We start from the raw sequence: 72089 nt of genomic DNA on the forward strand, positions 1-72089 counted from the left end.
TTTGTTATATGTTGGCTAATATATAATTAGGTTATTTAGATATATCACATATAGGAATGCCTACCCATAAGGTTTCTATTAATGGTGCCACATAAACATTCATGTTTTTCACTTTGTACTTTTTTCCAAGTACTAGTAAACCAAGTAAGAGATGTCCCTTCTTGTTAATGGTCAACCATGGTGGGATGTTGTAGTTTGCCAATACCACTGGCCATATACTCCACGTTGTGGAACACAAACCAAATAGATTAACAACATCCATTTCGAGACCAAGATGTATGTGTGAGGCTCCTCCTTAAATTTTGGCCACGTCTCCTCTATGCGTCTCTATGCAACGTAATTAGCATCATGAATTCTCAAGATGCCATTTGTTGAGCGATTTTTGGCATGTATTTCTATCAGCATGAGCAACTCTTGCTGGTAGTAAATGGGCTGAGGTGTCATAGTTTCTCGGCGAGACCAGGTTCATGCTAATCAAAAGAAGGCGGTCCTCGCACAAGTTCTTGTTCAAGGAGGGGAAAGAGCTTGACTACAACTTTGCATACATTAACGGACCCACACCTCTCACCACCATGGAGATGCGGATCGAAATGAATAATTTGAATAACCTCTACTACACCAAGGCCTCCCGGCCCCTGCTATAGTGGCCACATACTTGTTCTTCTAACTCATCAACATCATCCTTTTGGAGGAGGTGATGACCAAGAACCATGGACATGCAAAGAGTGTCTGGTCTTCAACCTCAATGAAGGCCCCAACTTCTACCAACAAATAGATCTTCAGAGCATGGTTAATACTTCCACAACCAAGATACCGAGTTTTGGAAACCCTTTGATATCATGTGGCAGGTCATTGCCTTTCATCATGTCCTTCTATAAGACCAATGGTATCTTCGAAACCAATGCGGGGGTTGGTAAGTCTCACCCCCGTGCAAAGCCTCGTCTAATACTTTCCAAATTGTTTATGAGCCCAAAGTCGATTAAAAAAACCCTCATGTAGGGGTAAGATGCACAATAAGTAGAAATCTAAGAGTCAAAGAAAGTAGTGTTAGAAATACACCAAAATACCATGTGACATTGGGGATACGGGCATGTGACATTGGGGATACGGGCATCTGGTCATTAGATTGCGGATACGGGCATGTGACATTGGGGATATGGGCATTTGGTCATTAGATTTATAGCCAACTTGGTGTGAACAACCTCTTAGTTAGAGTCAAAAGATAGGGTTTGATGCCTATAAAAGTGTATTGTACTTGGTGGTTCATTCATCTCTCATATCATTCATAATATAATCGCCTTGTGTTGTGCCCAACTTGCTCTCTCATGTGCTCAAGCTTTCTCTTCTCGCTCTTCTTCTCACTCCACAACTTGCTCTCTCATGTGCTCAAGCTTTCTCTTCTCTCTCTTATTCTCACTCCACAACCATGGAGAGATTTCATCCTCCATAGCTCCATGGTTGATCCTATGATTGCCAACAAGTAGTGTTTTAGAGTTTTCACTAGGGTAAAAAAATAAGACACCATAGATATTTTTATATATAAACCTAACACTTTAGAAACTTGGGCAAATATTTGAAATTGTATACCTTATATGGTAGTATGTAGTGTGCTTTTGGCGAATTTTCTCCAGAACCCACAAAAAACTATAAAATTTTGGGTGATTTCCCCTAAAAATGTTTCTGGTGAAATAGCCTGACAATATCAAAAACCCCTCTAAAATAGTCCTTGGGCTAAAAATAGCTCCTAATTTATTCCTTGGTTTTCACTTACATGACAGCTACATTATATACATAGCTCTACATTTAGTAGGCTAGGAATAGGTATCACTATCTTAAGCACCTGCACTAAGCCCCATTGTTGATAGTAGCCATACAAGTAAATTTCTAGATGGGGGGGACCATGGACCAAGTGCAAGCGTGGCCCATGGTATGACCCATTACCTAGACCAAATCCATATAGGAACCTCTCATGGCCTCTTCTTTGATCACACCAATCATTATTCTAAATAGCCTATATTCCTAATGCTCAATAACCCTAAATCACCTCCAGCTCCAATGTAGCTTTGGGTAAAGTCCACTATGACACATCAATGTCTCATGATCTTGACTCCCCAAGAAAAGGGATATGAGTAAATGTTGAGAAAAAGTAATAAAAAGAGTCGAAGAAATCATTGAGTTAAATCTTTAAGATTATAGGAGCATACACACATGGGACACACCTTCCATCCATTGCTCATGCATATGTCACCTGCATATTTTTCACTAAGGACATCACAAATTTTTCGCATCTTGCACCTCATGACATGCATAAACACATGCACATGCAACTAACCTCATCAAACGACTACCCTCTAGGTGTATCTCTAGATGGGAGGACTATGGTGGGTGTAGGCCTAGCCCATGGTATCCCTATCACTTGGATAACCATCGACCTTGCAGGTACCTCAAAAGAGCTTTAAGGTCTACAACCTCTACTTTGACTCTAGTTCAACACAACCACACCTCACTCTAGCTGATCACCACTAAGAAGCCCAATATCTAAGCATCAAGGTGTGGGATATGGGAACAATATCATGTCACGCCATGAGGGTTCGGACCATTCTCTACCAATGCAAATTATTCATCGATGATCCTAGCACTCATTCCACCAATTAAAAGGTGTGGGCCATGCTTCAACCACTTGAATTTGATGAAGGCCTAAGCTACTTAAAAATAGAAGGAGGCATCACATATGGATAACTTCTACATCAAACATACCTTTCATGCTACCTCATAAGCTACATCCCACTAAGGCTACCCAAAGCTTATCACCAATATACCCTATATTTGGCTATGGGTTGGTCCCAAATCTACCACTTAACTTTGTATGCCAACTTCATGGTGTATCCTAGACCATCCACACATCTCCAACCTAACAATAGCTTCACCACCAACCTAGGTGACACGAGGATGTGGTCTTGCCATTAGGAAGGGGGGTATATTAACCACTTTGTAGGTTAACATGCTTTCACCCGCTCAACCTATGGTAAGGCATTTTGTTACCTTACTCACTCAAACATACACCTATCTTTTGTAAGACGGCACTATAATATATAAAGTGTCCTTTTTCTTACCATGATCTTGATGTCAAATAGGGGAAGTAAGAACTTCGTGTGCATATTTGCTTAATACTAGTAATTCTTGATGTCAAATAGGGGAAGTAAAAACTTCATGTGCATATTTGCTTAAGACTAGTAATAGTGACCAGACCATTTTTTAGTTTTATAAGCCTTGTGTAAACACTTATCACTTATAAATAAGTCAAATTTGATAATAAGCAATACACATCGATTTCCTTGTAAGATCTTCTCTCCCCTCTACTCTTGCTTGCTTGTAAAGCTATTGAATCTTGCTTGCTTGATGGATGCATGCTAGATAGGCTTGATTTTGTAGGTTTCCCTCTTCCATTAGCTTCCTCTCCCTATCCCCCTTTTGTGTTATAAAACCACCGTAAAGGCTATTTCCTTCTTGCGTCCATCGAGGCAAAGGAAGATCTAACTTCACCTCCTTAGCAAAGGAGCATTTTAGTGTGACAATAAAGGGAGGATGAAAAATACAAGCTAGCAGCACCTACATGGGGAGTTGCATTACAACTCAAAGGCAAGACCCAATGACACATCAAGGAGTTACATTACAGTTCAAAGGCAACACCCAATGACACATCAAGGAGTTACATTACAGTTCAAAGGCAACACCCAATGACACGTGATTTCACAAGGATAATGTAAGCACTTAACTTGAACATATAGTAGTGAAGCTCCTACAAACATTGCCAAGATTGATGAGTTAGCATAGCCTCCATACACTCTTCGAGAAAGAAATAGAAAGGGAAAGAAACAAGATGATAAATCCACCAAATTCTATAATCGAAAAGGAATGGAAAAGTGGAAGAAAGAAGATAGATCCACTAAATACAAAACATGAGAAATTATGAAGTGGCTTTTAGAGTTAGATATATTTAGACTTATAGTAGCTTTTACACTACAATCTCTACGTAATATGTTTATGTATTTTTGTTCCATTGTAATTTCAATGAGAATGAGAATAACTTTTTAATGAAAATTTTATTTGGCCAATGACACTTTTGAGAAGCTTTTATTTCTCTAAATTCTATTTATAGCTTGCTATAGCTAGGTTGAATGTGATGTGCCTCATTTTGAGTTTTGTGAGATTAAAAACGTATCTTGTGAAATGTGGAAAAAGCCATTGTTTTTAAAGACTGAATCATGACAAACTTCTACTACATTAATTAATGACGAATTCTGAGTTTTGTCTTCAAATAGGGGGATGAAGTCATCTCCATAATTGTGCGCGAGGAATGCCATCCTCACTAATCTACTCGTCATCTATGATGATGTAGTTATCTTTATTCTTTGAAGTGCTGGCATCAAAATTAATCTTTTCCTTTCCTTTTCTAAAACCATTTGCATTTTTTTAGTTTTTTATTGAAAGTTGAATCAAAAGAGTTTTTGGAAATAAATTTTAACAAACTTACTTTGAGACTTCATCGATTTGATTTGAATCCTTCCAATGAGTGAACTAATCCACTCTTGGTTGTGAGTCTCCTACACCCTCAATCCCCTTAATATCATGGTAAGTGGTATGTGTAGGAAAGATCATGCACTTCCATAATGCATTAATTTTGTTTATTGCCATCCCTCTACCTTGGTAAGTAGTTATCCAAGAAGAAGAAGGGTAGTATTTTCCAGTTTTAATCATTTTATGCAATGTTCCTAGGAAGTCATTACTAAGAGGATGTCTCAAGCGGAACTTCCAAAACATGAGGGCTCTGTTAAAAATGTTAGAATGGGTTAGACAAACCCTATTCTTGAGTTCATCTGCTCCAAATTGACTGTAAATTTCAAAACCCCTTAAAATATCTTTTGCATCTATGTTGTGTGAAATATTTTGATAATGTGGCTTGTCCATGTCTTTCATGACATAACCAATCATACCATGAAAGGTCTGCATGCCCTTTTGCCTTAGGGATCTACACATTACAACTCCTCATATTGGGCCATTTACATCCTACCATAGGTAATTCTTTATTTTTCTATTCACCGCAATAATAGATGGTGCTAGGATTCTAATCACCATCTGAAAGTGAAGATGAAAGACTGTTCCTCCTCTCTCTAGAGAGCATTTACCTACAATTGTCTCTTTCTCTATAAAATCTTTTAAATTTACCAATGGCTTATCATCCACATCACATCAAGATGAAAGACTGTTCCTCCTCTCTCTAGAGAGCATTTACCTACAATTGTCTCTTTCTCTATAAAATCTTTTAAATTTACCAATGGCTTATCATCCAACAGATATAGTTACACTCAACTCAAATTGCTTACAGTTTTTATCCTCCTTAGTTTTTTCATTCACTGGAAGCTTCTTCTTAGGGCGACCTCTTGCTTTTACTTCATGATCATTTTTCAAGGAATCATTAGAATGTTTAATTGTGTTTGATTGAGTGGGAATGAATATACCAAATTCTCATGCCCTTTTTTTTCAAATTCGTCATTTGAACAAGAAAATAGAATTTAAAAAAACAATAAGTTTCGATTAATATCAGAAAGATAGACGAAAAATGTAAGTAGAGAGAAAGAGAGAGATAGCGAAAGGTGTGCATGAAATAGAGCGTGCCTGGTAGTTAGGAAAATAACATTAATTTAAAAAAACCATTAATATCGCAAGATAGACGAAAACTGTTATTTCTCGGGCCAACGATAGCAGGAAAATGTAAGTAGAGAGAAAGAGAGAGATGGCGAAATGTGTGCGTGAAAGAGAGCACACATTTCGCTTAGAGTAGAAAAAACATGTTTTGATTAGAGTAGCCTGATTAACTTAAATAAACTACTTCAATTAATATCGCAAACAGGGATGCAACCTGAGTAGATTGCGACAACGCATTAAAGAAAGACAATGTATGCTAGGTAGAGACAACGCGTGATAGGTAGTTTTGGTGTCGCTTGGAAGTTTAAAGAAAATTATTATAAAATATTTAACCGGCGAAACTTGTTTTGGGTTACAAAACCTTAGTGATTTGTTTCGAAATAGCTACGTTCTCATCGTCTAATTAATTGCTTTTTCATTTTTCCAATCGTCGTGGGCCCCTATTGGTTCCTTTGGCCACGAGCCACAAACTAGTCATAATTAGCTTGATCCTAGGTAATTTTTTAAAAACTCAAAATAGCAACGTGTCAAATTCAATGGAAATATGCTGGTTGTAATCACATTATCCATCCCTTTTAACTAAGCTTGTCAATACCAAATCCAAGAGCTACTCACCCTTAATCATTCATGATTCAAATGTTTTGTATGCCCACTTAGCAAAAAAGCACATGCATAACAGAGTGTCTATTTGTGACACATGTCAAGTTCATGCATCATAGCCATGGTGGTAGTCTAAACTTCGCAATCTCTATCTCTACATAATTCTCTTTTTGGATGCGGGCCATATTTAAACTTGCAACCTAGTTTAATATAATAACAATTATGATTATTATGATATTATTCCATGAAACAAATACAATGAATATTGAGAATGGGAAAAAATTTAACTAATACATGCCAATAATATCTGAAAGAAGGAGAGTAGAAGGTTCCTTGGTCATATCGCTTCTAATATGTTGATGAAGCTAATGTAGTGGAGTGTCTACCCATACACATCACCACCTTGCATGTAAGACATGGAAGAGTCTCTACATATTTAAAAAAGGTGCATGGAAGAGACGTAGATCATTAGTTTGGAAAGTCACTCCAATAGGTCGCTAACCTTCTATTGTGGAGGGTTCTACATTGCAAGATCCCTACTAGGAAATGGACAATGATCAACCTTTAGTGTCCATTCTATAGAGTTTCTCCTCCTAAAGGTGTTTTATCTCTTTTAGGCCAATTGATGAATTAATTATCATGACTCTAATTAATTGGTGGATTGATGACTCTAATTAATTGGTGGACTAATTGTCATGACCCTAATTAATTAGTGGTTAATCTGACAAGGGCGAGAGAATCAAGGCAAATTTTAGGCTAATTAGTGGATTAATTATCATGCTCCTAATTAAGTGGTGGACTAATTGTCATGATCCTAATTAATTGGTGGGCTAATTGGCATGAACCTAATTGATTGGTGGTTAATTTGGTAAGGGTGAGAGAATCAAGACCAAGAAATGAAGAAAAGAACTTGCGGATAAGCTATTCAAACGAAAGCCAAGAAATGAACCAAAGGTCTCAAGGATAAGTTATTCAAAGTCATGGGACCTAACCTGCCACCTTGAAATCTTCAAACCTTTGTGAGCATAGCAAGCTAAAATCACCTAAACCTAGCAAGTCAAACTCATGTAGTAGTAAACCAAACTCGCTTGAGGTAATCAAACCAAACTCACATGAGCCAAGCAAATAAAACCCGTGTGATCATAGTTGCTCTAAAACCCGTGTGATCATAGTTGCTCTAAAACCACATGAGCCTAGTAAGTCAAACTCACATGAGCCTAGAAAGACAAACATGTGTGAGCCTAGCAAGTTAAACTTACATGATTGTAGCAAAACAAACCTACGTAAGCCTAACAAGTTAAACCTACCTGAGCCTAGTTGCTCCAAAATTGTGTGAGCTAAACTCACATGAGCCCACATGTGAGCCTAGTAAATTAAGCCCACATGAGCCTAGTCACTTCAAAAACATGTGAGCTTAGCAAAAAAAATCTACATGAGTCTGTGAGACTTGCTTTATTCGACTTTATTTGAAATCATGTGAGCTTATTTAAGAAAAGTAAAATAAAATTTTACATGCATTTTGAAAACTTGTGTAGTAACCCATTGCTCACCCAGTTCAAACCTGCATGAGTGGCCCGATCTTTAAATTGTACTGATTTTATAATGTGATTCCATAATGTGTTTTTTCCAATAACATCGTTATTATCAACCCTTTTGACTCCTCAACCAAATTGAACCTTTTACTACTCACTTAATGAGCACCAAAATCTATTCACTTGAGCAAAACCCCTAACGATCTAAGAGAATTGTTGGAAACAATAATCCAATATATTCAGGTGCATCGAACCATACATCATGAAACCCACCCAGCCTTCGGCCCCATGAATTGATGTTGGCACTCAATAGAGTGCTTCCAGATAATAAGGCAAGCTTCCCATTAAACAAGAAGTCTTAGGAAGAAATAAGCCAAATGAGTGTAGACTTTGGTTGAAGAAATGAGCCAAATGAGTGCACGCTTGGGTGGAGGATCCAAGGAGAACCTAGAAATGGGTGGAATTGTTCAGAAATCTCCAAATTCAATAATAGTCTTTGTGAATAGCACGGTTAATTTCATGAAAAGGCTACTCAACCATCTTATCTTTGGGCAAATTTCTAGTGTTGGAGCCCAATTGAAACTAATGTTAGACACCACACTATTTCAAAATTTTGGCATTGATCTCCTTGAGTTAGGAGTGCCCCCATTACCCACATTATAGTAAGGGTTAGGCCAAGTAACCCCTACTAAAACCACATGAGCCTAGTAAGGGCATGAAAACCCGTAGCTCCTAATCTAAAGGGAAACCTAGAATCCAATCCACAAGCATGCAGAGTGGAAGTAAAAGTACTGTCTCTCAAATCATTTTGGACATTTCTTCACCGTAGAATCAAGTTCTAGTTTCTATCCATTATTCGGACAAGGAACAAGGAGTGAAGGAAAAGGCAAAGAACTTATTTCTTTCAATCTAGGTGTTTCACCAAGGCCAACCACCTAATGTGTCCTTAAGCACCACATGCATAACCACAGAGCCAGCGCAATAGGTAGGTGCAAGACTAGTGCCATTAGAAACCATACAACCCAACTCCATTGGGTTTGAAACTCCAAATACAAGGTCATGCATATCCATTTCTTACATTCCAATGCCACACACAAATATGCTCAAAATATTTGGTCTTGGACTAGATATTACTAGGGTTAATACTCCTCTTCCTCATTCTGTACCCCTTCTTGGGTTAGGCACATATTAAGTTATAGGCCCTAAATTGGGCCTCATAGAAGTGGAATTTGGATGTTTTCTGATTGGAGCTCTCTCATGATTTTGTGATAGCATTGTTTGCATGTGTTTGAAGAAATCAAGATCACATAATAGATTGTTAATGTCTTCTTTTGTCTATAATTTAGGTCCTTTTCCCTAACAAGATTAGCCTCTACAACATCCAGTTGAGTAGCCTGTCTCCAACCCTCTTTTGAGCCTTTTAAAATTGGATCTAAAAGATATCGTCATTAAGGGCTTAAGTGGGAGCTTAGGCTTGTGTACCCTCATCAAAGGTGATTCTAGAGCTCACAATCTCTCATTATTTCTAGAATGCAATATAGCAAAGAGATTAGCTTCATGGTTAGATAGTATGGATCATATTGTATGCATCCTTGAGATCAAAGCTATGTGGACATTCATAGTTTTCCTAGTCAGTCATTAAATAGGTTTATGTATCATGTGTCATCCACTAAGAATAATGTATTGGTTTTTCTTAATTGTTCAATTTTATCTTTTCAAATGGTGGGCAAGTGTCTTTAAAAACAATGGCTTTTTCCACATTTCACAAGATACTTTTGTAAAACCAGTAGATTTTTCTTTGTCAGAAATAAAAAATATATGTGGTTCTTGTTTACTCAAATTTTTTTTCTCCTAGAAGTTAGATTTTTTTAAAGTTTTAGGAACCATAAGTGTGTTTAAAAGTCTACGAGCTAGACATGATAGAGAGAATGTTGTCTCTCATGCACTATCCAAGAGTGTATCAAACGAGCTTCACTACTATAAAAAGTCAAGCATTGCAATGGACACTTGGAATGGATACCTCAAACTCGGTGAATGGATGAGTATGGCTAGGCTATGTGTTAGTGCTAGCATGGTTTCTCTATTGATTAAAAGGCAAGGACACAACTTCTATTACTTCTTCTTGAAAGCATTTAGAGACGCTCATCTAGGTTTCATGTAGTTGATGGTAGCATTGGAGACTGTGCAGGAAGTGAAAAGGTTTGAGAGCTTAGAGGCTTAACACTAATCTTCTTTAGAAGGGGTCAAAAGTAAAAGTAGGTACTCAAGAAGCTAGCTCATCAATTGCGGACAAGTCCTTATGTGAGACATGAGGAAACTTAAAAAAGTAAGTACTCATGAAGGGGTTTGAGGGCTCAGCACTAATCCTTTCTAAAAGGGGATCAAAAGTTGGCTTTAAAAAGTAGGTACTCAAGAAGTTGGCAAAATTGGAAACAAGTCCTTTTGTGAGACACGAGGAAGAAACCTAATCTCGCTCTAGTCAAAGGTTTGTAGTTAATTAGGTCTATAAACATCTCATCCTATTTTCATGGCTCATTGTCCTTCTCTAGCCTTAAAAATGGCCTTGACCCCACCTAGGCCTTCCCATCTTTCCTTCATACTATTGAACCTTGCCCATACTCCATTCTTATGATAGTACTAATTGTGCAAGAATGCTATTTTCAATGTATTTAAAGCCTTAATGAAAATGTAAATGGTGTTGTTAGACTCACCTCTTTGCTTTCATCCCCTTAATAAGTGAAATAGAATGAAACCTTTATATAATTCACTTAAGCATGTTAGAATAGGCCCGATAACCATGTTTATCATATTTGCTTGACATCTAGAAAGATCCTTACTACGGTGTTCTTTTTGCTTTTTTAGTGATAGTGGGTAACTTACAAGTCTTACATGTAAACCATGAAACTTAGGCTAAGTCAAGACATTTACGAGAGGATAGAATGAATGAAAAATCTTTCTTTCTGAGTCTTCATCCACATTTGAGATATGCAATGCTACAAGACTTTCCGTAAAAAATAGACCAACTTGGGTATGGCCATGTCACGAGCATAGAGCATTCTTCTTGTACAAAAGGCCCCTCTTGAAAAACCATAATCCCTCTTCTCCTTCAAGTGTAGTATTAATAATTATTTTATACCCTTAGTTCATAGCCAATCCATGTAGTTTTCTCTTTTAATGTGGACTACTTGAATGATCAACTTTTGGCTATCACCCTTCTAATGTGGACTACTTGATCAACTTTTGGCTATCACCCTTCTCCTCAAGTTAAATAATAGCCATATTCCAAACAAAATCAATGGTGTAGGAGGACAACGTCAAGTAGCTGTGAAGTATACATGAATAAAGATGAACATGAATGCACTTGACCATGTAGAGATAAGCACAACTAACCTACGTGTTTTAGTGAGGGCATAGTTGGAGAAAGACCTAAGAGCATGAGGATGGTGTGATTAGCAATAGAACTGTCACGTTGCAATGGATGGATGTGTAAGAACTCAAGACATGGGAGTGTTATAGTCAATGGTTTAGTGAAGTGCTCTGAAATAGGCTCAACTTGATTTTGTGTAAACAACTTAGGGTGCTACAGTCAATGGTTTAGTGAGTGCTCTGCAATAGGCTCACCTTGACTTTCCTAAACAATAGGAGGGCCTTAGGGTGGTCATATAGTACGAAGGTGTGGCAATAGGTGTGAAGCCATGCAAAAGCTGTAGTGTGAAGACTCGTTTGGGCACCTAGTTTTGTCATGGGCGGCCTTATGCAAACCGAACAAGTATGTGCTTAATCATTTACATCACACAACCATGAACATTTAGAGAGAGAGAGAGAGAGACAGAGAGAGCGTCGTTGTGATGGGGATTCAGTACGAGGAGCCTAAGTACCCTGTGATCGACAAAGACCCTGCGGTCTCCACCATCTACTCCAACTTTAACCTCACCGACTACATGCGAATCACGACCTTCACTTCCGCATCTCTGGTGTACGGCTACCTCGCAGGTAAAGCGCTTGCTTTCTCTAAAAGAGGAAATGATGTAATTTATCATGAAAATTAGGGTTTCTTAGGCTTCTCTCAGTTTAGTTATAATGGCAAAAAATCCTAGGGTCACGCACTTTGTGTAGGGTTTTCATGATCAATACTGCACTAGAGATTGAATGATTGTGACAGTAAACCATTTAATGTGGATTGCATTTAGATTACTAGGATAAGCAAGAGTGGGTCACATGGACTCACCTGTACTCTTGATGCATATCTCCTCATATAGCATGGCGTAAAAGTCACGCTCTTTGAGGAATCTCTGCGACCTCATTGACTTTCTCACTGTCGATTTTGTCAACATTGACTTGTCCAGGCCCAATCGGATTGCGTGATTGTGGAGGTTGCAATGGCAAAAGACCAACCACTCTAATTGAGTAGTTGACAACCGGTTCCTCTTCTTTGTGTGAAAGAGGGCATAGGTGCTTTAGTTCCTCTCGCAAGGACTCGTGTTGCAATTCTGTGAGAGAACTTGAATGGCGAGTCATTTTTGTCATAATTCATGAAGAAGACAAAAAACTTGGTTAGTTCAGGTAATAGGACTAATTAACTGAGTGTTACTTACATAGTACTAGCTTCTATCCCTCACTAAGTGAGGGGTGTGAGCTCGTATTTCTCCCAAAACGAGATAGGCTGAAGTTGTCTCTCGCTTTTTTGCCGTTGCTTTCCCAAAACCAAAATTGTTGTTCCTGTAAGCAAGCAACTCATCTTCTAGCTACCTAAAGTGGGACGGTCTCCTATTGTCAATCTCTGTATGTATTCTTGCCATCCGTCCTCAAGCTTTTCTCTTGATATCCTCGTTCCACCTGGCTCAAATGTCTAGGACCTTAAAAAACAGTCATGATAGATTATACATAAGACTCAAGAATCTATCTCAAGAGTCAAGAATCAAGATTAAGAAGAGTGAAGTAAACTTAGTTACGAGAGTACCTTTTGATACCTTGAATGGTTTTTTTAATCAGCCCTCCACAAGTTTTGCCCCTTGACATTCATGACTCCTTGCATGTTGGAATGGATTCTTGCCCTCTTGCTCCTCACCCTGCCATGTGGCAGTGTAATATCCCACATAGTGGGTTGGGGTCTAATTGACTCCTCTATATAGGGCTAAATAGTCCTTCTCCTCCCGTCATCCCCCACCTTTATTCATGGTCTCATGGGATGTTTGGGTGGGGGGGGACTCGGCCGGTAGATGGCCGTCCTCCTTGTGCTGCGCCTCTATTTCGCTTGGTGCTCCGCGCTTCGCGTTCTTTCATGGTATGAGAGTATCGTCGGCTCTTGCTCGACATCGAGCTTCGCATCCAAGGGGGTTGTTGGAATGGATTCTTGCCCTCCTATTCTCACGCTACCATGTGGCAGTGTAATATCTCACATAGTGGGTTGGGGTCTAATTGACTCCTCTATATAGGGCTAAATAGCCCTTGGTCTCCCCTCATCCCCCACTTTTATTTGTGGTCTCATGGGATGTTTGGGTGGGGGAGGACCCGGCTAGTAGATGGCCGTCTTCCGCGTGCTGTGTTTGTATTTCTCTTGGTGCTATGCACTCCACGTTCTTTCATTGCATGCTACTAAATTTGGACATTACATCTTTTTTCTTTCACCTTATTCTAATAGGAACAAGGCTCAAAACTTAAAAGGCCTATCTTACAGAAGGAGATTCAAGTGAAGAAGAAGCCAAGCAAGAAGAGGTCTCACATGAGGCCAACTTTGTAGCTATTGAAGAAGAATAGGCCTTATAGATCAACAAAGACCAGCCCCTACCTGATGGCTCCTCACATATTCTAAGCATGATTGTATGCATTGTAAGCATAACTAGCCACTTACATGGATATACCAGCATGGTCATTGTAACTAGCATTGTAAACCCAAAGAGGTCATCATAATTAGCATCATAAACCTAACTGGGAAATCCTAATGGGTCTAGCATTGCCATTATAACATCATCATTGCCATGAATATTTTGGTGAGGGAGGGTTTTGAAATATACGCCAAAATATCCATGCATTTAGTCTTAGGGGTTAAAGGGGCATATGATCTACATTTGATCAAAGTTATTTGTATCACCACTGGGCTAGGTGATTTATGTTTACTAGAGAATCTCTACTTTTGTAAGTGGGCCAATCAGCCCACCAAGAATCATGGAGAGAGAATAGTGGAGTGTGAAGAGATTCAAGGAGGAATTAGGGGAAGAGAATTAGGGAGAGATCTGTGGATCTTGATTAGCACATTGTAAGCACATTTATACTTGTCTATTTAAGAGACACACTAATGCTAGAGAGATACACTCTCATTCTCCCATTTTGCCTTGTCATTATGTTGATCTTATGTGTGTACACTAATCACACTTCATTAGTGCTAATTACTTATTATTATGCTTAATCATGTTGCTCCTTGATCATTATGAGCCACCATGAAATTCAACAATGAGGTCTCTGGAAGCTGGCCGACAACAGGTGCTCACACATGGTATCAATAGGGCTGGCCGATATGAGTATTTAGGACTTCTAGCATTTTTTATATCAATTGTGGACATTTGGAGCTAAGTGATAGCATGTTACATGAAGGTCTATAATAGGCTAGGCCAACATTAGTCATTGTCATCTCCATCCCTTATGGAACAGGTCATAGTAGTCATCATTCAGTCCTTAAGTCATTTTTCATTCCTCTTTTGGAAGCCATTGTCATATGCAACTTTTGTATCATATCAATATACTTGGGGTTTAATGAAGAGCACTACCAGTGCAACCTCTTCCTCCATTGCTGATGAAGAAGATCCCATAACACAACATGATCTATTTAGAGTAAAGAGGGTATATGACATCATTCTTGGCTTGGGTGATGATTATTTGCATCACATTTTTGTGTAGAGTCACCAACTGAAGCTTGGGCAAAACTTGTTAGACATCATTTCCTTGTTACTGGCTTCCTGTTTGGTGTCCTATTTTAGCCTCTAGGGCTGACCATGTTAACTAGAGGGGCTGGTCACCCCTCACTTATTTTACCCATATTTAATCCCCATTTTATGGAGTCTTGGTTACCTTTTATCCTAGTCGTGGAGGTTTTTTCCCTAGTTGTGAGCTGGTCGGCTGCCTACTTCTTGGCATATATATAGCCGGAATACCCTCACTTCTTTTTCATTGCTTAGCATTGTTTGTTGCAGTCCCTCACATACGAGGTCTTCTCCCCTCTTGCTCGGGACATGTATTCTTGGTTGATGATATTGAGAGCCGGTCTATACATGAGTTTCCTCTCCACCTTTCTCTCTCACTCTCTCTCCTATGTTTCCACTTTTCCTTCTTCCGCTATGCATTCTATCATGGTATCAGAGTGCCGGTGAAGATCAGTGTTAGATGCTCCCTCCTCTCCCTCTTGAGGTGGTCAGATCTGCATTTTTCAGTAGGTGGACAGATCTACGTTTTTTTTCTTAGGTTGCTGTTGGTCGTCTACCTCTTCCAGGCGCTTCTCCATTGCAGCCCCATGGTCATCCTCTACAGGTTTTTTTTGACCCTTGAGATACCCCTCCTGAGGTGGTCAGATCTGCATTTTTCAGGAGGTGGACAGATCTACCTACGTTTTTTTTCTTAGGTTGCTGTTGGTCGACTACCTCTTCGAGGCGCTTCTCCATTGCAGCCCCATGGTCATCCTCTACAGGTTTTTTGACCCTTGAGATACCCCCCTCCACACTTGTTGGTTTCGGGTCCAACGGATGAAGCCCAGGTGAAGGTAGAGCTACCAGCAGGATCAGGTTAGAAAAATGCAGCAACCATGGCTGCAAATCTGAAAACGCAAAAGTATTTGGGGTAGGAGATAGGGCTGAATCTGGAAAAGCAGAAGATATATGGTACACCCAAGCCTCAGAGTAGCAAATAGGACCAGCAAACCTGAAGGAGAAAAAAACGCAGCAAAGATGCTGCTGCTATCTTGCACAGAACAAGCGGCTCACACTACAAGGGGGAAGATGTTGAAAAACGTTGCAATTTGCTGATGACAACCACCTATAGAAAAAACGCAGCATACTAGGTGTTGTTGCCTTGAAAACAGTGCATGTATCTTCTCTTCAGCGTTTTTTCCTCATAGGAGGTGTGGAAGCTGGTTGACCTGAAGTTTCAAGTTTGCAGCCCTCTGTTGGTGCTGCAGTTTTTCTCCAGTGGACACAAATCATTTGTAGAGGGGGTGTTTTGTTTGGATTGTGGCTTTGGAGGCAGTTTGGTACTTGAGGAGGACATTGGATTTCTGTTTCAGTTAGCGTTTTGTGATTTTGGAGCATCTATACCTGCGTTTTGTTCCTGGCCTTCGCAGTTACCCGATTTCTTCATGTTCCTTGCCTTCTGTTGGTGGTGGAGTGCTGTTTTTTGCTGGACAACAGTGTTTTGGCTGCATTTTACTTCCCACAGGAGTTTTCTATACTCAGAGGGGGCCCATCTCCAGCTACTTCACTTGAGGATCAGTTTCGGGAGCTGTTTTATATCTATGGAGACTTTCTTCTGCGATAGGAGTTCACAGATTTTGGAGGAGAGTAGTGATCTTTTTAGAGATCTTGAGCAAGAGTTTATTTTGTCCGAGCCTGTGTTCTTTGCAGTGTTTGCAGAGAAAGGAGGGCGTTTTGCTTGTGGGGTGTGATCCCTTCACATGAATCATTTGTTTGTTGTTGATTCTTGGGATTTGATTCTACTTATGGAACAGTCTTCTGCTATCACTGATGCTCTTGAGGACTTTGTTACCACTGCAGTTTATATTCCTGCTTCCCTTCCTCATTGTGATGAGTCTACCTATACCTCTCTTTGTGATGCTTTTGAGGATGCCCCTACCCCTGCCAGTTCTGCATTGGGTTTGATGCAGTGTGCAAGTTTGTTGTTTTGGAGGATGGATTTTTGGACCCAGTGGGATGCTTTGGATCTGTGGTTGCTAATCGTGCCTGGGGCATAGTGGTACTTCTAGAGTTTTTTGGATTTGGATCAGAATTAGGTTGGGCTTGTACCGGTCCGACGACATCTTTTTTCAGAGTGGGATGTGGATTCCTTTCATCTGGTGATGCCCACCTCAGTGGAGTGTGCTTATGTACAGTCCATCTGATATACAGGCCACCGCTGAGAAGAGACAAGGGCAGGAACGGTCTGAATCGTGGTCATTCTTACTGTCGGTGCAAAGGTATCCTCATGGTTGATGCCAAGTCGTTGAGCATAACCTTAGCCCCACAAGTCTAGCTTTGTGTTTGTCCACCGACCCATCTGATGTATACTTGGTCTTAAAGACCCACTTGACACGAATGACTGACCATTTTGACTCCCGTCTTCCAACTCCGGCCGTGGAACACCAACTACAATTAAATCAACCAAGTCATAAGACTCCAAAACGTACTCCATCATTACCTTCCATATGCCGTAGTTGTTCCCGTCCAACTGTCAGTCCACCGGGAACGTGGGGAGTGTAGGGATCTTCACGTGCTTCTTAGCCATCTAAAGCAAATCTGCCATCTCAAGGGTTCACAAGGTCTTGTGAAGGGAGGAGTGTAGGTGGGAAAAAAGAAGAGGAGGAGGCTGCAAATAATATGCAAGATGGCTGTCTAACGATGATGGCCGCCTACTACCCGATCTCCAAGTCCCGAACAGCCCAAGCAATCTCCAATCAGCACCTCAAATCAGCAAACCCTCAAGGTCCCACTCTCTCCAAGCTTCAAGCTACCTGGGGCTCTGATACCATGTCAGGATGCACAGCGGAAATGAAGACAACTGTTGTAGAGAGCAAAATGCAAACGAGAGAGGGAGAGAGAAGATGTATAAACTCTGTATATACACTAGAAAATCTCAATAATGGTACAGAAACAAGGGTGGGGGGCAAGGGCCATTTTATATGGCCCCAGGCTGCTGGTCCGCAAGCCCAAAACAGGCCGACAGTAGCGTAGATGCTCACGACCAGCAGAAGATGCTCACGGCCAAGTAAAAACCAGTCAGCTAGGTCAACATCAGTCGGCCAGAATTGCAGAACAGGTCGGGTAGCAAAGGAATCAGTCAGCCAGCATCTGATACAGCTGACAGGCAGAAAACAGCCTCCCACACCTAGCAAAAAATGGGAAAATACATGGAAAGTGAGCAAAAATGGGGGAACACCTAAAATGGGCGGGCACACCTACAACAGAGGCCCTGGTGTAATGTACAGGCAGGAGACGACTGCTAACAGCTGACTGCTCCATAGCCTCCCAAAAGCTGGTCGGCTAAGCCTAAAGTATGGCCAAGGGGTTGGCTATGCCCGCTTGCAAGGCAAACCCAACTTGGGGGCTACCTTGGGGCTGGCCTTAGGGCTGGCCCCCTCTACATGAAGTGTATCTACATGGTCTAATGCATCTACTGCTATGGCTGACATCTACATGCTCCTGAATGATGAACACTTGCTGAATTCTACACAGTGGGTTGTGGCATACGACAAATAAATCCTAAAAGATACTCCTGCATACGACAAATAAATCCTAAAAGATACTCCTGTACATGATTCTTGCATTGTTGATGAGTCAGTTTGTCACCGTGTACCATAGTGCATGGGTGCACGTGACATCTTAAATCTACTCAGAGACAAGTTGCCTTGTTTGAATAGCGATTGCACAAACCTTGAGTAGGCCTCTCATGGGAGACTTGACGATGTGATGGTGTGATATTGCCTACTAATAGGTCACGTAGGCATGAACTTGATAACTAGAAGATGTTTGGCTTCAATAAACTGTCGAACCAAGCGTCTTAAACTGTAAAACACATACCACCTGAGAAAGTGCTTGCAATGGGTGCTAGTGACAACTTGGCTTGTAGGAGAAATCAAATCCTCCGTATTGACTTGATCAAAAAGCAACAATACACACTTTGGGAAAGCATTGCACAATCTCCATCCAGAAACATGGGGCAATACTTCTTTGAACTGAAAAATCTGCTCTCTTTCTTATGGAACCTGAGATTCTCTTGCAGCAGCAAAAGTTCAATACATGCCATTGCTCCCTAATTTCCTTCTTGCAATGCTAAGTCTTCTGAGGTCTAAGACTGCCATTGAATTTCTTTTCAGGAAGAGGGCTAATTCATCTTTACATATGGGGAAACAATGGGTTGACACTCCTCTGCTAATGTTAGCAAGTTTGAAGCCATTTACATAACAGGTGATATCTAAAATCAAACCTAGCTCAAAGATCTCCCGTTGACTGGCGTTATCGTCTTGTAGAATGACTCTGCAAGCATTTGCACTTGAGTCACTGCCCACCATGACACACCTCACCTTAGGACACGTGGAAGGTCTTACCATGAGCTCTTCTTGAGTCTCTATGGTAGTGTCTAATTGCATACAATGTGGTGAAATATGCCCAATGTAGTGAAAATAACAATGCAAAGAAATGAGCTAAAAGTGGCTAAAAGAGCTTAAATGTGAGAAATTTTTGCCTAAATTGACTGATGCAACTAGGTAGAGTGGATTTGTAACATGAGAGAAGGCTTCTCTAGCTTGAACACAACCCCCATGGTCCAATTTGGAAGTCACTTTAGCTCAATCTTTGCTAATCATTCCTTAATGACTATGATTAAGAGCTGTAAATATAGATTAATAAGCTGCAAATTTAGAGGGCTTAGTTGAGCAAATCAAAAACAATTTTGACGGGGCTTTTTGCATAGGGTGATTACTCTTAATGACTTCCCCAAGACCAAAATTTTAGCTCAAATGCCCAAGAAAAACACGCCCATGCTGTTTTTTGTTAGACTGGTTTTTTGCTTCTCCTAGCTCGCCTGTTAAGTCAAATGCTTCAAGATTTGTTTTGTGGATAGCTCATAGCATGACTAAAACACCCCTAAGAGGGTTTGGGCTAATTGTGAGCACACGCCGTGAATGGAGAAGATAAAACAGGCAGTGAAAAAGCGTGAAAATTGAGCGCACGACTCTGGCAATTTCCTCTAGTGGAGTCGAATGCCTTGATGAGTTGAAGATTCCCCCAAAAGGACTTTGCAAATGGGATGTAAATGATGAATACTATGCGGAAAATGTATCCCATTGTGACACGCCGAAGCTCTAGGTAGTCTTCATTCAACCCTAAATACTGTTGAATGTCCTAAGCTATGGAGGTTGAAAGATCTTCATGACATAGAAGTATGTGTTCAGAGAATAAAGAAAACAAAGCTCTTAGAGAAAGAGTGGAGTACACACCTCAATGATGTGATAGTTTGCTTAATATCTTCAATGAAGTACATGCATCTTTATAGGTTACAAAGGTTGCCCCAATGACATCACTGCTAATGTCAAGCACACACAACCTCTCTAAGAGGTGTTTCTGGAAACTTGTGGAAGACTTGTTTGAGCTTGCAAAAGAGGAAGGTCTAGCAGCCGCCTGGAGTTGCTCAAAGGGGCAAGAACAACCTCAAATTTTTTGAAGGTTGAGCAGCTGTTTGAAGTGGCAAGAAGAACATCGGATCTTTACAAAAGGTGTTTTTTAAATCTTCATTGGCACATTTGGTTTTGAAGACAGACCTGATCAAAGCATTGGTGATCCAGAGCCAGGTGGAACACTGAAGTTGACATCTTGGCCTTCTGCTCGAAGGTAAGCAAAAGGGGATGTCACATGCATTTGGGCCTCGTCTTATGACTACTGAGACCACATATAGGGTAGCGTAGGTGAGATATAGATGACCATTGTGAACCCTATTTGATAAAGGGACAAGGTCACTGAGTGATTGAGAGGTTTATGGTTTGCACAGGGTTAGTCTAGGTGCATATGCTAATGAATGGATAATCAATGCCTAAGAGGCAAAAGGCCTATGAGGATGATAAGATTGGGAACCAAGAGCAAACAATTAGATGGAAGTGAGGGACATTTTCGGAAATGTGGGACTTCTTAGAAGCATGGAGCAAAAATGGACAGGTTTGGGTCAGTTTTAGACCAGTTTTGGTGAGCCTTAGTTAGTTTGGACCAACATGGTTAAAGGAGCTGGCATCTTTTAGGCCCATGTGAATGTGTTAAGTGACTTCTATCACAATTTCAAAGGGATGGTTGACTGTAGTAGGCTCCTGTGGTTTTTTTTGGGGGTGGGGGGAGGGAAGGGAGGCGGGTGGGATGGATTTTCTATTGTAAATCCTTCATTCTTCTTCACTCTTCACGCCAGCCCCTTGAGAATTAACAGTGTCCTTTCTCACGTGCGCAGCCCAATTGTAACACGCGGAAGCTCTGGGGAGTCTTCTGTCAGTCCTAAACACTCTTGGAAACCTTCTTATGCAAAAACGCAGGTAGAGAGAGAGAGAGAGAGAGAGAGAGAGAGAGAGAGAGAGAGAGATGCTGGAAATTCAGTATAATCTATGGTACAAAAAGGGTACATGTCTGCAGCCATGGGCTGCCTTCATAAAAAGGTGGTTAACACCAAAATCTGTCCCCTATGGGACCTGTAAGGATCCAAACCCCTAGTGGGATTGAATGAGATAAATGATGAGCACTTGAGCCTTTTTATATGGGTCTTGGACAATGTAGGAGCTGGCCGACTGCTGGTCGGCCAGTTCTGAATGCATTAAATGATATTTAACTCAGCCGACTTGGTCCTCCTCCTGGATCTTGATGCGCCTGATGCTGCCCTTGTTTGCTGGTTCAGTCGACCACCTCCATGAGCAGCCGACAGTCCTTTCTGTGCAGCCAGCACCAATATCCTGCAGCCGACACACTTCTCATCTTCAGCTTGTTCTCCACGCCAGTCTCCAATCTACACTGCCACAAGTGCTCTGTACTCTTTCATCTTGGTTCCACTCTTTATCTGGCTGCCTCTTCTGGATCTAGCCCTGAGAATGTCCATGGCATCTATGATGCACATGACATCCCCCTCTGCTAAACTTGATGACGGGAATCCAACCTGCTCTTGGATGACTGTCATCATCCCAATCCTGTCCCGAAGTCCCTCTGTCATCATCCATTCCTGGCAACCCTTTTTCTCTGAAAATCCGGTCTACTCTCCAAACCACTCTGTCTCTGATGAAGATCTATGCATCTGGTCTTCCTCTAGTCCACAATCCATTCCTGCCCTGACTCTGAACACCGTCTTGGTCTTCATTCCTGGAACTGAGTCTGGCACTCTCACATCACCCTTGGAGGATCAACCTCCCTTGGGACCGTTACCTGAGAACCTATCTGGCTCACGGAACTGCCATCCCCATCTGGCACTGTGGAACACCACCAACAAACCTCCTGGGAGTTCTTCCCGATCTGTGTTTCCACCTTGGGCTTCGAATCCGTGTACTTTCCTGTACCTTGGACCTGTACACCATCATCTGGGACTGAATCAGTGTTTAGCTTTGCTGAGCCTGATGCTCTGATACCAATGTAACACGCGGAAGCTCTGGGGAGTCTTCTTTCAGCCCTAAACACTCTTGGAAACCTTTTGATGCAAAAACGCACCATTTGATGCAAAAACGCAAGTAGAGAGAGAGTAGAGAGAGAGAGAGAGAGATGCTGGAAATTCAGTATAATCTATGGTACAAAAAGGGTGCATGTGTGCAGCCATGGGCTGCCTTCATAAAAAGGTGGTTAACACCAAAATCTATCCCCTATGGGACCTCTAAGGATCCAAACCCCTAGTGGGATTGAATGAGATAAATGATGAGCACTTGAGCCTTTTTATATGGGTCTTGGACAATGTAGGAGCTGACCGACTGCTGGTCGGCCAGTTCTGAATGCATTAAATGATATTTAACTCAGCCGACTTGGTCCTCCTCCTGGATCTTGATGCGCCTGATGCTGCCCCTGTTTGCTGGTTCAGCCGACCACCTCCATGAGTAGCCGACAGTCCTTTCTGTGCAGCCAGCACCAATATCCTGCAGCCGACACACTTCTCATCTTCAGCTTGTTCTCCACGCCAGTCTCCAATCTACACTGCCACAAGTGCTCTGTACTCTTTCATCCGTGTTCTACTCTTTATCTGGCTGCCTCTTCTGGATCTAGCCCTGAGAATGTCCATGGCATCTATGATGCACATGATATCCCCCTCTGCTAAACTTGATGACGGGAATCCAACCTGCTCTTGGATGACTGTCATCATCCCAATCCTGTCCCGAAGTCCCTCTGTCATCATCCATTCCTGGCAACCCTTTTTCTCTGAAAATCCGGTCTGCTCTCCAAACCACTCTGTCTCTGATGAAGATCTATGCATCTGGTCTTCCTCTAGTCCACAATCCATTCCTGCCCTGACTCTGAACACCGTCTTGGTCTTCATTCCTGGAACTGAGTCTGGCACTCTCACATCACCCTTGGAGGATCAACTTCCCTTGGGACCGTTACTTGAGAACCTATCTGGCTCACGGAACTGCCATCCCCATCTGGCACTGTGGAACACCACCAACAAACCTCCTGGGAGTTCTTCCCGATATGTGTTTCCGCCTTGGGCTTCGAATCCGTGTACTTTCCTGTACCTTGGACTTGTACACCATCATCTGGGACTGAATCAGTGTTTAGCTTTGGTGAGCTTGATGCTCTGATACCAATGTAACACACGGAAGCTCTGGGGAGGCTTCTTTCAGCCCTAAACACTCTTGGAAACCTTCTGATGCAAAAACGCACCATCTGATGCAAAAACGCAGGTAGAGAGAGAGTAGAGAGAGAGAGAGAGAGATGCTGGAAATTCAGTATAATCTATGGTACAAAAAGGGTACATGTGTGCAGCCATGGGCTGCCTTCATAAAAAGGTGGTTAACACCAAAATCTGTCCCCTATGGGACCTCTAAGGATCCAAACCCCTAGTGGGATTGAATGAGATAAATGATGAGCACTTGAGCCTTTTTATATGGGTCTTGGACAATGTAGGAGCTGGCCGACTGCTGGTCGGCCAGTTCTGAATGCATTAAATGATATTTAACTCAGCCGACTTGGTCCTCCTCCTGGATCTTGATGCTCCTGATGCTGCCCCTGTTTGCTGGTTCAGCCGACCACCTCCATGAGCAGCCGACAGTCCTTTCTGTGCAGCCAGCACCAATATCCTGCAGCCGACACACTTCTCATCTTCAGCTTGTTCTCCACGCCAGTCTCCAATCTACACTGCCACAAGTGCTCTGTACTCTTTCATCTTGGTTCTACTCTTTATCTGGCTGCCTCTTCTGGATCTAGCCCTGAGAATGTCCATGGCATCTATGATGCACATGACATCCCCCTCTGCTAAACTTGATGACGGGAATCCAACCTGCTCTTGGATGACTGTCATCATCCCAATCCTGTCCCGAAGTCCCTCTGTCATCATCCATTCCTGGCAACCCTTTTTCTCTGAAAATCCGGTCTGCTCTCCAAACCACTCTGTCTCTGATGAAGATCTATGCATCTGGTCTTCCTCTAGTCCACAATCCATTCCTGCCCTGACTCTGAACACCGTCTTGGTCTTCATTCCTGGAACTGAGTCTGGCACTCTCACATCACCCTTGGAGGAGCAACCTCCCTTGGGACCGTTACCTGAGAACCTATCTGGCTCAATGAACTGCCATCCCCATCTGGCACTGTGGAACACCACCAACAAACCTCCTGGGAGTTCTCCCCGATCTGTGTTTCCGCCTTGGGCTTCGAATCCGTGTACTTTCCTGTACCTTGGACCTGTACACCATCATCTGGGACTGAATCAGTGTTTAGCTTTGGTGAGCCTGATGCTCTGATACCAATGTAACACGCGGAAGCTCTGGGGAGTCTTCTTTCAGCCCTAAACACTCTTGGAAACCTTCTGATGCAAAAACGCACCATCTGATGCAAAAACGCAGGTAGAGAGAGAGTAGAGAGAGAGAGAGAGAGATGCTGGAAATTCAGTATAATCTATGGTACAAAAAGGGTACATGTGTGCAGCCATGGGCTGCCTTCATAAAAAGGTGGTTAACACCAAAATCTGTCCCCTATGGGACCTCTAAGGATCCAAACCCCTAGTGGGATTGAATGAGATAAATGATGAGCACTTGAGCCTTTTTATATGGGTCTTGGACAATGTAGGAGCTGGCCGACTGCTGGTCGGCCAGTTCTGAATGCATTAAATGATATTTAACTCAGCCGACTTGGTCCTCCTCCTGGATCTTGATGCGCCTGATGCTGCCCCTGTTTGCTGGTTCAGCCGACCACCTCCATGAGCAGCCGACAGTCCTTTCTGTGCAGCCAGCACCAATATCCTGCAGCCGACACGCTTCTCATCTTCAGCTTGTTCTCCACGCCAGTCTCCAATCTACACTGCCACAAGTGCTCTGTACTCTTTCATCTTGGTTCTACTCTTTATTTGGCTGCCTCTTCTGGATCTAGCCCTGAGAATGTCCATGGCATCTATGATGCACATGACACCAATCCAGCCCTGGTCAGCAGTAAAGGCAGATGCATCGTCAGTAGACCTGCAATTTCAGCAAACACAAGTGTTGGAAGTTGAAAGAAAAGGTGCAGAAGGTTGCATATGTTCTTGGTCTGCAGACGGAGTTGTCAGTAGCTAGGCGATTGAGAAGAATTGGTGGAGATGGGAGCTGGAAGTGAAGTGAGGGAGATGAATATGGTGGGGGTGGGGGAGCAGTGACTGTTGAGCATAGTTGCAAACATTCTCGTTTGCATAGGTTAGTAGCAAACTCGACTTTTTTTGCAACTAAAAAATTTGGGCGGCCGGCCATGTTTTAGGTTTTTCTTCGGTAGTGTGTAAATACTAAACATTGGGTGGCATGGCTCATCAAAGCGTACTGAATTAAAACATTGCTGAATGTTGGGAATCGCACTCAAGTAAACTGCAATGCCCATTCACCTTTCAACATTGTGAAGAAGCTTGGAGGTGTGTGAACCGTAGCCCACTATAGCCTAAAGCCTACTACCTTTAGGTAGAGTGTCGATATATTTGAAATTTGAAATTCTCCCAGAAAAGCCCCAAATTTGACATGTTAGTCTACCAAGATGGTTTTCTTTTGGAAATTAGCCATCTAGTAAATGTCACGCATGCATCTACGCCAAGGTTTGAAGCATTCTTTAGCAAACTTGGCAATCTCGAATGCGAATGCACGAATGCAACGAATGCTTGTAACTATACTGCTGAGAGCAGGTTCGATGGGCAAGATAGGATTTTTATGCTAAGAGCACTGGTTGATTTTTAATAGCACATTGTAGAAGTTTTACACAAATAAGGATGGCTAAAAGAGACAGTTTTACACAAATAAGGGTGGCTAGAAGGGTGCTCTGTTCAGGCCTGCTGTGCTATCGGGTAGTCTAAACTCCTTGCCCAAGCGATGCAGAAGGATTAGCTGTCAGATTTTGTCAGAGATGAGCTGCTGTCTGCCTCTTGCTAAGCCATCCAAGTATGATGCATCTACATTCTTTTTGATGCATCTACATTCTTGTTTGGCAAATGCTGATTGCAGAAACTTCTAGGGCTTATCCTCAAGGCTTTGTGTGGTAACAGTTACCATTGATTATTATTTTCATTCTAAACCATAATAAGTTGGGCTTTCTATGATTGTAATCCTTACATTTCACTTGTACAGGTGGTAATTGTAATATGAGGGGCCCGTCGATGTACACGGCTGGTCTTCTTGGATTAGCAGGAGGAATTATGTATGCTTACCAAAACTCTGCATTCCGGCTGATGGGGCACTATCCCAATCACGAGGATCTTCCTAAATACAGAAAATGAGTGTTCAAGTGGAGACTTTTAAGCCAGCCTTTGAAGGCTAACACTACTGTATTGTGTGGTTGGCTCGATGACCACTAAACGGAATTTATGCCAGGTGGTATTGCTTGTATCACAAACCTTGGAGCTGTAAGTGTACTGGGGCAGCTTAAATGTGTCTTTTGAAAGTTGCTCCAATAATCTTGGGTTTGCTTTTGCCCTCATGGATATGCGCCATCCTTTTTGTCATCTGATATGTACACTTGGACATGCACATGTTTTTTCGTTAAGACTTGATAAATGCACTTCAGTTTAGTGCCCTGGTCATTGCTTGATTTGAATAAATAATCATACATGAGCATGTTTCAATTGTAAAAGGTGATCATTTGGTGGTGGGGTGCATCATTTTTTAAATTAATATTTGGAAGGTAGCATTGGTTTGTTCCTTAAATGTGCACCTTCTAGAGTATGAACAAAAATAATAGGATCATATTTGGAGGGTTCTAATCACTAATGCTGATGATGATTATGATGCTCTCTCTCTCTCTCGCAGTGTTTGTGTGTGTATGTGTGTGTGTCCTGGAGTGCATCCTATACAACCTTTGTATGAGTGTAAACATGCTCAAGGTAGAAATGCCTCTGATGTGGCATTTTTCTACTCAAATGTGGGTTAAAATGGCCAATTGTTTTCAGTTGTGTACTAGATGTAAGGAAGATGTCATCATCAATTTGGCGCATGATCATGTGTTGCACACATTGGCTTTGGAAAGTTTTGGGTACAGGAAACCCCTTGAATTTTATCATACTCAAGGCATTTTAGTCATGTTGTGTATCCTATACAAACTTTGTACGATAGTGTAAACACACTCAAGATAGTAAATGCTCTTCAACGTTGCATTTTTCTAGCTTTCTAGTCGTGCATATTATATAGAACCTTTGTATTATAGTGTAAACATGCAATTCAACTCAAGAGCTTACCTTATCCTTGTTGAAGCATGTGTTGTTTGGTCTTGTCTTAGAGCCGCAATCGCAACTTCTTAATGTGGGTGCGGATTGCTTGCGAGTGGGGTGAAGGAAAAGCTCTCTATGCTTAGATGGAGGCAAAAAAAGTCTCTTTGTGATGGTTCTCTCACAAAAGGCAAGGGAAGAAGAAGAAGCTAATGCGAGACATAAACCCACAAACAAACCTATCTAGCATGCATCCATCAAGTAAGCAAGACACAATAGCGTGCATACTCTAGAGAAGAGCTCATAAGTATTCTATTGCAAGGGAATGATTGTGCATCACTTATTGTAAAAAATGACTTCTATACAATTAATTAGTTTTTACACTAGGTTGATCAAACTTAAAAATGGGTGGTCTCTATTAATAGTGTTAAGCAAGTATGTACAGAGAGTCCTTGGACTCTCCTTTTTTGACATTAAACACAAAGTGAGGTCACTTTATATATCTATTCTAGTGTTGTCTTACAAAAGATAAGTGCTCGTTCGAGCAAGTAAGATAGCAAAGCTTTTTCTTGTAAGTTGGGCGGATGAAACCATGTTAACCTATGGAGTGGTTAACATACCGTCCTTCCTAATGGTGGTCATGGCCTCACATCACCCAAGTCAGTGGTGAAGTTGCTATTGGGGTGGAAAAGTGTGGATGGCCCAAGATATGCCATGAAGTTAGTATGCAAGGTGAAGTGGTATGGTTTAGGACCGATTTGCAATTGGATGCAGGGCATATTGGTAAGAAGATTTGGGTAGCCTTGGTGGTAGAAAGCTTATTGAGGTGGCATGAAAGGTATAGGCGATATATAAGTTTTTCATGCGAGACTCCTTTCGGTTATAGAAAATGGTTGGGACCTTTCAAAATTAGTATCTGCTTGTGCTACACATACACACACACTCCACACTAATACATATATTACACATAAAAAGAGTTTAATTGATTTATTAGTTAATTAACTCATTAACTAATTAGTAAATTATTTGTCATTAAAAAATTTATGACCTGCACGCGGCAAATCTCTCAACACACCTTAATTCATTTAATCAATCAATTAAACTAATTACTGTTATTCATTAACTTTACTAAAAAAAAATATGACTTGGTCCCAAGGAGACACTTGTCCTCTCTGCTTTTGACACTTAGGGTGAACATCTCATCATCTCTCTTTCCTCTCTCTCTACAAGTAGGCGTCTCCCTTCATGAGACCTTATGGCTATATTTTCTGCACTTTCTCCTTCCCATAGAGAACATGGGCATTCGAGAGGATAGTGTGAGTTGCAGATCTTCTCTGACAACCATATTGTTTGCAATACTATATTCATATACATTTGTATGAAATGTGGTCGAAAATGCCCATGATACTATGTACTTGATTCTCCCAAGAATAATATACTCTTATTGAGGGAGGAGTCGACCGTTCTGGCTCATTGTGAGTCTCTTGTCAATTCAACAAATTACATGAGCTTGTTATTCATTAAATTTTGGTGTATTTAAGTGTATTAATTAGGGTTCCAATCCTCTTGGAGACACCTTATACTAAGGATGTGTTCGTGTGCTAGTGCCACTTAAGTCGTCATCATGGCGCTTGCTTCCATCCTCTTCTTCAATGATCCTGCGGCAACGACAATGAGCAATGCTTGCTCTTCAAGCTCACGCTCTGGATCAGGGATGATGGTTGTGATTGATATCAAAGATAACGACTCAACTTGCAACGCCCCATTCTACCAAAACTGTACAAGGTATTCACTCCAATTAACCGCACGGCTAACTTGTGAGGTTTATCCTGCAGCTTGTCCACTGCCAAAAATAGCTAATATTTGGCGGTTGTGTGTGTGATAAGTAGCACGGCCAGGCAAAATTCCTGGAATGAAAAGACCTCTCGAAAAAAAATATATTAAAAAAATAGCGCCACGAAGCCCTCCTGAAAAAAAATTTAAAAAAATTTGCGCCACGAAGCTCTCCTGCCCACCCCTAGTCGGTGCCTGCGTCCTGCCTGGCCCGCCAAAAGTGCGCCTTCGTCAGCTGCGACTTTGACACGCACGCATCCAAGACCACTTGCAGTATCGTGGGACTTTGGCCACCATGTTTGCCCAACATCTGAGTGATGACCTCAGAAGACGCTTTTGCAAGCCATGCTACGAATCGAAGAAGAAGGGATCCAGAAGTATGAGTCGGAGGCAGATATACATGAAGCTGGAGTAGATGACACAGTATTAACTTGCCTATTTGATTCTCCACAGCTATTTGCTCCGATATAGTGGTAACAAAATGATATCTCATGGTTTGCACCCCTATGTATATTGAATGGAATCTCAATGTTTGGATGAAATTAGAGAGTTGATAAGCAAAGAGTATTGTATTGTTTTGAATATGATCTTAGAGCAATGAATGCTAGACATTGTTCAACTCAATAAGATTGGCCCCCACAAACATCCTTAGCCCACATGTAAGGAAATGGTTAAACCCCATCCCTCATGCTCTCACATGTGGGTATATCAACAACACATCCAATGGTGGGGAGGGATTATGTGCAAGTGGGTCTTGTAACACATATGTCTTAATTGCCCTAGTGTGCAAAGGTGTAGTCCTACATGGTAAGCACTTCCATGGCCAGATGATCAAGAGTGGTTTCACGAAGAACACTTATCTGAATAGTCTTCTCGTACAAGTGTATGGACGACGTGGAGCTTTAGATGATGCCATGGCATTGTTTGCCATACTACCCTAATAGAAGGTCGTTCTCTTCAATCTTTTTCTTCGAGGGTATGGGAGATAATATAGAAGGATTAAGCAACAGCTAATCTTTTTTATCAAATGCACTAGAAAGGCTGATTACCAAGTTCAGCTATGTTAACATTTTGTCTGTATGTACTAGACAAAAGGATTGAGCCACATGCGACTGGTTGCATTCCTGTATCTTGTGCAACCATGGACTCGGATATAGGTGCTATTTTATGCATGGAAATTATAAACATGCACGACAAGTGTGCATGTGTGGATGATTCTCGAATGGCTTTTGACCAAATGACTACCCGAGACGTGGCGTGTTAGATTGCCATGATCTCAATCTATGCACATGGTCATGGCATAGAAGCTTTTTATGGGAGTACATTGCATACCAAACTATATTTCTCCGTGGAAATAAATGTGGGTGTCCCACTTGAGGAACTGGTTGGGGGATTGCAATCCCCAGGTTGCCCTTAGGGCTGGCCCTACCACTGCAGCCTAAACGGTTGAGCAAATTTTTTGCCAACTCATCCATGCTCATGTCCTTGACTAGGACTCTAGGTGGCGTTGGTTGGGCACCCTTATCCATTAAGGCTTTCGATGCTACGTTCCTTATGTCTTGGTTTGGGTGGATAACTTCTTTATCCTTATCTTGCAGATTGTTTGTTAGGTCTATTGCCTTGCACAATAACACTCATTAAGGATGTAGTGTTTAGACCAGTGGAGATGACCATGAAGCCTCTTGCTCTTGAGACTAATATCATAAATCGATCGATGAGCGATAAGCCATCTAATCTCTTGCAATTGGCTACATCTCATGCGGAGATACTTGGTTCTAGTAATGTAGTCCCACATTGTTAAATCCTCCTCTTTCTTGAGGTTATCGGTTCATTAGGAAGTGAATGGAGTCTTCTTGGGCCCTTTAATTTGCCCAAGCCTAATCAAGGTGATTAAGGAATAGCCAAATGGGGGGTTGCCATGTGGACTGAAATGTTGGGTTTGTAAGAGAGGTGTAAGAGTGGTCAAAGGGTGCACTTTTCCCCCCAAAAAGGGGGGAGGCAATTTTACAATTTTTGGACCTCCATAACTTCTACATACAAGCTCTGATTTGAGCGGAGATTATAGATCCGTGATCTATGCATCAAGAGCTTTCCATAGATATGCTACATGATATGGTTTTGTCCGCTAGATTTTAAATTCCATTTTCCCTCCAAAATTCAAATTCGAATAAAGTAGCCATTTTGAAGCTTCTAATTAGAAAACGTTTCTTCTTAAGAGAAAAGGTTTGACTCCTTAAACTGCCAAATAAAAGGGCCCAAGAAGCCTTCCATTGAGGTCCTAATGTATGCAATGGAACTTTAATTAGGCTCTATTGGGTGAGAATGTCACAATGAATGTGTGTCTCAAGGTCTCATAGCTAGCCTTTTCATGTGGGTATAGAAACCTAAACCACTAGTCTGGTGTCTTCAAGGCAAAGTATGAATGATAAAATATTGGTGGGATCATCAATCCTTTCCATGGCCTTGTAAATTTGAACAATTTCTTTCTTCTCGACTTCAAATCTTGCAAATCATTAAGAAACCAGGGTTTTCCTGTTCTAATAGATGAAAATGAAACGCCCTAATGCATACACTTCAAAACAAAATAAAAATAAACTAAACAAATCCAAGACTCCAAATCATATGTTGTTTGGCCAACAGTATTGGGTGATACGAATAGCTTGGAGTGGACAGATAGACAGAGCTAAGACCTAGGCTAGTCCTCGACAGACAGAGCCAAATATATTCAAGTCAAAAGCTTACCTTAGCCTTGCCAAAGCATTTGTTTTACTGAGCCTTGCCTTAGAACCGCAATTATAACTTCCTGATGTAGATGTGCCTCATCCATCATGTCCTCACTCCATCGTCACACCAAAATTCTCCTTGCCAATGGAGAGCATCAGGTTTGAGCGCAACAGAGGCAGAGGGACCATCACAAGCATAAGGATTGATTGCAATATCTAATACCATGTAGGGATTCAAGTACAGGCCTGGAGGCCTCGGTAGATTGAAGGAAGAGCTCTCTATGGCTAGATTGATGCAAAAAGAGATAGCCTTCGCAATGGTTCTCTCTCACAAAAGGCGGGGGAAGAAGAAGTAGCTAATACAAGAGGCGAACCCGCAAACGAACCTTTCTAGAATGTATCCATCAAGCAAGCAAGATTAAATAGTATACATGCAGCAAGAATAGAAAAGAGAAGAGCTCATAAGTATTCTATTGTAAGGGAATGCTTGCTTATTGTCAAGAATAACTGATATACGAGTGACTAGTTTTCACACTAGACTGGCCAAACTTAAAAATAGTCTAGTCTCTATTACTAGTCTTAAGTAAGTATATATAGCAAGTCCTTGGATTGTCACTTTTTGACATTAAGGCCGCTTTATATATTCAAGCACTATCTTACAAAAGATAAGTACCTATTCAAGTAGGTAAGATGGCAAATTGGCTTACGGTAGGTTGACTGGGCGAAACCATACTAACCTATGAAGTGGATAACACATGCTCAAGTTAGAAAATGCTCTCTAATGTGACATTTTTCTACTCAAATTTGGATTGAAAGGGCGAATAGTTTCATGTGCACACCTAATGGAAGGGAGAAATATCATCATCAATTCCGGGCATGAATATGTGCTCTAGACATCTGCTTTTGAAAGTGCCAAGAAGAGGATACATGTAATTAAAGGGCGTTCTATGCTAGAGTTAGGATGTAGGTAAAGGGCATGCTATGCAATACAAGGGTTTTCTATACTAGAGCTTTAGCCTAACTATAAGGTGTTTGCACTTGGTAAGAGAAATTAATACTATAGAAGGTGGATTGCACTACTTGGTGGTTTTACCTTTGTGTGGGAAAGAACATAATAAATGGTTTCTCACTAGAGGTGCCTTTGTTTGCCAAGATGGTCTAGCTTTCACATGATATGTATTATGCTCAACTACCACACTAGCTAGTAGCCCATTCACAATGAGAGTCGGGAGTGTTTATGTGTCTTTTTAAAAAAAAATCTTATTACAAATTGAGTTGATATCGAATTGTTACTCATTTACTTATTGAACCTGCAAGGAAATTGACAAGTGTGTTTGACACTAATATGTTTCTCTCCTGCAAGGTAATTGGCATCTCTACAATGGTCTAACTGTGCAACAGAAAGTTAAGTGTGTTGGATGTGAAAGAAGATGCTCTGCACAGAATCATAGATAAAACACACACACGAGCTTAGAGAGCAACAGAGACATAGCGATAGCTGGAATGTACTCAATTGTATCTAGAGCATGTGGAGTACAACGTACTATTAGCCCTTAGAGGGTTGACGTGGCTGAAAACACACTAAGGGTGTGTTCTCATGGGAAAAAAACCCTTGCTACGCAAGGTAAAAAGTGTCTGTGATTATCTCTGTTCATACCTAAACTTCCTAGAGGCAGAAGGCTAACAAAGTGCAGTAGCCAGTCTTGGAGTGCTTTAAGGAACTATCTTGGTATCTAAGAACACATTTCTACTATTTTTCAATTTTGTAATATGGTCAAACACATTCACTATAAATTAGCCTTGAATGTGATGATGTGTCATGCAAATGAGTAGTAGATAATGATATTCTTGGATCGCCAATTGTACTATGGAAAAGGCTTCTCTAGAGTAGAGTGGGTTAATCACAAATTTATAAAATGAAGATAACTTTATCTAATGGGAGGGATCTATACATCAAGTGGTCAAAGCTTGAACTCACAAGGTTCTTTTGTGGGTTAGTGACTTCAATTTAAAAATTACTATGAACATTTGGATTCCTCATATTTATCCACATTTGCATAGATAATTTCAAGCCATAAAAGGCATCCAAATAAGCCCTTCCCATTGTGGGTCTATCTCTTGATCCATGAAACACATTTTGAAGCAAGTAGACAAACCCTCATTGAATTGATTGTTCTCAAATCTTGCCTCAATCTTCGGTACTCTCCATCACTTGATTACTTCTTTAGGTGAAGTATTGCATTGACGATTGGTAACTCTCATTAGGGTCACAAGAAACAAGGATAACTCTCATTAGCTCCAAGAGAAACCACTCTAAAATTCAATTATTAAGTTCTTATATAAAGATTTACTCCTACCTGTTAACCCATTCCTAGGGTTAACAAGAGCTATTGCCAATAACTTACATTAAGGAGTCAAGGTAGATACACCAAAAGGTCATACATTCAAGATATGAAGCAATGGTATCTAAATCTACAACTTGGACGAGCGCTCGTAATGATCCAACAAAATACATATGGCATTTTCCACTTCAAGATCATGTGGTAGTAAGTTAGGATGAAGTCCCAAGTGACGCACTTCATGGATATATTATGAGAGTAGTCATTGTAATAGCATTAGGGCTCTTATGAGCCTAAAGTTCCCAGTTAGCCACAATTTAAGTAAGTGTGAACACTTATGGCCATGTATATAAGTGAATATCTCTCCTAATACAAAGAAATCTCCCATTGTGAAATAGAGTCTTTCTCTTGCTAATCTCTCTCTAATCTATGTATACCCATTGCCCATTGTCTTTATTAGGGGTTTCCCATGAAAAAAATATAGTTTTGATGGAGATTTGTGTGTGATTTGGTGAAGAATATGTTGGAATTAGGGTTGCAGGAAAGCACACAAAGCTTGGAGAAGAAGAAGCAAGAATGCACACAACACAAAGTGTATTAGATTGTGTCAATGTACAAAGATAAGTTAGCCCTAGAAGGATGGGCGTATATACAAGCCGGGGGAAAAAACCTCCTAAAGAGGGAAAAAGTGCCCCGGCGGTCCTAAGTGTGTTCACACACATCACTGCCTATATATATGGCAACAAATCCCCCCTGGGAGTGATGGTGTGAACGAGAGCTGGCACTCATGTATAGGGGAGTGCCATGCCCGAAGTAGATCAATCCACAAAGGGGAGCAAGCCCAAAGCTTTGCGGAAAGCTTCGAACTTCTCACGAGGAAGCGCCTTTGTGAAAAGATCGGCGAGGTTGTCCTGTGTTGGCACATAGGCCAAGCTGATCTCTCCTGCTGAGAGTCTCTCCCTGACATAGTGATAATGCACCTCAATGTGCTTTGTGCGAGCATGAAAAACTGGGTTTCTCGCAACTGCCAATGCGCTCTGACTGTCAGTGAAGATAGAGGTGGCAGACTCCTGTCCAACACCCAAGTCAGCCATAAGCCGTCTGAGCCACACACACTCAACCGTAGCTGTGAAAGCTGCCCTGTACTCAGCTTCACAACTAGAAGTGGCCACAGTAGGTTGCTTCTTGCTCAACCAAGATATGCATGAGCTACCGAGCATGAAACAAAAACCACTTGTGGACACTCTTGTGTCATAGCAACCAGCCCAATCTGAGTCCGAAAAAGCATGTAAATCTGGCGGCAACGATCCCCCCTTGGGATAAAACAACCCAAGATGTATGGTGCCACTCAAGTAGCGAAAGATGCGTTTAACTGCCTTCCAATGCTGAGACCCTGGGCTATGCATAAACCTGCTCACCTGTGAGACTGCAAACTGAATGTCCGGCCTCGTAATGCATACATAAATGAGGCAACCAACAGCTGTCTGATAGAGTGTGACATCAAAGTGATCTCCAGCATCATGAAGACTCAACTTCAAACCTGTCTCCATTGGAGTAGCAATAGGCTTGCAGTCTTCAAGGCCAAATCTCTGCAACAATGTCTCAATATACTTTGTTTGACACAAAGCAATACCTCCATCACACTGCTTAAACTGTATCCCCAAATAATGATGCAAATGCCCCAAATCTGACATCTCAAAAGAGGCATTCAAATCAGCCTTAAAATCAGCAATATGACTCTCATTTGGTCCTGTGAGCAGCATGTCATCGACATAGAGAGCAATGATTAGATGTACACCATCCACACGTTTAACATACAAAGTGCTTTCTGTTGGACTATTTTGAAACCCATGTGCAGTCAAATATGCATGTATTTTTTCATACCAAGCTCGTGGAGCTTGCTTTAAACCATATAAAGCCTTTTTCAACCTGCACACTTTGTTTTCCTGCCCTCTTTGAACAAAACCACGAGGCTGCGATACATACACCTCCTCATGCAAATCTCCATTCAAGAACGCAGTCTTTATGTCCAACTGATGTACATTCCAACCATTATGAGCTGCTAATGCAAAAATACTACGAATGGTAGTCATACGACAAGTGGGAGCAAAGGTCTCATCAAAATCAATGCCCTTTTCTTGAGCATAACCCTTTGCAACAAGTCTAGCCTTATAGCGATCAACACTACCATCTGGCTTTCGTTTCAATTTAAAAACCCACTTACATCCAATGGCCTTTTTACCAATAGGCAAATCACACAAAGACCATGTACCATTCTTCATTATAGCATCATATTCACTTTGCATTGCAGCCAACCAATTTTCTGAATTTTGTGCCTCATCAAATGAAAGAGGTTCTTCCTCTTCACACATACTAGACACAGCCAAAGCATAACAATCTGCTGATGCATAAGAGGCATGCTGAAAACCTGAACGAGTACGACTAGTAATAGGTGCATCAATCTTACTATCACGCAAGGTTTGCACCAGCCATTTAGGCATACCTCTAGCCTGCTCATTTTCAGCCCTATCCTCATGAATTACATCCTGTAAATCTGCATCAGAAATAGGCTGATCTATGATGTCGTTTGAAATCTGCATAGGCTGAATATTTGCCTCATTAGGACTTACATTTGAATTCCCACCTGTAAAGAGAGGCAACAACGTATCAAATACATCCCGTGAGCTTACACCTGTCTCTTTGGTACATGATAACAAGGGCTGCACAGCATCTTCCACAAAAACAACATCTCGACTAATCAAGATACGCTTTGACTACGGATGATACAATCTATAACCCTTGCTCTCAGCACTGTAACCAACAAAAATGCATTTGACAACCTTATCATCCAATTTTCTGCGTTGTTGCACAGGCACTAAAGCATAGGCCAAGCAACCAAAGACACGCAAGTGACCAATAGAAGGCTTCCTACCATGCCAAGCTTCGTATGGAGTAATAGACTGCAAGGCCTTAGTGGGACACCTGTTGAGTACATATGCAGCACACATGACAGCCTCAAGCCAAAACGCATGTGGCAAAGCTTGGCTCTTGACCATACATCGTGCCATCTCCATAAGTGACCTGTTCTTCCTCTCAGCAACACCATTTTGCTGAGGGGTATACGGCACTTTACATTGGTGTTTTATCCCACGACTAGCCAGAAATGCATCAAACTCTTTAGACATGTACTCCCCCCCTCGATCAGTACGGAGGGTGCCCACAGTACAATTGGATACATTTTCAGCCATAAGAAAAAACTGTTTGAAGCACAAAAACACTTCGGACTTTGCCTTCAGTGGATATACCCATGCATGCCTTGAGTAATCATCAATGAAAGTCACGAAGTACAAGTGTTTACCAAATGACGGAGTTTGCATAGGCCCACATACATCACTATGTACAAGCTGCAATTTGCGAGTGGCCCGCACAGAACCATCTTTTGGAAACGCAGAACGCTGCATTTTGCCCAAAATACAGCCTTCACAAACATGTTTCAATGGTGCCTCAAGAGGGGGCAATGAAGCAACCATATCAAATTTCTGCAAACGTAGCAAACTAGCAAAGTTCAGATGACCAAAACGAGCATGCCATAGTTTTGCATCTGAAACTGCCTTTTCATCAAAAACTGCATTTGCTGAATCTTCCACACACTTGTCATAAGAATTGAGCCTATACAGCCCATGAAACAAGGTGCCAGATACAATAATCGTATCACCAGAAGTCAAATCATGAACAGTACATCTGTCATCCACAAATTTGATTACAAATCCAAGTCTAGCAAGCGCAGAGACAGACAATAGATTCTTCTTTATCCCTGGCACATACAAAGCATCTGAAAGTGTGAAAGCGCTGCCATTTGCAGCAGTAAGCATAATTTTACCAATGCCCTTCACTGGGTAAGAAGCATTATTGGCACATGTGACAGTATTCCCATTAGGGACAGCCTTAAGAGAAGTGAACATATCACGATGCGAGGTAATGTGCTTTGTAGCACCACTGTCAAAATACCAAACATGAGAGTCAACAGAAACTGCCAAACATGCATCATGTACAGATGGGTCATACTGGCAATACACGCTAAACGCCCATTCTGTATCCTGCACAACATTTGCAGAATCTGCATTTGTAGAAGCATCCGCTATTGTGGCTGCATTTGACTCTTTCTTCTTTGCCTCTTTAGCCTTTAGCTTAGGGCAATTCTTAATGACATGATCATTTGCCTTACAATAGTTGCACCTGGTCTTTTTCTTGCCTTTATCAAGAGCCTTCTCAGACTTATTGTTGCTACCTGTGGAAGGAGAAGAAGTTGCAGACCTACTAATAGGAGAAGAAACAGTGGAAGGGACTGCCTTGCCACTTCTTCTCTGCTGCTGGGCAGCAATAAATGCTTGATCAACTGCACGCTGCCTGGCCCTGTTTTGCCTGGACTGCGCTTCTTGCAAGAGCTTGTTGACTAAAGTATCATACTTGATAGCATCAGGTCTGTCCTCATTAAGAAGTCTCCACGTGGAAGCAAAAGTCTGATATGTCTCAGGTAAAGCATCAAGAACAGTCTGCACAAGAGAATGATCAGGAATAATCTCACCTGCAGAAATCAACTGTTCTTTGAGATCTTTAATCTCAGCAAGAAAAACATTCATGTCATCATCTTCTTGCATAATCTTCAATTCTAGCTCTTTACGCAGGTAAGCGATTTTTGCCTCGTTACGACCTGCATACAAACCAGCTAGAATATCCCAAGCCTGTTTTGCTGTTTTAGCTGAACGAATATGTGGGGTGATGTTACGTTTGACAGAAAGTGCAATCAAGGCATGAGCCTGCGCATCTTTACCATCCCAACGAGCTTGTTCAGCGGTGGGTAAAACAGCAGCAAAACAGTAGAGCTGCTAGAACCTGCAACATCCTCAACATATCCTACATCCACAGAACCTGGACGTACATCTATACCCTGCACAATGTTCCACACTCCTTTTGCAACCAAAACATGCTGCATCATGTATGCCCAAAGTGGGTAGTTGCTATCTCCATCCAGTTTGTCTTCAGCAGACAACATGCGAAATACATCATTGCTGTTATCAGCCATGGCCACTGACTGAAACTGATGCAAAAGCTGCCTGTAATGAAGCAAAGATTGAACAGAAAACAACTCGTGCTATGTAGCACGGTCCACAATAGAGTACGTATGCCTGTTTTGCAGAAAACTGCACTGTCGAAATTTCTGCAGAAAATGACGAAAACACCTGTGCAGAACTTGAAATGCAAAAACGGAGCCCGAAACGACCTCAGATGCAAATTGGAACCTGGAAGCTATCGTGAAAACTCACCTCAATCGGAGAACATGAGTCTGAGGGTGCTGGCGGCGTAGCCCTGGGAGCCGATGCCTGCTCTGATACCAATTGTTGGAATTAGGGTTGCAGGAAAGCACACAAAGCTTGGAGAAGAAGAAGCAAGAATGCACACAACACAAAGTGTATTAGATTGTGTCAATGTACAAAGATAAGTTAGCCCTAGAAGGATGGGCGTATATACAAGCCGGGGGAAAAAACCTCCTAAAGAGGGAAAAAGTGCCCCGGCGGTCCTAAGTGTGTTCACACACATCACTGCCTATATATATGGCAACAGAATAGCTCTCTTTTTTGTTTTATAAAGAATGCTTTTTTGCTTAATTTTTAGCTTAAATCGTTGTATTTGTTGTTATTAATTTGGTCCTAGGAGGTGATTAGAACTACAGGTCTTTATTAATGATTTCGATTGAGTAGATGATTATGATACATGATAGTTCACATCTAGAAACTGTTTCTTTCTTGGCAATTTGTGCATATCTTAGCTTCTAAGGAAGAAATAACCAACTATGGCAACATTGTCCTATGAAGCTTAATACACAAAGTAGCATTCACTACTGTGAGTTGAATATGTATGATTGAGAAGATTGATGGAGAATCTTCGTGTTTCTTTAGATGCCCCTACTCCTATTCTCACTATGACATTAAATGTGTATGATGATTGAGAAGATTGATGGAGGATCTTTGTGGCAATGTGAGGTTTATAGAGATTATAGATCAGTCTCTGAAAGGGAGGAGATAAGGCTTTGGTGAAAATATGTGCCACATTATCATGTTACTATAATAGATCAGATTGATCTCTCCTCTGCATGGAGCCTTTCTCTAACATAGTGATAATGCACTTTAATATGCTTGGCCCTAGCATGAAAGATTGATCTCTTTGACATTATCATGTGTAGACTAGATTGATCTCTTTGACATTATCATGTGTAGACTAGATTGATCTCTCCTCTGCATAGAGTCTCTCTCCCTCTATATGGAGTCTCTCTGACATAACGATAATACACTTTAATGTGCTTGGCCCTCTCATGAAAGACAAGATTCTTTACAATTTCCATTGCACTTTGACTATCACTAAGTATTTAAAGATATGTTATAACTACCTGCTGCCAATGCTTAGTGCCTAGGAAATGCATGAACTTTGAAAGTTGACATACTATATTGCAGTGTCTAGTCATGAGTTGCATAAACAGATTAGGCATCCAATAGCTTGATCATAAATGGTTCCTACAGACTAAGTTTTACACTAGGTTCTGTTGGTGTAGAAATCAGTTTTTGCAACTTGCCATGGTGAACATCTTGAGCAGTGCCTTGATGTTCTTTGATTACTTAGTGACTATACCATCATTTTGTTGTATAAACTACATACCTAAATATTAGTGTAAAAGACCAAGATTTGATATCTCAAAATTTGAGGCAAGGTCAGCCTTGAAAGCTATAATGAAATCCTCAGTGGTGCGTCCTATCACTAACATGCCATCTACATAGAGAATGTGATAGCATGTAAATCCTGCTTATCCTTTTTCACATATAAAGTTCTTTCCGTAGGACTATTTTGAAATTCTTGCTGCTCAGTCAAATAGGCATCGAGAATGATAAGCAGCAAATCTTGCTTGTCTTTTTCACATATAAAGTGCTTTTTGTAGAACTATTTTGAAATCCCCGTCCAATCTTGAAAGTTGTAATCCTCATTGGTGCCTATCACTACCATGTCATCTACATAAGAATGACAACTCGTTTTTCTCATATAAAGTGCTTTTTCTAAATACTATTTTGTAGAAATCCTCATCCAATCTTCTGGTGCCAACAAGCACTGGGAGCTTGTTTCAAACCACATAAAGCTTTATTAAGCTTACATACCATTTGTTCTTGACCAAGTTGGGAAAATCCAGCTAGATGACTCACATAAACTTCTTCCTGTAAGTCAAGAACATTGTTTTGATGCAATTGGTGCACTTTCCATGCATGATGTGGGCTGTCAATGCAAAAACAAACCATATAGTAGTCATACAGGAGGAAGAAAAAGTTTCATCATAATCAATCCCTTTCTACTAGGCATAACCTTTTGCAACAAGTCTGGCCTTGAATCTGTCAACATATTCATTTGCCTTTCTTTAATTGACTTTGAAAATCCACTCAGTAGTGTACCAGTAGATTTTCTGCAAGGGGTAGATCCACTAAATCCCAAGTACCATTTTTCTAAATGGAATGAATTTCACCTTGTATGGCTTTCACCTAATTTGGATCTTCTTAAGCCTCTTCAAAAGACACAGGTTCATCTACATCAAATAGAAGACTAGAGATATAAACTCAATAATATTGTTTGAAGAAGTGGTTCAAGCATCAAATCTATTCTACTCTACAACAAAGGAGCAAATAATTTGCTACCCTCCAGGGTGCTTCTAACCCATCTAGGCATAATCCTAGATTCATTGGTTTGCTGATCTTCCAATATTTACTACATCTTCTAGCTAATCTGAAGTTGGTGCATCAATTCCTTGAGCATTCTCCCTTGCAAACAAGGAGTAGTAGGCAAAAATTTTCTAAGAATCAATAGAAATTGTCTGGAGAATTGACACATGCATGCTTATTGAATTCCATCATTGGATGGACAAAATCCTCTGCAAAAATTACATTCCTAATGACTATTTTTCTTAGTGAGAGGATTGTAGAGATGATAACCTTTTCTTTTAGCACTATAACCAATAAAAATACAATTTTCTACCTTGTCAAAGCTTAGTTTTGCTTTGTGTGTTGGCACACATGTGCATATGCCAAACAACAAAAAATACACATGTATTGAGCCTTAGGTTTTTTATTGAACCAATCCTCATCCTAAGGATGCTCTAACTTTCTTTACCATCTTGGTTCTATATCTTTGCTGGATCAATTGATATACAATCCCTTGACACCAGAAATGCTAGATATTCAATCCAATTAGTAAAGAAGTACACTTACTCTTCTGGCAAAAAGTTTGTGCTTTCTGAGGATTTCCAAGACTTTATGCACATGCTTCTCATGATTGTTAAAATGCAAGCAAAGTGATGAGCTATGGTGGATCAAATGCAAGAATCAACATCATTAACAAAGTGATTAGACTATGATTAAGATAAGATTAGTGAGAAATTAATTGATAGCTTAATGTAGGCATGGATACTCAAAAAACCAACAAATACTCATTAGGCCAATGCCTCAATTTATAGAGTTTACATCCACAAGATGCCAAGCATCTAATCCCACTGATCTCTCCTTGATTCACTCCACCTCTTTTGCTTGATTCTCTCCACCTCTTAACTTTTCCCAGAATATCTCCACACATCCTAGAACTTCTCATGCTACCCTTTATTCTCTCCAGTAGATACCTCTCACCTTTTCATTGCTACTCACTCATTCACTTGTATATTTCAACACCTCCCCTCAAGTGAATAATCCTAGTACACCTAAACCCTATACCAAGTTTCCCTCTTACTTGGTAGCCTCTGCGACCAGTCGCTCAAGTCCCTAACTCATAGTCCTTGACACATGGCCTACATCATCGGTGGCTCAGAGGTGGTTTTACTTTATTGGGGCAGGTTACATTGGGTTGTGGGGTTTCTCTCTCTCTCTCTCTCTCTCTCTCTCTCTCTCTCTCTCTCTCTCTCTCTCTCTCTCTCTCTCTCTCTCTCTCTCTCAGAAAAGATGATCTGACTCCACTTCCTTAGGAGTCTCCATGAAGTTTGCCAATGTAATTCCTTCTTCCCTAGGTTTGTTGTAGCAGTCTCTTGCCATGTGTCCTAGCTTCCCACAGTTGTAAGTGAAGGTCCTTACTCCTCCCCTGCCTCTTCCTCATCCTCGTCCTCGTCCTCGTGAGAATCCTCCTCGGGTGAAGAATGCTTTTTCCTCTCCAGTTGTTAGGTCCACCCCTTTCTTCTCTTTGACCTTGGTCTCTTGCTCTAGTAGAGCTCCTTCTATCTCATGCAGCTTCAATTCAGGTACATTCTTTAAGGTTGCCACAATGTTTTCATATTCACCTTTGTCCACACTTTTCAGAAGCACTGCTAGTGCCTCATCATCCTCTACCTTCTTACCAATGGTTGTTGCCAGTTGTTGCTTAATGCTTTTGTATTTGTTCAAGTGTGTGATTAAAGGTTCACTTTCCTTCATATCAAGTTTGTAGAATTGCATTAGTAGATTTATCTTTGAATTTTTTACTTCAGTGCTGCCAAATAACTTATTGAGTTCATCCCATGCATATTTTGCCCATTGTATCCCTGTGATGTGATGAATGATTTCATCATTTAAATTGAGTGCAATGAGTCCTAATGCTTTCTCATTCATGCTCTTCTGCTCATTTTTCCCAATTACCTCTGGGCATTCATCTCTTCCCTCAACTAGCCCCCACAGATTTTTCCTCATGAGAAAATACATGGTTTTTGTTTGCCATGTATAAAACTGCTCCCCATTGAATTTAGCTATTTCTTGTGCCATGCTCATGATAATGTGAAGGAGGTCTTACCTCTTGATCCAATTCAAAATTCAAGGGCAATGTCTACCCTTTTACAACTCAAATATGGTGTTTAAGTGATGATTACAACAGATTTATCAGCATAAATTCACCAAAAATTACATAAAGCCAAGGGTAACAAATCTGTACTGAATGGTTGGAGTATCAAGCCATCTCCGAATTGCGATTTGAAGTGATAGAGATCTGTATCAGATACCCAATGGTAAATTTGAACCCTCAATTGTACCAAAATATAGTGATTAGTGTTGATTAATAACTGATTAGCAAAATAATCCCCTGTTTTGTGTGCAAAAAATAGAGTGTGCGGGCAGGCCAAATCTGGGGTCTTAGAGTTCAAATGAGCTCAACTCCTTTCAAAGGCATCAATAGCAGTTAGTCTAGTAGAGGATCAAGCCAAGAAACAAAAGATTTGACCAAACATTGAATACTTAATCTCTATTTTACCAGAGTCACTTGCAGATTTGATGCAGAGCTTGATGCCACTTCTCCTTGAGGAATTTCACAAATTTGACATCACCAGCATGTAGAGCACCCTTGAAAACCTCTAGGTCCAAGAGGAATCAGACCAATTTCTTATGTGTAAGTGTAGATCTAAGGTTTTCTCCAAAATTGAAGCGCCGACAAATTTGCAATTTTGTGCAGCTCTCGTTGGCGGTTTGGCGATTTGTCTTGATGAGCTGGTGCGTGGACAGCCTGGCTAGGTGGGGCTAAGAGACTATTGCCTAATGTTAAGCCTAGAGGGAGATCAAGCCCCTCCACCAGCTGGGGGTATAGAAGCTAGTTGAAAATTGACTAAAAATTTGATTATCTCCTAATTATGATTAATAAGCTAATTAGCAAGATAATTAGGCTCAAAAATTAGATTAATCCTAAGCTTGGCTCTGATACCATGTTAAAATGCAAGCAAAGTGATAAGCTATGGTGGATCAAATGCAAGAATCAACATCATTAGCAAGGTGATTAGATGATGATTAAGATAAGATTAGTGAGCAATTATCTGATAGCTTAATGTAAGCGAGGATACTAAAAAAACCAGCAAATACTCATTAGGCCAACACCTCAATTCATAGAGTTTACATCCACATGCCAAGTATCTAATCCCATTGATCTCTCCTTGATTCACTCCACCTCTTTTGCTTGATTCTCTCCACCTCTTCACTTTTCCCAGAATATCTCCACACATCCTAGAACTTCTCATGGGGTTAATCATGGTGGTGTAGACATAGATTAAGCATAGTGATTAGGAGAGATTAAACCAAACAAGATAAGCCATGAGAGAGAGAGATGTGCACACTCAACAAGACTCTACTGCATATGCTTCAAACAAACAAAGGCTTCTAATATAGATAGCCTTGACCCAATCCACTTTACATGTGTCCACCCATGTGGCACACTCATCTCCACTTGAATAGTCAACACTCACACGCCATATATTCTAAGATATCTAGCACTTCTATAGTGCGTTCCCACACACACATATTCAACCAATCAATTTAGCATTGTACCATACGGAAAGCGATTAGATGATGATTAAGATAAAATTAGTGAGCAATTAAAAGATAGCTTAATGTAGACATTGATACTCAAAAAACCAGCAAATAATCATTAGGCCAATGCCTCAATTTATAGAGTTAACATCCACAAGATGCCAAGCATCTAATCCCACTTATCTCTCCTTAATTCACTCCACCTCTTTTTTTGCTTGATTCTCTCCACCTCCTCACCTTTCCCAGAATATCTCCACACATCCTAGAACTTCTCATGCTACCCTTTATTCTCTCCTAGTAGATACCTCTCACCTTTTCACTGCTACTCACTCATTTACAAACTCTCTTTAGAGCCTCTTGCTAAGGGCTTGTTCCCACACACACCCATTCACTTGTATATTTCAACAATGATCAGCTGCATTCTTGGAGTAAATCACAATATCATTAAAGAAGACTAAAAAAATCATCCAAATGTTCTCTTAAGATTTTTTGCATAAATCATTCAGGTAGCAAGGGAATTATTTAATCCGAATGGCATTATTATAAACTTGCTACCTGAATGATTTTTTGCATAAATCATTCAGGTAGCAAGGGAATTATTTAATCCAAATGGCATTATTATAAACTTGTAATTAATGTCTATACCATGTATTAAAAGCCATCTTGGGAATCTCTTGCTCTTTAATCCTAATCTTGACTTCAAGTCAATCTTTGTAATTATTTGGGCTCCATACAAGTGGTCCAACAATTCATCTATCCTAGGAATATGATATTTATTCTTAATGGTAAGTTGATTTAACCCTCGATAATTAATGTATAATCTAAGAGTCCCATCCTTCTTCTTTTGGAAAAGAACTCGCACACCATAAGGGGATACACTTGTAGCATTATATGGTAGTGATGTGTGTGAACACACTTAGGACCGCCGGGGTACTTTTTTTCCTCACTAGGAGGTTTTTTTCCCCATGCGTATGTACACCCTCTTATCTACTCATTTTGGGCTGTGTACTTATCTTTTGTATCTATTGGCACACATTTGTTCATTCTATTCTAGTGAGTTTGTGTGCTCTCAAGCTTCTCTATCTTGTGTGTGTGCATTGTTCAAACCCTAACCCTAATTCCAATAATTGATATCAGAGCTAGCTTCCTTGACTCTTGATCTGGTAGTCTGCCTCTCTCCTCATGACCCTATTTTTCTATCTCCGATTAAGATACCCTCTTAGGAGAAGGTGTATATATTGTAGTGTGCTATATACAATGTATACAACGTTTTCGGGGTCTGCGGCACGATTCGGACGTCGCAAGATTTCTATAGACGTTCTAGAGAGGCATCATTTTGGATTGGTTTTGCTCGATTTTGGGTGTTTGGGCTATGTAGCGGTAAAGATTTGGTGTGCATCAGCATATATAGTGTCTTCAACAACATCGACCATCATACTTTTGCCAGTAACACTCTATTCTCTACTTTGTGTTATTTTTCATACACTTTGCAGGTGATTCAGTCAGTTGGCAGCCATCCAGGGTTGCATCCAATGAATACTGATTCCTTGCAGTGTGTTGAAAGATTTTGCATTTGGTAGAAAGTTATGGCTGACAATAGTGATGTATTCAACATGTTGTCTGTATAAACTTGATGGGACTAACTACCCATTGTGGTCCTATATGATGGAGCATGTACTGGTTGCTAAAGGCCTTTGGAATGTGGTCAGTGATAGTGAAACTCTAGTGAAACTCGTCTTGTTTCACAACTACTAGTAAAACCAGGTGTTACAGGTACATCTGAAGTAGAATCTGATACAGATGTGGCTCCTCCACATGCACCACCGGTACCTCCCACTGCTGCTCAAATGAGATGGGATGGAAGAGATGCACAGGAACATGCATTGCTTGCACTTTCTGTGAAGCGAAGCATTATTCCTCATGTTCGATCATGTAAGACTTCAAAACAGGCATGGGATGCACTTGCTGCATTATACCAGGTGCACAATGAAGCACGTGTTGCATATCTGCGCAAACAGTTGGAGTCTGAGCACATGAATGAGGGAGACTCAATGGATAGCTTCTTGACCAAGATCAAAGATTTTAAGGAGCAGAGCTTACTAGTGTGGATGAGATATATCATGATAGTACATTGGTGCCCATAGTTCTTAATGCATTACCCGATTCTTATCAGAGTTTTGTCTCTACCCTTAGACTCATGATGAAGGGAAATCCAAATTCCCTTACATTTGATGAGTTGGTTTCAGTACTCTTGCAAGAAGAGCAGTATAGGCAAAATAGATCTAATATGCGAGTTGGTGACCAAGCTTTTGTTGCCAATCAGAAAGGCAAAGGTAAAGCTTCTTTACATGGTGGCTATAAGCCAAAATCAGAATCCTCATGTAAGGATGCAAAGAAAGAAGGTGATAAGCCTAAAAAGAAGGTAAAGTGTCACTATTGCAAGGAAACCAAGGCACTACATACATGAGTACAAGAAAAGGCTAGAGAAGGAGAAAAAGAAAGAATCGGGCATGGCTGTGGGGGGTTGATGCATTGTTCTCATCTCTGGAATATGTCCCAAGTGCAAGAATCATCAAGTGCAAATGGTTCCTCATATCCTATCAAAGGAGTTGGTAGAGTTGTGCTCAATGCTGCAAATGGGAGCGCATTTACTCTTTCGAAAGTTTTATATGTGCCAGGCATTAAGAAGAACTTGCTATTGTCAGTTTTAGCCTTAGCCTTGTCAGGCTTGATGGTGGTGAAATTTGTGGATGACAGATGTACAGTTCACGATAGAAATGATGGTTATTCTATCATTGCCTCATGTACCTTGTTTCATGGCCTACATAAGATGGATATATTTGAGAAGTTGCAACATGATGCTTGCTTAGTCTCTATGACTACTGCTATGAGTGATGCAGAATTATGGCATGCGCGATTTGGCCATCTGAATTATGGCAGTTTGTTACACCTTCAAAGACATGATCTGGTGTCTGAGATGTCAACTCTTGAGACCCCTAGTAGACATGTATGTGAGGAGTGTATTCTTGGTAAAATGCATCAGGTATCATTTCCAAAGGATGGATATGTGAGAGCTGTTAAGAAATTATAGCTTATACATAGTGATGTATGTGGTCCTCTGAGGATACCATCTATTGGGGGATATCTCTACTTCGTCACTTTTATTGATGATTACTCTAGATATATCTGGGTGTATCCATTAAAGCAGAAGTCAGAGGTTTTTATGTGCTTTAAGCACTTCGTTTCCATGGCTGAAAATGCATATGAATATAAAGTTGGCACCCTTCGTTCAGATCGAGGGGGAGAGTATATGTCCAAGGAATTTCATGCATATATAGCTGAAAAAGGCATAAGGCATCAATGTACAGTGCCATACACACCTCAGCAAAATAGTATGGCTGAGAGGAAGAACAGGTCTCTCATGGAGATGGCACGATGTATGGTGAAAGCCCAAGATTTACCTCATGGTTTTTGGTTAGAGGCAACTATGTGCACAAACTATGTGTTGAACAAATGCCCTACAAAGGCCTTGCAATCTAAAACTCCTTATGAAAATTGGCATGGCAGGAAGCCTTTTGTGGCTCATTTGCGTGTTTTTGGTTGTCTTGCTTATGCTCTTGTGACTGAGCAACAACACAGTAAGCTTGATGATAAGGCAGTTAAATGCATATTTGTGGGATACAGTTCAGAAAGCAAGGGATATAGACTCTACCATCCGGCCTCAAAGTGGATTTTGGTAAGTAGAGATGTTGTTTTTGTCGACAACTCAGTTCAGCCCATGCTTTCATGCAAAAAATAGCAAAATGTATGCTCACATGACATGTTTGATTCGCTCCTACCTTTGTTTAATGGAGGGCAGCCATATGTAGAGAGCAATTGAATGCTCAACCAAGTGCTGAAATTCAACCTTTGCAGGTGCAAAATTAGCCTGCAAATCAGCCTTTTGATGAGGCAATTATTGAGGATGTAGTAGATGAGAAGAGAGCAGCCATAGAAGAATCTAGGCATATGCCAAAATGTCTTATGCTGCAGACATTGGAGGGATAGCAAGTTGGGAGCTCCTTTACCTAGCAGAACTTGTGCTGCAGGTTCTCATGTGGATCATGTTCTCATTTCTACTTTATGTAATGAGGAGGAACCTGTTTCCTTAAGGAAGCACAGGATGATGATCATTGGATGCATGCTATGCAGGATGAGTATAACTTTATACTCAAGAATGACACCTAGTATTTAACAGATCTACCTCATGGCAAGAAGGCCATTGGTACTAAGTGGGTTTACAAGTTAAAACATAAAGCAGATGGTAGCATTGATCGCTACAAGGCTAGACTTGTTGCAAAGGGATATGCCCAGAAAAAGGGCATTGATTATGATGAGCCCTTTGCACCCACATCTCGTATGACTACCATTAGGTGTCTCATTGCTTTGGTAGCACACCATGGGTGGAATGTATATTAGTTGGACATTAAGATTGCATTCTTGAATGGTGATTTACATGAGGAGGTGTATGTATCGCAGCCTCTTGGTTTTGATGTGAAAGGGGAAGAGTCTAAAGGATGCAAGTTGAAAAAGGCTCTTTAAGGCCTTAAGCAGGCTCCTAGAGCATGGTATGAGAAGATTCATGCATACTTGGTTGCAAATGATTTTTGCAACAGTCCAGAGAGTACCCTCCTCTATGTGAAGAGGAGTAAGGACACATTTTTGGTCATCGTTCTATACGTTGATGACATGCTGCTCTCTCATGAGACCCAATATAGATCAGATTTCAGCCTTTAAGACTGATTTGCAGTCATCGTTTGAGATGTCAGATTTGGGACCCTTTGCATTATTATTTGGGAATTCAATTTATGCAACGCAATGATGGCATTGTTATGCTACAGTCTAAATATATACAGAAACTATTAAAGAGGTTTAATCTTGAAGACTATAAACCTGTGGCTACACCTATGGAGACAAGTACTCGACTTAGTCTTCAAGATATAGGAGACTCTTTTGATGCTAGTTTGTATCAGCATGCTGTTGGATCTCTTCTTTATGTATGCAACACGAGGCCAGATATACAGTATACGGTCTCACAGTTGAGAAGATTTATGCATAGCCTAGGTACAAAGCATTGGCAGGCTGTCAAGTGGGTCTTCCGCTATTTGCAGGACACTCAGTATTTTGGATTGTAGCTGCATGCTTTTAGTGATTCAGATTGGGCTGGATGTTATGACACACGAGTGTCCACTAGTGGGTTTTGCTTTCGCCTTGGTGATTCATGTATATCATGGCTTAGCAAGAAGCAGCCTACAGTGGCCACTTTCAGCTCTGTGAAGGTGAGTATAGGACAAATTTTATAACTACAGTTGAGTGTGTGTGGCTAGGACGTCTTATGGGGCTGATTTAGGTGTTGGGAGTCGTCTAGCACTACCATTTTCACTGACAGCCAGATTGTAAAGCAGTTTGCGAAAAACCTAGTGTTTCATGCTCGCACTAAGCACATTGAGGTGCATTACCACTATGTCAGAGAAAGATTCTCTGCAGTAGAGATCAGCTTGATCTATGTGTCTACACATGACAACATGGCAGATTTATTCACGAAGGCTCTTCCTCGTGAAAAGTTCAAAGCTTTTCATAAAGCTTTGGGCTTACTGCCTTTTTAGGATTGATCGGCCATACCCTGTACATGTTCACATCATCACTCCAGGGGGGGATTTGTAGCATTATATGGTAGTGATGTGTGTGAACACACTTAGGACCGTCGGGACACTTTTTCCCTCAGTAGGAAGTTTTCTCCCCTATGCGTATGTACACCCTCTTATCTACTCATTTTGGGGTGTGTACTTATCTTTTGTATTTGGCACACATTTGTTCATTCTATTCTAGTGAGTTTGTGTGCTCTCAAGCTTTTCTATCTTGTGTGTGTGCATTGTTGAAACCCTAACCCTAATTCCAACAACACTAGGCCGAACAAAGCCTTGCTCCAAAAGTTGCCTCAACTATTTCTTGAGCCCAATTGCTTCTGGAATGGCCATCTTGTAAGAGCTTTTGCCAGTCAGTTTGGTAGGCACCAGGGATCAACTCTATCTCATGATCAACCTCACGATTTGGGGCCATTCAGTCAAATCTTCAAGAAATATGTCAGCATACTCACTTAACCATTCGAGGCCATTCAATCAAATCTTCAATAAATATGTCAGCATACTCACTTAACCATTCAGATTTTTTGTATTTAACTCTTTACCTATAAGATTGGAGCTTAACTATATAAATTTCTTGTTTCTTCCTAAGTCCCTTTAATAACTTAGATGCCTTTACTTAATATCAACCTAGTTTTACGTGAGCCAATCCATACCAAGAATTCCATCATACACACCTAAGGACAAGACTCTAAACTTACATTCAGTCAGGTTTCCATCTAGGTTTCCATCCACAAGGAGAATTGAACTACATCCATCAAGGTTTCCATCCAAGGAGAATTGAACTACATCCATCTCATGGGGCATAAAATTAACTTTTCCACTTGCATTGCTTTACCTTTGATTACTAACTTACGCAAGTATCCAGGTGAAATGAAAGAATGAGTGCTACTTGAATAAACCAAAAGCTTAAATTATTTACTTAAGAAACTAGCCAAGGTTTGGATTACTAAGAATTGTTGGTTTTATCCCTAGTGCAACAACATGAAATCTACCTTTTTCTTCTTCCTCCTGGTGGTCAATTGTAATAAAATTAGAAGCGGGGAACTTGCCTCCTCTAATTTATCTAGTTTTGGGGTCGATTAGTCTAGAGTGAGACTGTAGGCCTTTGGTAACAAGATCCTAGAGTAGGAGGAGTAAAAAAGGTGACAACAATGGGTGCATTTGGGTAATCATTCATCAAATGTCCTGGTTGTTGGCATCTCAAACACTTACGCTCCCTCCTAAGCTGGAATTGCAAGTCTGACAATATTCTAGGGAAAGAATCATGTCCTCTTTTCCCACTAGCTTTTGATACTTAGTTCCAATAATGTTCCCTATTTCTCTTTGACTTTGGCATACCAAAATTAGATAAAGCTCTCTTCAAGGGAAGGGGCAAAAGGGCTCTTAGTCTCCTTAGGAAAAGCTTGTGCAAAGTCCTCAACCATCCTTAGTGCTTTGGCTAGCGAACAAGGCTTTACATTCTTTACTAATCTATCTAGAGGAGGATCCAATCTTTTGACAAACCAAAGGAGAAGGGTCTTATTATCCATTGTAGGAGCATATCAAACTAGGCTTGTATAAGATTGATGATGAGACACCTCAATAGGTTTGCTTGCCTTATATAACTCTAGGAACTCATTTATCTTCTCTTCTTGAAATCTAGGGAGACAAAACCTTTGATGGAGGTAAGCCTTTATGCCTTCCCATCTAAGCTACTCCTGGTTTAGATGGTTAGATTCAATGTGGTTCCTCCAACTATTCAAAGCAACATCTGTAAATTTTAAGCTAGCAAGAGCCATCTTAATTCTATCAAACAACGTTGCAAAATCAAAGTAATCATCCATAGAATCTCTCCAATTCACAATTGCCTCCTTGAGGTTGTTACCCTTGCCTTAGAATGGCCCTAGTTGAGACTTATAGAGCACTTCTTTCTTGACACCATTATCCAATATCTCAATTTTGGGTACAAAGTTTTGAGCTTGAAGCCCATGCCTCATGATTTTCTTGATAAAAATTTGGCTAATGACTATATAACAAGAAAAATGTTCCTTTTTTTCTTCAAAATATTTATTACATTTCTAGGGAAAGATCTCAATCCTGGGATCTAAAAAGGTGGAAATAACAATATCAGCCATACAATTATAAATTTTCTATAAGGGAGATATAGACTAAGATGGTTTAACCTGGCTAAATACTCATCCACTTTTGCAACAAAGAATTCTCCTTTACTAAATGTAAACTCTCCATAATCATGGCCAATGTAATGAAGTAGACTTGGTATACATATGCACATGGGGGATGGGGCCTAGGCGTTTGGGCTTAGGGTCATTTACATGTGTACTTTTTAGGGCCTCAGGCAATATTAGGCATAGGGCTCATGGGCATTGTGCCTTTTTTATCATATTTTACTATATAGATATCTATGTCTTCTTGGAGCTCATGCCCATGCTTCCATGGTGACCTTCACCCATGTCTTCGACTCCATGTAAATGATGTCTCATGTTCTCGACTCCACGGTAACGAGTCACCCTCTTCCTCCTTTCTTTCATTGGTATCAGAGCTCATGCCTTTGATCCATTTCTAGCATTTTTCATGAGTTTTCATGATTTTCTTGAATTCTCTCCAAATCTTCTTGGATATCAAAGGAATTACTTCAAACTTGGAGGCTATGGCCAAAATGGTGATCAATTCTTACATATTTGGAAGCATTTGATTAAAAATTGGACCAAATTTGAGGCAATGGATCAAATTTTGTGGGAGGTGGACAAGTTTTGGACAAGTTGAGTGTGTTGTGGACACAAACTTGGTATGTTGTGGACCTGCTCTTCTTCTCCCCTTTCTTCCCTTTCACGTTTTCAAAATTAGGGTTGATTTGGAGCAAGATCTACTCTGATTGAAGCTAGCAGGACAGGAGTCGTGGATATCTTGAGCATGGATTTGATGGTTCAATGCTCAAAACAGCCGCCGTGCGCCTTTTCTTCACCTCCATGATTTTGCACAAACAGCCGGCTGCGCCTGGGGCTCGCCTAGGGTTTTTTGGTGATTACTTGTAACATTAGCCATCAATGATGCAAAAACGATGCTTCAAAACAGTCACCGTGCGCGTTTTCTTCACCTCAATTGGCCACGATTTGATGGTATATATGCCTTGATATCACATAAGGTACTCCATTTCATGGATTTCATGGTGATTTCTGCATTTTTCTTCTTCCACAGTCAATTGCATGTGCGCCATCAACATTTCAGTTATTGAGGCAAACCCTTGCTACTTCTTGTCATGATATAAGCATGATTGCCTAATATATCTCATGGAGCTCATACATGTAAACATACATGCCATAGTAAACTCAATCAAAGGCTTGGCCCTAGCAATCGAGATTCTATGTCGAGGAATATAATGTCTAAGAGTCATATACATCAGTCTATGAACTCTAAGATCTCACTAGAGAAATCCGTAGAGAACAATCCCTCTCCTCACAACATCCAACCAAATAAGGATCATTGCAAGGGTAACGTTCTCCAAAAATCGCTCATCCTAGCTACAGGTACAATGGTCCATTATATGAGTACCACTTGCACCTTCGATCAATAGATAGTAGTCGAAAAGTAGAGGCTCTCCAAAGATAACCGAGGGACTCCACATAGATAGGGTCTCCCCAAATCTTTCTCTATCTGAAAGAGAAACCCATTAAAATACTGTAAGTTTTAGTTCCAGGCAGTGCACCATACGATAAAATTACATCTAATATTGTTTAAAACATTATATTAGGAAAAATGAAAATTTTCTATTTTCCATTTCACACAATTTTATGACTTTTTGGGAAAAAACTTAGAGAATAGTTTCTCTCTTGCTCAATATTTCTTATTGTTTCAACAAGAATATAGCCCATGTCATCAAGAGAGAATAGTTTCTCTCTTGCTCAATATTTCTTATTGTTTCAACAAGAATATAGCCCATGTCATCAAGATCAACACTGTTACTTTTATTTTGTAACCAACAAAGACTGTAATTATGTTAATTCAATTACAATACACATCATACATTAATCATATCTTTACAATTAACTAAGCTATTAATATATCATGTAATGTTTCTATTTAATACATTGCAAACTTGGCGTTCTTCACGTGTGCCATGAGGATCCTTAAGAATCGAGTATTTACATGCTCTAAGATCATTTGCACATAATTTCATCCAATCAAAGTACACATACTTGTCTCCAATGAAATATAATATTCTTTTTAAACATTCCACATCCAAATGGATGAACAAACCAAGACTTGCTCCATTTATAATTGATATTTCAACCTTGTAGTGAACTCAATCATCAATAGTAAATAAGCATTTGATTTGAAGAGATATTGGGTTCCTACTTTAGAGAGGATGATAACATTATCAATTTGCATGTAAAGTAATTATACACTAGCCTAAGAAATTAAAGAAACATCAAAGATATTGGAAACTTTCTTAGTAAACTCTAAATCATTGAAACAAGGTAAATAAAAATACCCCAATCTAAAACAAAGGCTTTTATTTGGTCATAAAAGAACTTGTAATTCTTTTACAATGGCAATAATAAGCTCTATGTGACAAATAGCATCCCTGGAGTTGTTTGATAAATGTTCTTGCTACTACAGCCATATATCTCTCTTTACATCCCAACTCAATTACATATATTTTTGTTGCTTTACCCCCTTTAATGTGTGAGAAGGCTATAGAATCCATCTCAACATTGACTTTACACTCTGGAGTCAATGGAATCACCGGTGGCCATATGGGGAGAGTATCCTGGTACACTCCAAGAATTTGATTTTGAACTATTTTTTTTACCATTGTTTAGAAAATATAGATTAAACCTTTCCCACTCTCTCCTACTAGCAATGTTTCATCCCATCATCTTTTGATTGTACATGTCCTTAGTAATATAATAATGGTTCACCCAATCCTACCAATAATGTTTTGTCATCATCTTCTGCTTTCTCCTTTAAAAACTTCATGATCTCTTCTTGTTACAATTTCTTCTCTGCTTGATCTCTAAAATGTTCTCTCAGCCACATATCTTGCATCTTTATATCTTTTTCCTTGGCCAACAATAACCTTTTTTCCAAAAATCCCTTTGATTAAAATGGATAGCATCATCACCTAAATCTTATAGTAGGCATCTGAACATGGCGGCCATGGCATTACTTAAACCTTTAGGATTTTCTTTGTTTGGATCTTTTTCTGAGTTGTATTCCCCATACATACTAAGCAATACACCTTTACCATAATCCTTTATTATCTAGATCCATGTGTGATACATATATTGTACATAAGTGATCATATGGACATCTTTTTTTACAAAACGTCATCCCAATGTCATCTTGCCAATTCTAGCAAAGTCCTAAAAACACATTTTTTTGTTAAATCTTTATTATAAAATTCTAATAAAAACTATTTTTAAAGTCTAGGAAATGAATCTTAGACTTTCTCCTTGATATAAGTCATAGACTTGGACCTTGACACAAGACTAGGACTTGTGTGCAAGCCTTAAGTTAATACCCATGTCCTAGACTTGGAGCTTGACACAAGAATAGGACTTGTGTGCAGGCCTCAAGCTAATACCCATGTCCTTTGCCTATAGACAACTCTAACACCTTGTCCTATACTTGCACACTAGTGTAGGACTCAAGTCCTAGACCCAATAGAGTACTTTAGACTCAAAATAATTATACACAAGTCTAGGACTCGAGTCCTAGACTTTGACTTCAACACAAGACTATAACTTGTGTGAAGGCCTTAAGTCTAGGACCCATGTCCTTGTCCTAAACACAACTCATCACGGACCTATTTCCGTGTCTTGTACATAAATGTAGGAACTAGTCCCATACTTGAGCCTTCCACACTAGTCTATGACTTAAGTCCTTGCCATAATATTTTTAAACACATCCATATAATTTAAAACAGTAATAGCCATTAAAAAAACTAAAAATATTTTAAATAATATATTGTATGAAAAGTAGATACTTACATCACAAGATCCTCTCTTTTGTAAGCCTTTTGCTTGTCTAAAACTTGGTGACTTACGTGAACCGAACACCCTCCATTGACCTTACACCTATATCAATTGATCCTCATACAACAATGTATTCTTCATTGTTTTTGCAATAATATCATATTTGAAGAAGAGTCGCTACCAAAAAATCAAAATATCATGTTTGCAATAACATCATGTTTGAAGAAGAGTCAACTAAAAATTCAAATATACAAAGACTTCTCTAATCTTCATACATATAGTAGTTTCTATTACTAAAGATACAAACTCACAATATTGAGTCAAGACCAAAGTCGTAGTACTTATCTAATTCACCTAGAGTAATATCTTAAATGGTAGTCAAAGTTCCAAAGTGTGATGGAGTATTGTATGCAAGGCCGTAGTCTAAGACTAGATTCCTAAACTTGTGTGCAAGGGAAAGTTCTAGGACTTGAGTCTCCTATACTGAAGAGGTAGGGCAAAGTCTAGGACTTGTGTGGTAGGAGCAAGTATATGACTTGAGTCTTAGACTATTATGCAAGGTCAAAGACTAGGTGTGCTAGGATCAAATCTAGGACTTAACTCTCAACAAGAGTCCTAAAAATGTGTGTAAGAGCCAAGTCTAGGACTTGAGCCCTAGACTTGTGTCAAAGGCCCAACACAAGGATTTGAGTCCTAGACTTATGTGCAATGCTCAATAAGTATAGAGATTTGTGCAAGGCTAAGTCTAGGACTTGAGTCCTAGATTTCCCAAGACAAGGACTCCTAAAATTAAATCTTAGATTTGTGTGCAAGAGCAAGGTCTAGGACTTGAGTCCTAGATTGAAGTGGTAGTATAAGTCCACAACTCAAGTCCTAGACTTGTGTGTGGTAGTCCTAGGCTCAAGTCTAGGACTTGAGTCCTAGATTGAAGTGGTAGTATAAGTCCACGGCTCAAGTCCTAGACTTGTGTGTGGTAGTCCTAGGCTCAAGTCTAGGACTTGAGTCCTAGATTGAAGTGGTAGTATGAGTCCACGACGACTCAAGTCCTAGACTTGTGTGTGGTAGTCCTAGGCTCAAGTCTAGGACTTGAGTCTTAGACTATTATGCAAGGGCAAAGTGTAGGTTTGGTAGGTTCATGTCTAGGACTTGAGTTTTAGACTACAGAGAATTGAGTCCTACACTTGAGTGCAAGGTTCAACAAAATCCCTTCGTATATTTGCGTGAAAGGCCCAATTCTAAGACTTGAGTCCTAGACTTTTGTCCAGGACTCGAGAGTAGTTCCGTGACCTCTATTCCCAAACCTTCCCCTTCCAGGAGGTCTTCTTTCCGCTCCCTCTATGTTATTCACCATCGGACCTCTATTTTTCATGTTGTACTTACAGCTCCATGTATTGTGATTGTACATGTTATAGATTGAACAAATTGGAGGTACCGAGCATTCCTCTTTGACGTTGCCTTCTTGTTTGCATTGTGAGCAGAACACATTTTTTTGGAAATTTGTTCCTTTACCCTTTTTCATTTCTTGTACCAACTGCATTAATGCTCCAGAACTTGCTTGTACCTTTCCGGACTTCTTCTTTTTGTCTTTCTTTTTTGCTACTTCCACCAGAGTGTCTTGTGAAGAGTCGCTTGAATTGTCCTCTTCGGTGGTGACGCTCTTCCTGGGCTTCCTTTTTTTTCTCCTTTCTCGACTTCTTTTTTCTGCCCTTTTGGGATTGACTCCACCAATTCCTCAATTCTTCTTCAATTTTTGTTTGCTTTGCTGACCGCTGCATGATTGTCTGCTGGCTTAAGCCCTTGGACAAACCAGTCAGCAATAATTTGCATTGAGGGTCAAGTCTACTCTGCCTCATACATATATTGGCACCATTGGCTGCAATAAGTATGACATTACCAATTCCCTTTACTGGATATGTGGTGTGATCTGCACATGATACAGTGCGGCCTTTTGAAGCATAAACCAAGTGCTGAAATACATCTTTGCATGAAGTGATGTGGCTCGAAGCACCACTATCAAAATACCATGATGCATTCTGTCTGTCAGATGCAATGCAAGACATATCAGTGTCTGAAGCACTTGGTGTGTCACTAGTGCATGTGACCAAAAAAGTGTACTCTTCCTGGATTACATTAGCTGATTGCTGTGCTTTGTCATCAGAAGAGTCTGCTACTGCATTGCCTGCTTCTTTCCTTTTCTCTTTTGCAATCCGCTTCCTACATTCACTGATATAGTGTCCAGGCTTATGGCAGTAGTGACATTTGCCCTTCTTTTTGGGCTTGTTTGCATCCCCTTTGTCAGACTTTTCACCACTAGAAGAGGGCTGTCCATGACCAGCCTTGCTAGACTGTTGTCCCCCATGCCTAAACTTATCCTTGGCTGTAAATGCCTTTTCTCCACCACGGTTGCTCGATATGTTTGCTCTTGTTTGCTCTTCTTGCAAGAGTAAACCCACGAGCTCTTCAAAAGTGACGGGATCACCACCTCCTCTCATTGAGAGGTTGAGAGAGGTGTGAAAGCCCAAATAGGAAGGCGGTAAAGAATGAAGAGAGTTGGTGACCATCTGTCTGTCTGGGATAACCTCATCAATGTTGAGCAATTGTTCCTGCAAATCTTTCACTTTGGTGAGATGATCTGCCATGGAGTCACCCTCATCCATAGAAAGAAGATCCAATTGCCTCTTCAAGTAGGCAACACTTGCCTCGTTGCGTACCTGATACATTGCTTCCAATGTGTCCCATGCAAGCTTCAATGTCTTGCATGAATGAATGTGCGGAATAATAGTCCTTTTCACTGAAAGGGCTATCAATGACATGGCCTGTGCATCTCTAGAGTCCCATCTCTTCTGCTCTTGTGTGGGAGCAGGATCTACATCAGGAGCTCTTTGAGCACCTCCCCTTTGAGGCGTGGCTGGCTGAATGGTATGTGGGCGTGTCATCACCACACACGATGCCCCAAAGCCCTTTGGCTACCAGCAAATTACAGATCATGAAACTCCAGAGGGAGTAGTTAGATCCATCCAGCTTGTCCTCCTGGGTGAGCACACCAAATACATCTGTAGCATTCTGTGCCATGTTAACAAAATATATCTGCAAGCAAACCAAGCACCAATGTGCACTGCCAGGCAACCAAATGTCCTGTGCAAATGTATGCCTGCAAACCAAAGCAAGTGTAAACCTGCACCAAATTGTCCAATTACACACAATGTGTATACATACGCGACAAATCGCAGCTGTAATGCCCAATTACATGCTCCAATATGAAAATCCCCAATTTTTATGCACTCCAATCGGTTCAATGTGCATCTAATTGGCCAATTTCCACAAAAGCCCCAAATTTCTGCAAATGAAAGAGGCTCAATTTGCTGATTTTGACCTCAATTTTGAAAACCTCCAAATTGTAGGCAAAGCAAAATGCCCAATTTTTTTTCAATTTGTCCTGAAATTGGTAAATTCCCCAAATTGCACCTGTAATTTTCCTGTGAATTTGACTTGCACAGAAGTGTCTGCTAAATCTGCATATGGCCTGCACTGTAATGGCTACAAAATATTGTATTTGTATTTGACCCAAAATGTGCACAGAGAAATACCTTCCTCCAAGGGCAGCAGGCTTGGAGCAGACAATCTAATAGAGTTGACGGCGGGAGCCGGTGGAGCTGTGCAGAGCTGCAGGTGTCAAGGAGGGTAGACCTGCAGACGGTTGCAGTCGTTGTAGGTGGAGGCGTTGGAGGGAGTGTTGCAGGGCGGCAGTTGGCTGTGGGCAGCCGATGGGGAGCTGGGGCTGAAGCTTACGGAGCTGATGGCACAGGCGTAGGCGGCAACCGTAGGCTAGCTGCACCAGGCAGTTGACGAGCTAGTCGCTGGAGTCAGGCGCTCGGAGCAAAGCGAGCACGACTCTGGCTGCAGGTAAGTCGGAAAGGACGGGAGCCGGTATCGGAAGGTGCTGGACCCGCTTGCGGCGAAGCAAGCGGAGGCGGGAGCCGTGGGCCAGCACCGATGGGCTGGAACACGCGACTGCGGCCAGACGGCAGTCACGAGGAGACGGCCGGAACGGGGCGACGTGTGGACCGTCGACTACTCTAGCGTCGACGGAAGCGCAGACTGGCCGAAACGGAGTCGACGGAGGTGTAGACTGGCCGAAACACAGAGTCGACGGTGGGCACCGAGGGACGAACGGACGGCCGGTGGAAGGCGCACCTGGCCGGAGGCTGTGCTGGGACGCCGGCTGCAGAGGACGTGCCGCCCCGGAGGCTGGGCGGAGGTGGTGGGCTCCCCACTAGTGCCGCCCGTTTTTGGCGGCCGGACGATGGAGCAGCGACGGAACGGACGGACGGACGTTGACGGAAAAACACGTCGACGGAAAAACACAGCGTCGACGAAATTTCGCAGTTTTTTTTTTTTGTAGATTCTGCACAGGCACTACTCCAGGGCCAGCTCCCAGCTCTGATACCAAATGTTGGGTGTTGGACTCACACACTCACACATTAGGGTTAGGTGCAGGGTAGAGAAGCTCACACACAGAAATGAGAGAGAGAGAGAGAGAGAGAGAGAGAGAGAGAGCCAAAAGTGTGGTATCCACAAAATGCAAGTCAACCCTTGCATGTGTGCCACATCCATATAATATAGAAGTACAAAATATATATTGTGTCCTTTCACACTTGATGTCCAAGGGGAAAAACCACATGGGAAAAAGTGCCCTTGGTTAAGCCCTGTTCACACATAGCACTACCATAAGTGAGCATATGCCTACATTCTTGCCCTTTCCAAATGGTCCATTGTTTTAGCAAGCCTCTGAAGTTTTCGTTCAGATTCTTCCCTTTCTCTTTGCTGTTCATTTAGGGCTTCTTCCATGAGGCTTTGCTTTGTAACCTTCATATCCTACAGAAACTTCACCCATTAAGATGTACACATCAAAATGGCATGCTGTGCAGAAATAGATGACTGTTGAGCAAGAACAAGAGTGCTGATAAGAGATGTGTGATGACTTACTCTGTCTACTGCCACCTTCTTCCCGTTCTTCCCCTTCTTCCTCTCTGCCTCTGCAAGCAGCATCCTTGCCTCCTCAAGTTCCTTCTCCTCGGGAAAGAGAAGCAATCCCGCTCGCTGAAGCTCCCGCCTTCACCCCTGCTCGCGCTGCCTGCTCGCCCCTCGCCTTCCCTCCCTCGCGCCCTCTCCCCCCCCCCCCCCCCCCGCCTGCCCTCGCTTATGCGCCCCCCCCTTCATCTCGCCATCGCCGGAGATATGGTTCGGTGATGCCTGGTAGATGGGACACCTTTTGGTCTACAAGATTTGGCCCTTTGGGTGGGCAGGGAGGAGTATGTATGGTCATTGCGGATGTATGGCGGCAGGCCATTGTGGATCGCGGGATCATTGTGCCTAGTAGAGCACAGTATGTCATTCTGAGGACGCATGATGAGCTCTTTGGCATGCTCAATGTCTATGCGCCCAACCATGCTAGTGCCAGAGCAGAGTTATGGACCCAGGTTACGGATGCAGTGCCAGAGGCCGCACATTGGTGTGTCGGGGGAGACTTCAACATGCTTGAGGACCCGGCCGATAGGGTGGGAGGCAGTCATGTTACAGTGCATGGTACGGAGCTTGCAGCTTTGGAGCGATTTTGCATGACACTGAGGATCACTGATGCATGGCAGCATGAGGCCTTCTCCCGCTCTCAGGACAGTCTTAGTTTCTCTCGGTCGGATCGCCGATAGGGAGGGACTAATCTATCACGGATTGATCGCTTTTATGTGGGCGACAGGTTAGGGGAGCAAGGGGGCTCCGTTGGCATTCTCGCTGGCACCTCTTTTTCAGACCATGCGCCAGTTATTTTGACTCTAGAGGAGAGGACACGGGAGACCAGCTTGCAGTTGAGGATCCCAGGGGTACTTACAGATCCTAGTCTCGCTAAGGACATTGAGAGGATATGGCATGATAGTCAGAGCTCTGACCAGGATGCAGCAGGCCAGTGTGCCAAGGACTCATCGAGCTCAGCTTTTTTTTGCACGCTGCAGCCTTGACACGGCTGGGAGAGGCCCGCGAGAGGGAGCGTCGGCTGAGACGTAGCCTTGCTTCGCTTCAGCGCCTTCAGGAGCAGCAGCCTACATGTGAGTGGGTGGCGTCCCAGCTGAGCCAGGCACGCCAGGAGGTTAGAGAGGCAGAGGAGCAGAGACATGAGTTTTACTATCGTCGCTAGGCCTCTCAGTGGACGCAGCTTGGTGATAGAGTGACTGGGGAGTTTTTTGAGATTACTGGGCCCCGCCATGCTCGTGCAGGAGTCCGCCAGCTTGGGAGGCCGGACGGATCGGTAGCTACTGAGCCCGAGGAGATCAGAGCCATAGCCACTAGGTTCTATAGAGACCTGCTTTCAGCGGAGCCAGCCACTAAGGCTCGGGATGCTTGCAGACAGACTGTGTGGGCCCATGTGCAGAGGAGGGTCACAGATTGTATGCGTATAGTTCTGGGTGAGCCTCTCTCAGAGGTTGAGCTTGCTGAGGCCTTGAGGGTCCTTCCGCGCCATAGTTGCCCAAGGGAGGACGGATTGACGCCTCCCTTTTTTATGCGTTATTGGGACCTTTTGGGACCAAGCCTCCGCAGGGGCTTTCAGTATGTTTTGGACACTGGGGTGATGCCACAGAGCTTTACAGACGGCTTGATCTTTCTTATCCCCAAGGGCGAGGGAGTATCAGATGATATTCGGCATTGGAGACCTATTACGATCCTCAATACTGTCTACAAGGTCTTGGCAAAGGCCTTGAGTTTGAGGATCCAGCCCTTCCTGGGGGAGTTGATTCATGCTACCCAGACAGGATTCGTCAAGGAGCGTAGTATCCTTGACAACATTTTCACCTTCTGGGAGGCGACGACCCGAGCTAGATTTCTTGGTGAGGACTTGGTCGTGATGCTTCTCGATTTTGAGAAGGCATACGATAGAGTCGATTGGGGTTTCTTAGAGGGCACTATGCTTCGCCTAGGCTTTGAGCCAAGTTGGATTCGAGGGGTGGCGGCTCTATATTCCACAGCTCGTAGCCAGGTGCTGATTGCAGGAGGAAGGGGGCCGAGTTTTGAGTTGACCAGATCAGTCCGTCAGGGGTGTCCTCTCGCCCCGTTTCTTTTTCTCCTTTGCGGAGGCTATGAGCATGTATCTGACGGCAGAGGAGGTTGGTTTGAGAGGACTCCAGCTCCCAATCAGGGGGGAGGACCTGCTCGATGCTGAGTTTGCTGATGACACGGGTTTATTTTTGCATGGCCAGGAGGCCAATCTTCAGCGGGCAGAGCAGTCGCTCCAGGTTTTTAGTGCAGCTTCGGGAGCATTGATCAATTGGCGCAAGACAGTGGCCTTTTGGATCAGTAGCGCTCCCACTCCGGCATGGAGCCCAGACTCGGGTTTTAGATGGATTCCTCCTGGCACAGCAGTGCGATATTTGGGATGCCAAATTGGACTAGATTTGTCACCTGAGCAGCAGATTGCCCCGCTTCTTCTGAGCATTCGGAAGAAGCTTTTGTATTGGAGTACAGCTCGGCTATCCTTGGCTGGGAGGGTGGTGGTGGTGGCAAATCAGGTGCTTTTAGCGACCATGTGGTACATTACGTCTTGCTGGATCTTCTCGAGCTCTTGTATCAGCCAGGTACAGAGGCTGATCAGGAACTTTCTTTGGTCTGGGCGGGATGGTCAGCCAGCCAGGGCAAAGGTTGCTTGGGCAGTTATTACACTTCCGTTGGCCCAGGGAGGCTTGGGCATTATAGATCCAATTGATCAGAGTAGAGCCTTATTGGGGAAGCTTATTGTTCGGGGGCTGCTTCCAGGCGCAGAGCCTTGGAAAGAGCTGCTTTTGCAGCGGCTGCAGGCTGCAGGCTCGAGCTCCCCCAGCAGGGGGCACTTGGGCACCAGAGATACGATGGATCTTCATAGAGATGAGGAGGACAGGCCTTAGTAGAGGATGGGAGGACAAATTTGCCTTGAGCATCCTGAGAGCTTGGGAGTTGCTGAGACCGGGCTCTCTCAGAGACCTTGTGATGAGGAGCGGGCCAGACAACCGCTCATCTAGAGCCCAGCGGTTCGCACAGAGCAGGGCCATATGCTGGATTCTCGGCCTCGTCTAGCCTGGGGACCATTGGCGGCAGGCCCAGCACACAGTTTTGGAGACTGGCAGGCCTTCTGCAGTCTCCCAGAGGAGATCCAGGTGGAGAGGCTGGGTCACTTCAGAGGGGGGTTGATTATGAGGGATGACATTCAGGAGAAACTCACAGAGGAGTGGTTCACGCCTCTCGAGTCTGTGGCCCCACGGTGGATGGGAGCCTTTACTCAGTTGGAGATCCTGATTGCTGTCAGAGCTTGCACTGAGGATGGCAGATGCCTCTACTATGAGATCCAGGATGAGGGCAGACTTCAGAGAGTGGAGGTGGAGTCGCCTTTGGTTGCAGAGTGCATCTTTCAGAGGATACGGGTGGTGGCCGCCGCTTCTCGGAAGTGGCATACTGACCCAGACCCTGCAGATGTGGACTCTGATTGGTGTATATGGGCATATGCAGCGCGTCCCTTGGCCCGGCTCTAGTGGGACTCTGGCGAGTACGAGTGGCATGATCCTTATGCATCCCTTGAGGCCACAGAGATCACCTTTTTCCAATATACTGTTCGGTTGGGGCGACATATTTTGACGGCGAGGAGGATGGTCTCTCCAGCTGCATCGGGGCACTGGCGGCTTCAGGGACTCTCACCGGAGTTTCTCGAGGACTTTTGGACCAGGCTCTGGGCTAGTCGACAGGCACGCAGGATCTCGACTTTCTAGCGGTTGGTCGCCCACAGGGGTTCTGAAGATGGCACCTTGCTTGTCTACAGCGGTCTTCCGGCGGCCTGCGTCCGATGCGGCCACCCTATGGAGACACAGAGACATTGTATGGGACTGCCCTCAAGCGCAGCAGATTTGGCTGCAGATGCTGCGCATTCTGGCCCCCCTCTCTCCAGAGGGGATGTATACGTGGGGTGCCGCTGCTTGGTCGACTTCGTCAGGGCCTGCTATGGGCTATGAGACGGAGCAGGACAGCTAGGCCATCAGATTCATTAGGGGCCAGCCTCGCCTTGTTCCTTCACCGGACTTCTCGTCTGCCAGCTGGACACAGGAGAGGGATCTACGATGGGAGCTCCTTAGCAGCCTCACCATATGGTTCACCTGGAGGGCCCGGTGTTTCAGGCATAGTCACAAGGGACGGGGGACGGTGACGGGGGACGGGGACGGGACGGGGGACGGCCATAAGTAGGGAACGGGGACGGGGGAGGGAACGGCACTCAAAAAATAATTTTTTTTAAAAATTTTCTACTCTGCACTTATTCTACTTTGGAAGCACATCAAAATGAGCACAAATTTACACTAAAATGCTAAGATTTTGAGTCAAAGATAATAATTAAGTAGATACAAAATGAGTCATGACTCAAGAGTCAGGACTCAGGAGCCTTAAGGAGGCAAAATGAAAATACAAGGACGGACTCAAATGAGTCAATGACAAAAAAGTGCTGAAGACTAGAGGCTAGAGGCTAGAGCTAAGTAGTAAGGCCCATGAATCATGATCCATGAATGATCATCCACGTGAAGTGCTCGCCTCATGGTCATGGGTAGCTTGTGCGGCTGCCAAAGAAGCATCAAGCTCATCCTCAGTCTCATCCTCACTGGCATGCTGCTCCTGCACCTCATCCTCCCGTTGCTCTTCTTGTTGACTCATCTCCCACTCGGTGAAGGAATCTGCCTTCTTGGTCATGCTCTTGCAAAGCATTCGCAAGTTCGCGCTGACGAAGACAAGGTCATTGGCACGCTCTACCCCGAGTCGGTTCCTCTTCCTAGAGGCAATGTGGCTGTAGGTACTCCAAAGTTGCTCCAAGCAAGAGGAGCTGACGGCCTGGCTAAGTATGCGGATGGCAAGCTGCTGCAGCTCCGGTCCATCTGAACCAAAGTCCTCCCACCATAGAGCAGCACCAACTTTGGAGCGGTCAACCTGTGCATCATGACAGCCATAGGAGCCATGAAACGACCTGTACATCGAAAGCTGGTCCCTGATCTTGCGCCTAACCGATGCATCAGGCACAAGACCCAGCGCTCACCTCCCGGTCGCTCTCCTGCTTGTTGCCTTGGAATTCTGGGTCCACCACATAAGCTGCTGCATGCAATGGAGAGTAGTAGGAATTCCACCTTCCTAGACACAAGGCATGGATCTCCTCGTATCTGTCTTCGTCAGGCACGAAGTCTTTCAACTTCTCTATCATGCGATCCATGGCCTCGTAGACCTTGCCTATGCATGGCTGCATAGCGTCTACAATCCTCAACAGGTGGACTATGGGCCTCACCATAGCATCTGTGGTCTTCACACGCTCCCACCAAGAGGCGTCATCCGCCCGTAGCCTACACTCTTGGCCAGTGTTTGTATGGGACTCTTGCATGGCGACAAACTCGTCGCTAAGGAAAAGCCCCCTCAAAGCACCACTACAATCCTTCAACCGGCCCAACATGAGAAAGTTGTAGGCGAACCGGGTGTCGGAATATTTGAGAAGAGAGAGACAGGACCTCTTGTTGAACTCATGCCGAAGTCTTTGGTGGTTGAGGACAAAGGAGACCATGGTGTTGGCCTCCTCAATGAGCGGGCTGATCCATGGTAATGCCCCGATGTCCTTGAGGAGGTTGTTTAGGCAATGAGCCATACAAAAGGACACCGTGACATGTCCATACATACCTTGGAGAATAGCTCCCGCCGCCCTATTGGAAGGCTCCCCATCCGCAACAAAGCCGACTACATGCTCGGGGCCAACGATCTCCATGGTGGTAGCCCACTCCGCCGCAAGCACATCCGCGCTCTTCCCAGTGCCGGATGCATCATGAGATGAGATGAAGTACATCTCTCCACGGGAATATGCAACCATGCCGTGAATACTCCTCTTGCGGGTGTCACTCCATCCATCCACAATGAGGGAGACTCCGTTCCTCTCCCATTGCCGCTTTGTGTTGTCGGCCGCTTGCTCTACAATGCGCTTCTCCTTGTCGAGCAATGTAGTGCGCAAGCTCTCGGATGAGGGGGGCGTATAGGTTGAGCCATACTCCCCAATCTTCTTAACCATTACCTTGAAGTATTCCGACCTATTCAAGAAAGTAATTTACTAATGAGAAGGAGACTAGGATGATGAAAACATGAATGATGAATTGGCAATGATCGATTGCACTTACCTAGCCGCTTGAAAGGCAATGTGGTCGTGGAAGAAGAAGCGGGCCACCGCCATATCCACCTCCTCCTTCAACTTGGGGTTCCAATTCTCCCCAAGTGTAGATTGTCGCCGTGGGCCACGTAATGATTGAGAGGCCGTGGAGATGGAGGGTGCCGGTGTCGTGGATGGAGTAACATTCCGACTTGATGGCGAAGGTGATGGTGTGCATGATCCCGATCCACCACATGACTCCATGGTAGAGGCTTGAGTTCCTCTCCCCATCGTCGCGGGATCCACGGCCACTCGTGGTGTCCTTCTTGTCGCTTCGACCGCTTCGTAGACGCTAAGCTTGTCAAGAAGTTCCCGTCTCTTCTCGGGCGTGACATTCGTGCAAAACCTCACCTCATGCCCACTCTCATGCAAGAGGTGGGCTCGCACTTTGTCGGCGCCACCCGTTCGCCGGTACGGGCAAAGCTTGCATACCCATGGCCGAGAACCGCCTCCATGAACGGATGTGGTGTAGTTTACCTCCTCCCACCATGTCCATCCCGTTGTCCTTCTACGAGAAGCCCCGGCACGTGAGGAGGATGCCATGGTTGAAGATGGCTTGCCGCTTGACTCTTGAGCCTTGAGGAGTGAGAGAGAGAGAGAGAGAGAGAGAGAGAGAGAGCCTTGAGGAATGAGAGAGAGAGAGAGAGAGAGAGAGCCTAGAGGCTTGGAAGTTGGAAGAGTCAAGACTCAAGAGGCTTGAGGGAGAGGTGAGAGCCTAGGCCCTAGACTCTAGAGCTTGGAACTTGGAAGTTGGAAGAGACTCGAGAGAACTTGAGAAGATTCAAGAAGCTTGAGCAATGAGCAATGAGCAATGAGCAATGAACTTGTGTGTGGCAGCTTGTAGCCTTGTAGAGGTGTGCTCTTATATAGATAGGCAAGAGAGAGAGAGGGCCAAGGCCCAACAGCCATAAACGGCTAGTAGAGCCCAAGCCCAACAGCCATAAACGGCTACAGTGGGGCAGGCACGCGGCACGCAGGCGCAACGGCCAGAAACGGGCCGGCGCAACGGCTATCTGCCGTCCCCCGACAACCGTCCCCGACAGCCGTCCCCCGTCCCTACGGCGTCCCCTGCGCCGTCCCCGGTTTGAAACGCCAGACAGAGGACGTCCGTCCGTCCCCGTCCCTGCGCCGTCCCCGCGTTCCTAGGCGCCGTCCCCGCCGTCCCCTGTGACTATGGTTTCAGGGCCTTTGAGGGAAGACTGGAGCCACTAGCCGAGACTGTTCGGGGGATCTGGCAGGTGCTTGGGCGGCGACTTCAACTTGATACAGGCAGCAGAGGACAGACTTGGAGGTGGCACGGCAACAATGTCAGGAGAAGAGTATTCAGCTTGGGGTTAGCTTCTCAAGATCGGATAGGAGGAGCATAGGCCCCAACCACTCTAGACTAGACATGTTTTATGTCGATGAGTGGGCTAGTAGACGTGGGGGCATGATCGGTATCTTGGCAGGCACTACCTTTTCTGATCACGCCCCGATTATTCTGTCCTTAGAGGACCCCTGGAGGTATGAAAGGCATGCGAGCTCTAGGATTCCGGACATCCTCATTCAGGACCCCGAGATATGCAGTAGGATAGAGCAGATATGGGCGGGATTGGACTTCATCTCAGGCTCTGCTGCGTGCACATTGGATGTGGGCCTAGGGGAGATCAACAGTTTCTTGCAAGAGGCAACCCAGAGCTGATTTGAGGGATTCCGGGAGCAGGAGAGGAGTCTGAGGAGTCGTCTAGCCTCTTTACAGCGGCTTCAGGAGAGGTATCCCGATAGCCAATGGATCAAGAGTCTACTAGTTGCCGCCTTATTGCTTGCAAAGCATCCATTTGGGGTCCAAGGATACCTAGGATTGGTTTATAGACGTGTGTGTGGATTGCCTGAAGCTGACATTTTCAACAGCTGCAGAAAAAGCTGGAAATGACACAGCCTGCTTTGAAGCTTTTTCAGGCAAAGCAGGATTGATTAGGTTGATAGCCTTATTCAGACGCTTGGCAAGAATGGTAGATGGTTTTTAATCTTATCTGACTGCAGATCCTGCAAGCAAGAGTTCAAAAGGGGGAATCATAAATGTGAAAGATGTGTCATGAAAGCTCAGCTCATTGTAGTATCAGTGCAGAAGTAAGATTTCAAGCAGCATAATGGATCAAAATGACCCACCTGACTGCCAAACTGGACTATGCCTTTCAAATGATCGATCTTTGCATGCACAAAGTTGTATTTCACAGCATCAACAGCATGTTTTTCAACAACAGAGAAATCGAAAAACGGAATAATCTTGAGGAGACTCTCAATCTTCATTGTCTGGTATACTTGAGACACCTGCAACTCGGAAAGGCCAGACCGTCATCAGCAATGAGACACACTTATACAGCATTACACAGATAAGCCAATACTCTAAGAGTTACCTGCTGCATGACTCTCAATGTGGTTAATGTCTCTAGGGCTGGAACATACTGCTCCAGTAGTACTTCAGGAATGGGTGACGCAGATGACAGCTTGTCACTAGTTTTTGACAGTCTAGAAAGTAAAGGCTGAACTTTAGCAGCAAGCTCCAAAGGGTGGAATTCAGTCTCCCACAGATTGTAGATATCCTTCACTTCAGGAGAAACATATGTCATGACACCCTTTGCCACCTAAGGAAATCCAAGCAGTGCCTCTCAGTAGCTGCAAAAAACAGGGGCCACGGAAGCCATCGGAGGCCATACACACAATTTCAAGATTACAAACTAATACAACCACATCAAAAGGCCGAAGTAAAACTCACAAGCTCTGCGAGTAGAGCTGAGCGAGAGAGCTGTAAAAAAACCAAAACCATAATATCAGTCAATGCAAAGAAAGATACTGTATATTTTGGCCAAGATCATGCCAAAGTTTTAGAGGCAGTTCAAGCAATAATGCCAACTTACAACATCTCTGGTGTCCTTCTTGGAGTCCAGGGTAAAACCTAGAAGACTAGCCATGCGAACATTCCTGTCTTTTTCCATTTCAAGCTCGAGATGAGAAGCCCCATACTTATGGTCATATGGTAAGACTGAGATTGTCGCCAGCAACACTGATGATGCCATCAATTGTAAGTCTTTCTGTGTCAAATTCTTGTTGTAACCATGCGTAAGCATGAAACAAGTTGCTGTTGGAGACCCAAAATATCTTTGTCAGTTTTGTATAGTATATAGCCATCATCTGAGGTTTTGGGCTCTTCTTCACCGTTGTCATGAGGCCGTGAATGTCCTCTATTGAACGGAAAGCTTCCTGGGACGGAGAAAAACTGCATGTTAGCACAATCACACAACCAAGAGAGAACTATGCAGAGCTTGCTTTGCGATCTGCCTCTGATTTGCCACAAACAAGTGGAACCATCAGCACAAAGCACATAAATTCTACCTTCAGCACGCTTGAGAGTATTTTCTGGCTTGGCAAAGGTACTCATGTCGAACCAACGGAGGGGGCGGCGATCTGCAGGAGAATAGCTTGCGCAATGGGAAGTGGGGAGGCCAGGCCTGTGTGCTTGTGAGAGAAGCGCGGGGGCGGGTTCACAAGCCGGTGGACGTCCGCCGTGCTGTTCAGACAGTTTACACTACGG

General features: G+C 42.6%; 1 protein-coding gene and 1 pseudogene across 2 annotated transcripts in view; one reads left to right on the forward strand and one right to left on the reverse strand.

Moving 5' to 3' along the window:
- The first annotated feature begins 11614 nt into the window (after positions 1-11614).
- Positions 11615-26774, forward strand: LOC147632013 (uncharacterized). The gene is made up of 2 exons (XM_086808592.1): positions 11615-11831; positions 26329-26774. Exons 1-2 carry the CDS (start codon positions 11687-11689, stop codon positions 26475-26477), a joined length of 294 nt encoding a protein of 97 aa, XP_086664718.1. The 5' UTR covers positions 11615-11686; the 3' UTR covers positions 26478-26774.
- A 42876-nt stretch (positions 26775-69650) lies between these two features.
- The window catches only part of LOC147632014 (eukaryotic translation initiation factor 3 subunit A-like), a 3603-nt pseudogene continuing 1164 nt past the window's right edge, over positions 69651-72089 (reverse strand). Inside the window, exons 2-6 of the transcript XR_015267297.1 lie at positions 71416-71774; positions 71274-71303; positions 70915-71142; positions 70667-70828; positions 69651-70543 (exon numbers count right to left, since the gene is read on the reverse strand). The product of XR_015267297.1 is annotated as a eukaryotic translation initiation factor 3 subunit A-like (transcript). The remainder of the gene's footprint in view (positions 70544-70666; positions 70829-70914; positions 71143-71273; positions 71304-71415; positions 71775-72089) is intronic.

Source organism: Cibotium barometz, chromosome 14, assembly GCF_041138505.1.
Source record: "Cibotium barometz isolate CiBa-2024 chromosome 14, ASM4113850v1, whole genome shotgun sequence".
Classification (NCBI taxonomy): Eukaryota; Viridiplantae; Streptophyta; class Polypodiopsida; order Cyatheales; family Cibotiaceae; genus Cibotium; species Cibotium barometz.

Coding starts and splice junctions, on each gene's coding strand:
- LOC147632013 (XM_086808592.1), top strand. CDS start 11,687: ATGGGGATTCAGTACGAGGAGCCTAAGTACCCTGTGATCGACAAAGAC. Junction 11,832..26,328: donor GGTGTACGGCTACCTCGCAG/GTAAAGCGCTTG, acceptor TCACTTGTACAG/GTGGTAATTGTAATATGAGG.